Genomic DNA, 72,089 nt, shown 5'->3' with positions numbered 1-72,089 from the left:
ATAGCCACCTGCATACCTGACTTCGGGAGCTTGGCAATTGGCATCATGCATGATTAGCCAGTAGCATCCCAACGTGTCACACAGGTAACATTACTTAAGAGACAGACTAGACACTTACTTTCTTGGTTGTTGCTAAAAAAATCTGTCAGTGTCACTCACTGTCTGTCGTTCACTCGCTCACTGTCTCGCAGCTCGCTCACCTTCAATTATCTCGCCAGGCAGACAGACAGTCATCACTCACCACCATGCTGCTGCTCTCTCGGAATCAAGTTACCGCGGACGCGGCGTCAGATGACTTCCTGCCTGACCTGCCTTTCGTTTCAAAATAAAAGCGATCCCGTGTTTTTCATGCTTTTCCATGCAGATTGTTTTATTAAAAAAAAAAAAAAAATCCTTTTCTCTGAAATATTAGGGGAGGTCCGGACCTCCCCGTCCTCATAGCTAGCTACGGCCCTGACCCCACGGGATGCCATGACACCCAGATCTTTTACATCATGGCATGGGCTACAGCCTAGCCTTCCATTTTCAGCATGCAGCCATTCATTTTTCTCCTTGAACTGTTTATACTGTTCTTCTTTCCATACATTAGGGTAAGAAGTAGGAGGGCTAGCAGCATCGCCTGTTCTTTCTTCTGAGGAGGGACCTGCTGCTTCTTGTTGAGTCTCCTCTTCCTCTCTCTGGCCCTCAACTGTTTGAATTAAATTAGATGAACATGTACAACTAAATTCATCAACAGTCAAACAGTCTGTCTTTGAATTGTCAGAACAGTGGGCAGATAAATTAATGAACAGATTATTAGTAAAATAAAATATCTCAAAATGTATCCTACAATCTGTAGGATACATACAAAATGTTGTACTGTATGCACACAGACTGTGTTCTGAGTAAGCCATTGTCTATAGTTTGCTAGTAAGCTAACTTCATGTCCATTCTCTGGTCTAAATTAGCATCATCACCTGTATTTGCATCTGAGGGTGGGTTTTCATTTTGCAGAGGCTCTGCCTCTTCCCTCTGGCCCTCAATTTGCTCTTTTCTTCTAAATTTCGCCACATTATCTGCTTCTTTCTCTCTCTCCTTCCTCTTAAACATTTGAGTTAGTGTTCGTTGCATTTCTGCTCCTTTGTTCTGAAAACAATGGCGAAACATGTTGGGCTCGTTTATTATCCATCCTTGCCCGCTGCCCTGTGCAAATTGCATTAATAAAGTAGGTGCATTTGGTCGCAAAATGTCCGGGAACAATAAATCAAACGCACCTTTATACAACAGTTAGTTCCGGCCGAGTAATTTGATTGGACAAGAGTTGCCTACCGCCGTACATTTCATGTTAACACAACAGCGCTGGCACTTCACTCAGTTCACTGTGTGTGTATCATTCCATCACTTCACTGCGCCTCCTCCTGCTAGCTGCTGTTAGCTACTCGCCCCACAATTGCCACAAAGTAAACCCATGCCTTGCGGCACATCGCTGCCTGCCTGCCTCTCAGTGGTTGGAAATATTACCGTTTCTGCTTGCTTGCTTGCTTGGGAACTACACTCGCGCAATCCTGGTGGAACTGTTTTTGTTTGCGGAGCGGAGGCAAGCCGCAAGCGAGACTAGACTTGACACAGCCCAGTGCAGGCAGCAGCAGCGGCATTCAGGAGCTGCATGCTGGAAGCGCAAATCAGCCTACACACACAGCACGGATTAAAAACCACTGACAGCCAGGTCTAAAACAATTTAGAAGCAATTTATGAGAGAGACTGTTGTTTATTAGTAATGACATAACGTCAGCCATGCATTTCCTTGTTGGAAATTATGGATCGACTGCACTCTGCAACAATCGGATTTTGATTGACAGGCAGCTGGATGTCTTCCCCCAACGGCGTTCAGGCACCGAAAGTCTTACCGGAACTGCGCACCGGACGGTTCCGGCCCACTTTCACCAGTGGTTTTGGTTGAGAGCTTTGATGAAGCTTTTGCGATTCTGGTCATATTTATGCTGCGTGTTTCAAAGTGTGTTCCACCCGTAATCTATTATGCAAATTTGCAATCCCGCACCGCCAGCAATCAGCGCGAAAACGAAAGCGTTTTCGCCAATCCATTTTCATGAGAATGGCTTCGTCACACTGCTTTTTGTTTGCCTTCCTCTAGTCAGGAAAGCACTGTCGCCACTTAGTGGGTCGGTGGAATGGGTTGTACACGTTGTACACGTCCAATACTTATATAAGAGATGTAAAAGGGTTAGATGCACATCCCACCGTCAAAAAAACAAAATCGTCATTGGCAGTGAACGTGTTAAGTTTACTTAATAAAATAAACTTGAAGTATACTTCTTTTTGCTAAGGTGGAGCAGGCATTGATAGAGTAGCTGAAGCGAGTAAAAGGAGATGCATGTGAACAGTATTAATAGAGGACACAAGTGGTGGGCGGGGCCTCGGGAGGTTCAGTCAGAATTCAGAGCTGAGCTCGATCAAAAGGAAAGGGCTGAGCGTGAGCTCTCTTGTCTTTGAGAACAATGCTGCAGTGAGAACTGGATGATGAGTGACAGTAAGAGGAAGTGCATGTAGGGGAAAAGAGGCTATACAGTTTCGCCCTTTCAGATAGAATAACTGAGCAAAAGAATCAAAAGTCTTCTGTGACGTTCTTTTATTCAACATACATGGCTCAATTCCAGACCAGTGACAAAGGGAAAGCTCAACACACACACTTTTCAGACACAATCTCTGGCTCGGCATATAGTCAAACCCATTTGGCTCAAAGACAAACACACTTAGCTCAAAGATACCCCACTGTTCAGGTTTCTTGACTTGAAGCCAGAATCCTCACCCAATAACAGCAAAACACACGTATGCATTGCACTGTATAGCTACATGCATGCGTCATGTATAGGCTATATGCGTCAGTGTCAATGTTCCGCCCTGTCTTGCCTGCCTCCAACATGGTCATATGTGTCCGGGATGTGTGTATACTTTTGGCAACCCAGTTTAGATATAACCACGCCCCAAACTCATTTGATTGGTCACCGTAACTACGCCTTGCGGCCCTGCCAAGCAAGCCACTCCTCCGAACTCATCCGCCGAAAGCGAGGCGGAGGCGCGCACACACACACACACACACACGCCACTTCCACGCCACTTCCACGCCACGTGTCACACGTTTTCGTGTGAGACGTGAGGACTGATGACTGACGAGTGATGACTGACGAGTGAGGACTGATGACTGAGTACTGACGAGGGACGCCGTATTGTGCGATGACTGACGTGAGGAGTGAAACAGTAATGCAGGAAGAATGACAGCGTTTTCGTGTGAGGACTGAAGGTGTTTCAGAGCATATTGATATGGTTTACTAGGAGACACAAGAACTGACAACGCTTAGACTGAGGAATGATAGCCAATAGTCTGAGGGAGGAGGAGGCCCTAAAATGGTTGCCGTACCCCGGCCACCACTGTAAACAAACGATGTGGGGAACGATGTTCCCCGGGCGCTGCACTGCGGCTGCCCACTGCGGCTGGCCACTGCTCCTAGTTCTAGGAAGGTTCCTAGTAGAGGATGGGTCAAATGCAGAGGATGAATTTCCCCATGGGGATAAATAAAGGATAACTTAACTTAAACTACCGTAAACAGCAGAGGCAACTCCGCTGCAGCCCGAACGCCTCTCTTTACAGCCAGGAAGGTTTCCCCTTCCCCTGGAGATGTAAGAGAACGCTTTGCCCAAAGTCGAGTGTGTTTCCTCATTTCCCCCCGTTTCTCCTTCCCCTGGAGATGTGTGGCTCGGAGAACTAGGGGCGGGGGCAGCGGCGCATCCCGGCTTTGTTATGCAACGGGGAAAACACACTCGACTTCGGGGAAAGAGTTCTCTTTGACCGGTGCATGCCTGGTTGTCAGGGGTGGCAGAGGGCAGCGCAATGTATAGGGGGTGACCAATCAAATGAGCTCGGGGGGTGGTTTCATCTAAACTGGGTTGCCAAACGTATACACACATGCAGGATCTGACATAGTGTTGCTGAGTCCAGCTGCACTCCCAAATACACTGCCTGTTGACTAATGGCAATGGCTTTACCGGTACTCAACCCACTTTGTATCATTCATAATCTTGGTAATGTAAGCACATGGGCAGCCAGTTATCTTCTCTCTCTGTTTACCTCATGGAGAAAAATGCTCCTGATCCTGTCTGCAGAAACTCCGCCCCCGCCAGCTGCAAGTCGTTAAGGCTCGGTTAAGGCTCCCATTGCTAATTCTCCGCAGATGTGCGCATGCCTAAGAAATTTAAATAAACAATAACAGCCGCGCCCTCGGAGCAGATTCCACATCTCCAGCAGAACTTCCGCATCTCTGTTGTGACGCGTTGTGACGTAAAACGCGTCAGAACGCCGCGGAGCGCTTTGCCAGAGGAGGAAATGGGAGATCTCTGTGAGGAAAACACAGAGAGACGGTAAACACTGCCCGTGCGCTTATATTACCAAGATTATTAATCATACAAAGTGGGTTGATTACCGGTAAAGCCATCCTTTAAGTGCTGCACCAGTTCCACAGAGTGGAAAATAGCCCATTGTTTCTAGCGGGCTATGAGAATCAGGTCATCTAAGTAAAATAAGCCCCGTGCAAGGGATGTATCTGAATATGTTATTCGGGCACAGATAATACGATGAAAACAGATATTTCTTCAACCCGAAGTTGCTCATCATTATTGGGGTGGGTTGGCAATTCCCAGTGGGCCGCTCGCTTTGTAGAGAGAGAGAGAGAGAGAGAGAGAGAGAGAGAGAGAGAGGTGAGTGAGCGATGCCCCCACCCCTCGTGAACGAAGCCTCAGGTGAGTAGATCAGCACAATCAGACAGTACTTTAGGGAAAAGCCTATTAATAAAAAAGACAAGAGCCTTATGACCCTGGGTCATTTGATTGTGATATTGTGATAGTGTTACCATCTATCTTTTCCTCCCCTGTGTGTGTGTGTGTGTGTGTGTGTGTGTGTGTGTGTGTGTGTGTGTGTGTGTGTGTGTGTGTTTGTGTGTGTGTGTGTGTGTGCGTTGCTCACTGTTATTACATAAATGATGCCTTCTTATGTGTGTGTGTTTGCCCCATTATTATATCACTGATGACATCATCAGTGTGGCATTGCAATTTTATTCATTGATTATTGATTATTATTTTTACAGATACATTTTTTGTTTGTTTGTTTTTTGCCATTTTGCCTTTATTTGATAGTATGTGGTAGACAGTAACAGAAAAGCAGGGAGGGAGAGAGGGGAGGACATTCAGCAAAAGGACCGCAGGTTGGACTATGGGAGGAGTTAATGGGGGGGCCAGGCCCCCCCAGTAGTAAAAAGACCCCCCCCCCCCCCCCTCACCATTGTACATCTCCATCTCACTGTCTGGCTGAATATGATCAGACAATTTATATCCACTTTGACAACAATCACAGGTATCTCTTTGCTAAAGCTGTGACAGGGGGGCCTCTGACAGGGCCTTGCTGCAGCCGCCCCCTCCCTCTGGAATGCCCTCCCCCCAGTCACATCTGACAGGCCAAAACTCATTGTCTTTCATACTCATTGTCATCTTTCCAAAAAAGCCTTAGAAGCCCACCTGTTCAATGTTGCTTTTGACCTATGATCTTGTTCTCTCTCTCTCATCTATTTTAATATTTTCTCTCTTTATTAAAGTTGTTTTATCCTGTATATGTAAAGTGTCTTTGAGCACGGTCAAAAGCAACAGTGAACAGTGAAGCACTATATAATATACATTACATTAATAAACATACAATAATGAGTATTAATGTTCTGTAATTCTACTCATATTCTAATATTTCTTATATTTCCATTCTTATACTGATTAAACAATAATTAGAGAGAGACCATGATGATGCCAGCCTTAAAATGAGATATTCCTCTAAATCTGCCTTCAAACGGGCAAAATTTCAAATGTAAAATGTAAAACAACCAAAAAACGGCCGACTCCTGCAGAAGTGCCCCCCCCCCCCAAAGCTAAAAGTCAAACTCCGCCTATGGGTTGGACCCGAACCAGGTCGGCCGTGCGAAGGACAACGCCCCAAAGGTACATGCTCCAGCAGGTGAGCCACCGGGACGCCCCCAGATAACAGTTTTTTCATATACACATTAAACCTGAGGAGACTTGGGCTGATTTTCTGAAATATTGCGATATTCAGGAAATATCACGATTTTTGTCAATTTGCTTTTAAAGGGTAGTGGCTTAAAGCCGGTGCGGAGGTCATGCTAGAACCATGGCATGCTAGCTTGTCAGGAAGGTGGCTCAATAAAAATAAAAAAAAATAGTGGGGGTTCAACCCCCGGGGAACACGGGGAGAAAATCCAAACTCTTCACAGAAAGGCTGTTTTGACACTCAGGCGAAATGTTTGTGTGTGTGTGTGGCCTTAAGCCTTATGTTATTTAGCCTTCCTGATGCTATTGCATTGTTAAATCAGCAAATTGTATCTCATGGGGGGGGGGGGGGAGTCTGTATCCGCAGTGGAAGTGGTCCCTCGGGTTTGGTGCATAGTGGTACTTGGCCTGAAAAGTTTTGGAACCCCTGAATTAACTTGTAGATTCATACTGTTGTACACCATGAATAAATTGTACCCCAAATAGCAGAAAGCAGGAAGGAGAAGCCATTTTCTTTTGTTTGTTGCAAACTACTGACCTTGCCGCTCTCTCTGTAAAAGACACTGGTCTCAATTCCTCTCTCTATTGATATATCTATACAACATTATACTGTATTATAATTTGTACCTGGTGTCTGTTAATTTGCTAACACTTAATTTGGATAGTCCGCCTACAGAGGATTTGAAACATTTCAGCAGCTTATTAGTTGACATTCAATTTAACAATGTTTAACAGATTAGTCTAGATTAGACTAGTTTGCTGAAGGTGACGGAGTTTGAGGGATAATGAAATGTTGATGAATGCTGCTGTCTTTTTTTGTTTGTTGTAAGACTTAAAAGAGCCATCACTAACCTCAAAGGAGCTGCATGTGGCTTGAATATCACTGATCTAGAGTCTGTGACAATTCATGAACATAGCTACGTATTAAAAAATAGTAAAGGCCCTTCAGCAGGAGGCAGAACTCGCCATCTTCGGCTGCTCAGAGTCCTCTCTGAACTTTCCTACAGCTGTGCAACAATCTCTGACACTGGGGACAACTCTTGCCAAAAAACAAATTCTGAAGGAATGGAAATCTCCCTCTCCACCCTCTTTCCAATTGTGGTTGACGGACATGACCTCTGTTATACGCATGGAGAGACTTGGTTCCTGAGAACCAATGCACTTAGAAAATGTATAATTATCTGGGACCCGTTTTTAGTCTACCTCAACGAGGCTAGGGGTGACGTGACGGGTAACTCACCCGGCTGGCTTCCCATAGACCCCTTGAGTGAGATCCCAAGTATATTGTTTACAAGAACATACCGTAAGTGGCTGGCGGCACCACTTTGTAATGTTGATTATATTGTAGCGTATCGGGTAATTACGTGTATTGGGGTGTTTCCGTGCTTGGCTAGGAACTGATATGTGTGGGTGTGTTCCTAGGGGGAAGGGGATATATGTGACCAGCGGCCGGGGCGGAGGCCAGTCAGGCTATGCGAGGGAGCTGACCGGGTGGTTGCAGAGCTGGCAGCGAAGCTAGTTGCTAGGAGCTGTATTGTGAAGACAAGAATAAAAAGCCTGTACCAACTTCAAGTCTCCAGTTCCTTGGACGAATACCCACTTTGTTAATATGTTTTGTTTTGTTTTTTGTTTTGTCTTTCCTTTCTGTCCCCTGTGTCTGAGCCTGTTTGTCTGTTTTGTCTTGTTTGTGTTCTATAAAAATTTAAAATATGAAAAAAAAAAAAAAAAAAAAGTAAAAGGAGGGGCAGCTGCGTTCCATGCAGGTGAAGTCAAACTGTAAGAAGGTGCTCTTTCGTCAAAAATGGCGTAACACAAAAGTAATACAAAAAAGGGCTGAACCAAGGTAGCCTACTCTTCTCAGATTAAAAAAAGCTTTAATTGAAGGCTTAGTCCATTTCTGAACAAACGATAAAGCCAGCCAACATGTTTTGGCCACACACACACGGCCTTCATCAGGGCAGTAATGAATGGAGCAGTTGACACATACCAGATACAGGTAGACAATGAAAAGGTAGGTCACACCTGTTGAGGAAAAAAGCTGTAGGCCCGCCCAAAATAACAAGCACCACCAGAGGTCAGTATAGACCCTACTAGAAGAAGCAAGTCATGTAATGTAAACATACTGACAGATAAAATACAATAGAAAAATATCATTAGGACAAACGTTTAGAAAAAGATAAGAGATACAAGCCTAAAGGTGATCGCCACATAGGCTAATCACAGTGACCAGTATTAGCAATACAGCCACCTGAAAACAATGAAGCTGTCTATACAGATCCTGTTAAAAGACAAAACATAAAAGCAACCACAGGAAAGAAACCAAGTCAATAGCATCATTCAGGCATGGAGACGTCATAGGTAGGAGTTTGTAAATCCATCTGCTTTCTAATTGGTTGAGAGCTCTCTCTCTCACCTCTTCTAAAGGGTAAAGGGATGTGACCTAAACCGATAGCTGTGAAAGAGACATAATCACCATTGTGAGTATCCCTGAAGTGTTTCACAATAGCATAATCACAGTTACCAGTTTTGACAGCATATTTATGTTGAGCTAAATGGTCCTGTAGACTTTGTTTAGTGCATCTCACATAAAAGTCACGAACAAGAAAGGAAATAAATCACATGTGTAGTCTTGCAGTTAATAAAGTGCCTAATGTGTAACCCTTTGATTTCACTACAATGTCACATTGTTTAATGCCCACATTTAAAGGTACCATTAGGCCCTTTTTGGGTAGACAAGTAGCCCGTTCTTTAGCAGGTAGGTGACTATGCACTAGTCACGATGAAGCTGCACCGAAGCGATCGTTCAGGATTCTGTTCTATTTCCAAGCGTGAAGCGTGAAGCTGCCAGGCATGAAGTCAATACAAGTTGTGGGTGGGGCAAGGCAGTGCCGAGCGAGGCGCTGAGGAAAAGAGAGTGCTTCTTGTATGAGCGGTTTAACGTGACACTCAGCTTCTGTTCAGCGCAGCTTCAGCTCTGCTTCTGAATAGCGCCTGTTGTGAACAAAGGCTTAGAATGAGCAGTATCCAAAACCTTAGTAGAATAACCACGTTCCCTGAAGCGACCAAACATCTCTCTACTTTAAAGATCAAAATCACTTTCACTGTCGCAAATTCTGCACAGCCTTTGGAATTGGCCAAAGGGAATGTTTTTAATCAATGTGCCTGGATGGCATGGAGAATGGTATTTTTATGTGTGTTCTTTCTAAAGATAGATGCAGATAACCTACATGTAAACCATCCTTACTGATTTCAAGATCTAGAAAATTAATTTAATCTTTATTATATTCAAATGGAAGCTTAACATCAGTGTTGATTGACATTGTTAAGGTAACCATGAAAAGACAACAAATAATCTTCTGTGCCATTCCACCACATAATGACAATATCCATATAACGTGCCCACCAAATAATCTTGTCTTTGAACACATTACAAGGATGGAAAACAAAGGATGTGATGTGAATCTTCAGATAAACCCTAAAATGTTTAACCAGAAGGTCGGTGGTTCGATCCCCGGCTCCTCCAGTCCGCATGTCAAAGTGTCCTTGGGCAAGACACTGAACCCCAAATTGCTCCCAATGGCTAGTGACTAGTGAGTAGGGTCTGTCTGAGAGCAGGTCACGTGGGGGCTGGGTTTACCCAGGCTAGTTATGTATGGGGGTTATGGCAAATGTGTGAAACTCTCGAAAAGGTGGCGTATCCCTTTAAAATAGGATCAATGTATCTGCAAAGGGCTGATCAATATAATTTTGTGCTATATTCCCAGGAGATCATTGTTTAGATTTATCTCTCAGTTCTTGCTGTATATTTAAATCTACTGATGGAATCACAAATGACCAGGGTGGCGTAATTGAAGATGGAACTGTTAGACTATTACTGTATATTATTTAAATCATACTGTTCTGCTTTTACATTTCCTATCCATCCAAAACTCATAAAAATGGTCTTGTTGTTCTCCCAACAGTCCTGTAGGATGGTCTAAGGCTATGTTCACATTACAGGCAAATCCGATTGGCTGCTAAAGTCATTAATCAGCATTATCTTGATTGGTTTCCCAAATCTGATTTGGTAGTGTGTCCGCACTGCCACAAATCAGATTTTTGCTCAAGTGTTCAAGTCGGATCTGTGTGTCCAGACCTCCATATGTGGTTTGGGACAAGTGACACAAATCAGACTTGGAGCGTCCAGACTCATAAAACCAATCTGGATAGAATCATTAATAGGTAATTAACTCATTGAGTGCCAATGACGTCGATCGGCGTCAAAGTAAATAGTAACGTTGAGTGCCAAAGACGTCGATCGGCGTCAAATGCGTTTTTTGACGGTGGGACGTGGATCAAAGCCTCAGGCATCTCCTGTACAAATATTGTAGCTATTGAAGGTGTATAACCTATTTTACGGACTCATTAGGTGGCGACAGTGCTCTCCAGATTAGAGAAAGGTCAGGAAAACAGCAGGAAAAAGCCCTGTGATGAAAGAGAAACCGCTCATGCTGCAGCCAGAGCCATATAGATTGCTCTGGCTGGAGCTGACGTTGGCTGCGAACAGCAGTCAATCCGCGCCCACAACTGAGCCCCTCTGTCTCTGCTGCATAGTTTCTCCACACGATTAGCCGCCAGAAAAGCAGCACCCGACGCTGCAGGGCCAAACCATTCTCAGCAGTCCGGTTTGGCTTTTCGGTGTCGCGCTGGGAGCCGGCGCACAAAAACGGAGCACTCCGAAAATAGACGCTGGGTGCGTGAGGCTGTGTGTTAGTGTGGGGAGGAGTTTGCAGCTGAGGGGGGGGAGAGGGGGGTGGGGCACGCAGGGCCCCACACAACTACACCACGTCACTACATCAGAAAATATTAGCTTCAGTCAGTGAATGTGCTTGAAATGCTTCATTTCACAAAAGGCTGAATATCTCAGCTTCTAATTTGAAACGCCTGTTTTTGCTGAAAACAACCTATCTTCTCCGGCTCATAACTAAAGAACGGAAAATGATATCAATAAACTTTTTTTTGCTGATGATACAATAGAGTCTCCTCGTTCTTTCTCCGTGTTCGGTGTTTACATAGTAATATCACACAATATTCTGTGGGCCTCGAGAAATCACTGAAAACGCTCTGAAACTCTGGCACTGGGAGCGTCCGTTCTCCAAAAGTGGCTGCCACTCAATGAGTTAAAGTTCACGAATCAGATTTGGCCTCCTAGTCTGAACATGGCTTTAGTAGGATGTTAACTTCTGTGACCTTGCAAGTTCACCCAGTATGCCAACATCAGTTTAACTCTTCGTATCCACAATGGCCCACATCAACCTGGATTGCAGCTACTGGATTTTTTAAATGCTCCCCTGCACACTCCAAGTCATTGTGCTTGCTGCACATGCAGCTTTTTAAGGTGGCTTGCTGCTGCTGACATATATGCTATACATCCAGCAGCTGGTCACTAGAGGGCGCTAGGGCACCGCCTTCTCCCTCCCTCTACTGAGGGAGAAGGAAGTCCACCCTTAAATAAAGCCTTAAACATGTTAAACATAGTCTAAATTAATTGGATAATGTGAAATAATTATAAAATAATAATTGCTTACTCACACAATGCACCTGTAGTTTGTCTGTGGCCTGTCAGCATTGCAGCAGCATCCAAGCTCTGTGAATTATACTGTCTCCTCCTCCTTTGGGCGCCGGGTTAACAAGTCTATCTATGTAGCGCATGTGGCTGATTAAACATTTACTAAGTACGTGAGCTGAGGCTGATCTCTTAATTCATTTGATTCAGATTGCCCACAGCGTGCAGATCTCAGCGAACCTGACCAATCAAGTCTGTCCTCAGAGCAGAGGAATGATATTAATTCGCTATGATTAAAAGTGGGAGGAGCAGCATGCTGGAGTTTCAAGAAATGCGGAAATCAAATGGAATCAGACATTTGGGATTTATTCGGTTGTTTTTCTTACAGAAATACTCATTCACTGGGAGAGAAAAGAGGACAAAAGCCTGGAATTACATGCAGCATGATCTTTATGGTGCCATGGAGCAGACATGAGGACCTTGTTGACCTAGTTTTACGGGAGATGGAGTCAGAAACACTACAACGAGTATTCACCTTATGTTCCAACACAGGGCTCAGCCGGCTACTTCCTATTGTGTAGTTTAGACTTCCTGTGACAGTACAGTACTAGTGAGCAGGTAAAACAGACGGTGTTTTGAACAGGAAGTCATAACACAACGGCGTCAAGTGGGCAGGGCTACAGAGACATCAGACAGAGCCGGCTGGGGGACACCTGACTGCACTCACTCAGTATTAGTGTTGGTGAAACTGGCTGTTATTTCCTTTGTTTAATTAATCTATGTTCTGATGTTCTACTGTTTTTATCCGGCAATCAACACCTTGCCCAGGTACTACAGTTGAAAATTAGCTACCCAGCTAAAACTGGCACAGTGGCACATTTACAGCAATGTTGATTGATGTGCATTGTCCCTGTACAACTAACCTAATAAACTAAACTAAACTAAACTGAATAGCGCTACTTAAAAGAAGACGGGTTCCTATTTAGCTCATTGAGTGCCAGCCACTTTTGGAGAACGGACACTCCCAGTGCCAGAGTTTTCAGAGCGTTTTCAGTGATTTCTCGAGGCCCACAGAATATTGTGTGATATTACTATGTAAACACCGAACACGCAAAAAGAACAAGGAGACTCTATTGTATCATCAGCAAAAAAAAGTTTATTGATACCATTTTCCGTTCTTTAGTTATGAGCCGGAGAAGATAGGTCAAAAACAGCAAAAATATGCTTTTCTATCAGGAAGCTGAGATATTCAGCCTTTTGTGAAATGCATTATTTCAAGCACATTCACTGACTCTAGCTAATATTTTTTTGATGATGTGACCTGGTTTAGTTCTGTGGTGCATGCGTGCCCCACCCCCCTGTCCCCCCCTCTCCCCGCCTCTCCCCGAGTCAGCTGTAAACTCCTCCCCACACGCACAAAGTCTATTCGGAGCCTCTGTTTTTGTGCCGCGCGCCTCCTGGCAGCTCACAGCAGCAATGAGGAAATGCCCAATGCGACTGCAGGTAAGGGTTGGCCCTTCGGCGTTGGGTGCTGCCTTTCTGGTGTGTTGAGAAACTATCTATGCAGACAGACAGACAGGCAGAGGAGCTGCAGTTGTGTGCGCGGATTGATTGCTGTTGGCAAGCAGCCCAGAGCCATCATGTAGATGGCTCTGGGCTGCTTGCCAACAGCAATCAATCCGCGCAGCATGAGCGCGGTTTGTCTTTTGATCACGGCTTTGTCAGGCTGTATTTCTGTAATCTGGAGAGCACTGTCGCCACCTAAGGGTTCTGTAAAATAGGTTATAGACCTCCAATAGCTACTATAGTTGTACAGGAGCTGCGGAAGGCTTTGATCGACGTCCCACCGTCAAAAAACGCATTGGACGTCGAAGGACGTCCGTGGCACTCTACGTCACTATTTAATTGGACGTCGAAGGACGTCCATGGCACTCAATGAGTTAGCAAACAATCTGACAACGATCAGAGTCAGACTCTGATGACATGATAGTCTATTTGAATGGGAGGCAGCAAAGCATTAACCTTACACAGGAGTCATCAAACACGCCAATCAATCACTGGAACAAATTGTTTTTACATACAGATTGTCTAAATACATAGGCTATCATAAATAATACATAAATATATAATTAGGCCTATATATAAATTAGAGTAGGATATTCAGCTATAGACCTTATTCGATTGACGTCACTCACGTACTGGCACGCCCACCGCCGCCATATTGTCGACATAGCACTGCAGCTCTCAAGTCACAGTCTATGTGGAGCAGCGTTTATAGGAAGCTAGCCACTGTTAGCGTTACCTGTATCGTTTCAATTGTGTTCGGATGGTGAGCTGCGTTACACGTGGCTGTAGTAATGACAGCAATAAAGTCCCCATGGTTTGTTTCTATCTCTACCGTCCACAGACGTGAAGGGAGCGAGACTGGCGATACGTCAGCAGCAGAGGAGATGTGTGGATAGTTGGGACAGACAGGTGAAACTTTCTGACAGGTCCTTACAGCAAAGTCTGTTCACCTCGTTTTTTCTTTTGTTTATTTATCACAGGCATTAACGGCAGCATACAAACAACAACTGTGGGGTTTTTATTGCTGCCATTACCATTGCTATTTTGTAATGGAACAGAAACGACAATAAGGCTGTTACTAGTTGTCAGCTGCAGCGTTGTGTGCGCGCAGGACGGTATGTCAACAATATGGTGCCGTCCAGGGTTAGCGAATAAGGTCTATAGGTTTGGATTCAGATGCAGGCCATTATAGCCCGCATATTTTACACACAGGACAAAGTTTGAAGAAGATGAAGATGCGTGCTACAAAGATGACATTTTAAGCCACAAGGTGGCCAAGTCATAATGTTTGATTTTTGGTATAGCGCCCCCACACTTGAAAAAAAAAAAAAAAAAGGTGCCAGCCACCACTGAATGCTATTAGTAATAATCAGTAATGATACCAGTCATACCAGTTGCTTTGCCATGAGCCCCCAGAAAAGGTCATGCCCTGTGCAAATCCTTTCATCTGCTCCACCCACACCCTGTCCCCGGCCTGCAGTCTGTCACTGTACGTACACAGGCTGCTCACTGAGCCATTCTGACCCAAACACGAGCGCTTCAGCTCGCTGTTCACCAGGACGTGCCAGATGCTGCTCCGACTGAGCACAGCGCTGAGGGAGAAGCGATAATCTCCGGCAAAGGGTGCGATGAACTTGCCGGTCTCTCTATTGTAGCCAAAGTCTGAGTCTTTCTCGAAGCCGTAACCGCCGTTGTCGATGATCACGTCGAACCTGACGGGGTTGACGGAGCCGCGGAGCATCCCTGTACGGCCTACCACGAAGTGTATCACCTGGTTCTCCAGTGGCGGCTCGGTGGGGGCGGAGTCATAGTCAGTGTCGCCTGGAGAGAAGAGAACAGGCAGAACATCTTTTTTATTGATTGACAGTGATATGGATGAGTGAAATGAAATGAGTTGAGTGGGTCCACAATAAAATAAAAATTTGTGTTTTTTTGTTGTTGTTTTTTTTACAAATTGTAGTGTTCATGTTTGATGTTATGTGGTTACAATTATGGATATATTAAAGGAGCTTTTTTGCCATTACACGCTGAAGAAGGGCGGCTGCCCCGAAACGTCCGTGTGGCAATAAATTATTTTAACTTGGAGTGCTGTCCTTATCTTTCTTTATCATTTGAACTCTTTAGGATCCAGCACCCAGTTAATATTATTTCCGAGTTGAGCGTGTTCTTTTTGATTTTCTATATTAAAGGAGCTAAATGCGATATTCAGCCCTATGCCCACAAACCACTATTATATGTCTAGCGAGAGAGATGAGTTATTTTGTTATGAGCAGTGAACCAAGCCACTCTCTGTGTTGTGAAAACAGGCTTGTTGTCTCCAAGCCTGTCAAAGTGGCAGAGCGGCCAGGGTCCACTCCTTCGTGTGTGTGATGTAACAAGTAGTGTAACGAATTACTTGCTCCAGGAAATAATTAAGTAAGGCATTACTTTTTTAAGTAATGTGTAATATATTACTTGAGTAACGGCCCCCAACACTGAGTTCCCATCCACTAACATGGCGGAGGCGGGACTTGTGACCTATACTGGGAGCGACCACCAGGACGGCGATCTACGATGCTTTGGCTTAACTTCTAGAGAGCCAATACAGTATCCTGACCATTCTAATATACAGTCAATGGTCACCGCATCTGTATAAGGTTTTGACAAGTGATGAAATGATGCAGCAGTTATCTCATTATCAGTCTCCACAACATCTCCTGAATAAAATACAGAGATGTTCACCTGAGCCTGAACCTTCACACACCACGCCAGCATCTTCACTGTGGTCACAATCATGTGATCCCAACCCTGCATGTCTGCACTCCCTCAGTGTCGACTCAGATCCGGTACAGATGACGTTGTCCAGCCAGATGGGTCCTTCTCCCTGACCGAAGTGGGCTCTACCAGTGGCCAAGAGAGCCCTGCCACAGCCCAGCTCCCTGCACACCACCTGGGCATCATCCAGGTCCCACTGGCCGTCACACACCGACCCCCACTGGTTATCATGGTAAAACTCCACTCTGCCAGTGCAGGAGTCATTGAAGGAGCCGTTAACCAGCCTGAATAGAGGAGCAACTGCAAAAATATATATATTAGTAGTAGTAGTAGTAGTAGTAGTAGTAGAAGTAAACGTAGTAGTCGTATTTATATTAGTATACTACTTTGCAGCTACAAACACTGCTATAGGCTATAGCAAACATTGTAACAAGTTACTGGTGAGAGACAGCTTAACTGACTTTAGGAATCTCCCATTCATTCATCTTCAGCTCACTCTCATGAGAACATACTCTCTCCAGTGGTATTTCCATCAACTGTAAACTATAGCTTGTTAGCTTCTGTAGCATTGCTCAAGCATTGAGAATCAAGCTTAGTCTTTGTTGGGGCTACCAAGGTGACTACTCACGGTCAGAAACGCCAGAAGCACATGGGGCCCTACCGTCGCAAAAGCGCTAATTTTGGGGAGTTTGCGCTCGTTTAACGCTGCACGCAATTGCAAATTGGGGGCGTGCACAAGCGCATGCCTGTTCTAATTGTACTGGACATGCATGGGGTAGGCGTGCCACATGCCAAACCAGGCGTTTCGGCGCAAAAATGTGGGGACAGATGGCATTCTCCTATCGTCAGCATGCGCGCAATTACTTTGCCGTTCTTTGCCCTTTACCCTTTACCCCTGCTGCCAATCAAGCATGTGTGTGCTCTTATTGGCTAGTTGTACTGTGTCCATTCTGCTCGGGCAGTTTAGTGGAGCGAGGCACCTGCCTTTGTCCCGGTCCTGACTGCAGCATACACCGTCACATCGCAGCAGGGTGGGGCTTAGTCAAAGTGTATTAATATTGAGCATGTCAGGTGTCCAAATTGCAAAAAATCTGACACTACACTTCCTCAGGTCGTCAGCAATACACCGTCACAAGTGTCAACTCGATCGGACAAAAGGTTCTTGAAATATGTGAAGGACACACAGACAGGCAAACATAGGCTATGGAGATTCCTGCCTACTCTACATTTTTCACTCATATGAGGGACCTTTTCTTATACATTTAGGCAAGTTATCAAGTTATCCATCAGTTATGTCATTATCAGTCACTACAACATCTCCTGACTAAAATTCTGAAATATTCACCTGAGTCTGAGTTTGTGTTTTACCTTCACACACCACACCAGCATCTTCACTGTGGCTACAGTTATGTGATCCCAACCCGTCATGTCTGCACTCCCTCAGCGTCGACTCAGATCCTGTACAGGTGACGTTATCCAGCCAGATGGGTCCTTCTCCACGACCGAAGTGGGCTCCGACGGGGGCCGACAGAGCCCTGCCACAGCCCACCTCCCTGCACACCACCTGGGCATCGACCAGCTCCCACTGGTCGTCACACACCGACCCCCACTGGTTATCATGGTAAACCTCCACTCTGCCGGAGCAGGAGTCAGTGGAGTAGCCGTTAACCAGCCTGACCAGAGGATCAACTGCAATAAATTGATATATTATTTTGGATATAGAATAACAAAATGGAAGGGATAGACATGTAAAAGTGTAAACACTTATTTCCAACATGGTCCCTGGTCTTATAAAAACAGGACATACAGTAACACATAGCATCATATAAACAATACAGAACAGTCAAGGATAAAAAGAACAACATAAGTTCAAAAACCATTTCAACGAAAGGCTCAAACATTACTCGAGCTTATTCAGCAAGAATCTTTTCAGAAGGTTTTTAAAACCATTCAGATAATTTGCAGAGTTAATCTCATTAGGGATCTTGTTCCACTCCTCCTCCCGTATAGAGGAATGTACTTCTCCCAACTTTGCGAGTGGTGACCACCATTGCACTCCTTATGCACAAGGAGGAACGACGACAGATTAAGGTCTGTTGGCAAGCTGGTTTTCATCCTTCTCATCTCTGTGTTTGTCAGCGATTTGACAAGTGGACATTGGTATGTTCCAGGCTCAGCTCCCTTGCCTGGTAAACCATACTGATGAGGTGAACTCGCATTGTGTTCTGTTCCGCAACAGACCTTACCTTCACACACCACGCCAGCATCTGCACTGTGGCTACAGTTATGTGATCCCAACCCTGCATGTCTGCACTCCCTCAGGGTCGACTCAGCTCCTGTACAGTTAACTTCGCCAAGCCAGATGGGTCCTTCTCCCCGACCGAAGTGGGCTCTTCCAGGGGCCGACAGAGCCCTGCCACAGCCCAGCTCCCTGCACACCACCTGGGCATCGGCCAGCTCCCACTGGTCGTCACACACCGACCCCCACTGGTTATCATGGTAAACCTCCACTCTGCCGGAGCAGGAGTCACTGTAGGAGCCACCAACCAGCCTGACCGATGGAGAAACTGCAATAAAATAAGATATTAGTTAGTGTAGTAGTAGTAATTGTAGTACTGCAGTACTGTAGTATTAAAGGTACTATTTGTAAGATTTTTGCCCACTAGATGTCACGCTGGAGCTGTAACGTCAAAACGTAAACACAGTCTATGAAACACATAGCCGCGGCTTCCCATGCCACCGTAAACACTTGCATTGCTCTGCCATCTACACTATGCAACCCCAGACACTCGTCTGCCATCGAGACATGCATAGCGCGCACCGTAAACACAGACCAGGAAATACACATTGCCAAACCGCGATACAAACAGAGACTAACCTTATTTGCACAGCCATGGCTGCTTTATTTCCTCAATCACAGTCACGGCGTCATCCATTAGGCTGTCAAGCCTCGCTGGGTCACTCTCTGTCCATATATAAACGCGGAAAAGAGCTAAATCCACAGAAGCAAAGCAGGACCCTTTGGAGTGAAGAAGCAGCAGGCTGGAACAAACAAAGCCTGTTTCCACAACACAGAGAGGGGGCGTGGCTTCTTTCACTGCTTTCAACACAATAACTTGCATGTCTCGCTAGATATATAATAGTCTTTTGTGGGCATCTAGTAGTGCTGAATATCACATTTAGTGCCTTAATATTACTGCCTGCCTGTGTGTGTAAGATCTACTCACCCTACAGGATGTGATCAGGGTCCTGCGACTACAGATGAAGTTAAGCTCTTACAACATTTATTTTCAAACCCAGGTCTCTCATTCGACTCCCATGACTCGATTATTGTAATGTCTTATTTCCTGGCATATCTACTAGCCTGGCTCCAGACCTTCGAAGTCCCGCCCACTCCACAGTTAGTTTGCTGTTCTTGGTCTGGCATGCATCGTTAGGCCTATATGCAAAGGCATTTTCTCCAGTCTTTTACTAAATTTGGTAGCTGTAAAACAATTATATCAACGAGCAACGGATTGTTAAAAGGAATATTACCATTGATGAAAACGTGACTTGGACATAACAAGCAAGCTACAGTATCAATCAATCTATCAACATCCCCCTATAGCTATCAACTGCTCTAGGCCGGCAGCTGCGCCGGGACATTTCCTTGGGCGGCTGGCCGAGCAGGGCTTCACTTACCACGGCCACCGTAAGGTTACTCCCCGCCCGGGAGCTTCACACTAATCAATATCGTCTCTTTCAAGCCACAACTGAAGAAAATGTCATCATGATTAAAGGTCCCATATTATGCTATTTTTTAGCTGTTTAAAACATGTTGCTGTTTTTTTCAACTAGGTTACAAAAACAAAGCCAACAAAAACCCTCAGAAAGAAACCTCCAGTTTCTGTGTGTTGGTGACAAAACAGCTAACGTCAGCTAACTGGCAAATGCTTGTGACTTTGGTGGGCCAGAGGAGTTGTATGAAACACGTCTCCTAGCAAAGGCTACAGGGACCAAACAAAAATCAGGACTGGAGTCGAAGTCAGCGAGACTAACGTTGCAAGTGCTGAAAATGTGTGCCTTCGTTATTATTCCAGCTAAACGGCATCGGTTGTTCATGTGTATTAAAAGGCAGCTGTGCAAGCCTAATGTTAGCGTTAGCGAGCGCTAACATTTTCAGGTTAGCATTAGAGAACACTAACATTAGCGCTTTAGCCTAGCGCACAACACGGCTCGTAGTACGACCGATGCTGGAATGAGACACATTTTCAGAATTTACGACTTCAGACCTACATCCTCATTCACTTCAATGTCATCTCCTTTTTCATTGCGGTCCCGAATCCGTTATTCCATGAGACTGGTGTGGTATGGCCAGGGGAGCCCACACAGATTCAGGTCCAGCAGGCAGCGATCTCGCAGGCAAGACGGGCAGTGATTGGTTAGAGAATATCAAAGCCCCTCCCCTCATAGAAATCCCCTGAACTGACTGAAATCCCAGACTAGAAGATGGAAATGAGTTTGCGAGTTGACTGTCTGAATATCAGGCTAATGTCTAACTACAGTATTAAAAAAAACTTTTACAAAATGCTGCTGCCAGAATATTAACTACAACTATAAAACTGGACCACATTACTCCCATTTCGACCTCTGTGCTGTTAACACATTGTTTCATGGTCCTGCACCCTCATATTTATCTTGGCTAATTTACTGTTCCTAGAATAAATAAATAAAACAGCAGGCAGAGCATTCTCTTACCGAGCGCTTATGTCTGGAATCAGCTATCTCTTAACTCTTATGCTAATTCTGTATAAATTCTGTTCTCGCAATCCAACCCAGTCGCCAGAATAAAATGTCATAGCATTTTACGTTTCTGCAACCAAGGGTGTATGTTCAATATCAACGTTTCTGAACCAAAAATATATGTTGCATATCAACATTTCAACAAGTCCTCCAACCACAAGAGCTTTTCCAATGTAAATTTGGTGTAAGTTAATTTATTTGGAATAATAAGAAATTCTTTGCCCTTTGAGGAGTATTAACTCTAACATACATAATTTGGTGGGAGGAAACTGGAGCACCTGGAGGAAACCCACACGAACATGGGGAGAACATGCAAACTCCACACAGAAAGGACCTGGGACGGACCGCGTTTCGAACGCAGGACATTCTTGCTGTGAGGCAACAGTATTAACCACTGAGCCACCGTGATGTCCTTATGGCTGTATGGCTTCTCAATCAGTGTCTGCTGTCTGTATGAGTGTGTCTGTGGCTGAACATGTCTGAGTAGATCAGTGTTGTGCTCTAGCAGGGCGGGTGCTGCTCTAGCTCTTACAGTCATCGAATGATGCTGTTTCCACCTGGCTGTCAATCGCACCTTCTGCCCTTGTTGGTATGGATATGAGTACATGTTGCCATCTCTTTTTCCCACAGCACAGCCGAGGGCAGTCAAATAACGCTTAGTGAGATGTGGCTTTGTGAGATGGCCACTAGAGGGCAGCTCTGACTAAGAGATTGCCTCTCACCTATGGGCTAAACAACACTGATAATGGATCTCAGTAGCCCTGAGTCTCTTGACAGAGGAAACAAATCTAGGCTGTAGGGCAGGCTATAGGGATCCTTGGACCGGAACACGCCGGTACGTCGTTCCGGGAGTAAATTTGATGATGCAACGCACGTTCCGGTTCTGACAATAAATACAGAGCAGTACCGGTGGTTGTACCTGTTTTATGAGCTGAAACTACTGGCTCGTGTGTTTTATTTCTGGGTGGGCAGTGTTTGGACTTTCGGGCCAATCACACTGCCTACAATCAGTGGGCAATGACTAAACTGACTAAAATGCAGAGAAGTTCACCTGAGTGTGTGTTTTACCTTCACACACCACACCAGCATCTTCACTGTGGTCACAGTTATGTGATCCCAACCCTGCATGTCTGCACTCCCTCAGCGTCGACTCAGATCCTGCACAGGTGACGTGGTCCAGCCAGATGGGTCCTTCTGCCCGACCGAAGTGGGCTCCAGCGGGGGCCCACAGAGCCCTGCCACAGCCCAGCTCCCTGCACACCACCTGGGCATCAGCCAGCTCCCACTGGTTGTCACACACTGACCCCCACTGGTTATCATGGTAAACCTCCACTCTGCCAGAGCAGGGGTTATTGGAAGAGCCGTTAAACAGTCTGACCAGAGGAGGAACTGCAATAAAACAAGACATTGTTATTATTAGTAGGATTACCAGTAATTGTAGTAGTGATATTAGTAGTAGGAGTAAAAGTAGTAGCATAAACAGCAACACTAGTGGGAGTACTGTAGCAGTAGTAATAGCATACTATATTTCCAAACTGAAGTACAGTTATTTGTGTAAAAAAAGACTGTGGTAAAAGTAGATTCAACTTGTTTACTCAACTAAAAGTTTAAAAAAAAGTACAGGCTGTGAAATGTAATAAGTATAAAAGTAAAAACATATTTCTACCGGCTGTGCAAAGCTAACTGAAACTCATGTAATTTTAATATAATTCAAAAATGATTCAACTTGAAAGATCCCCTCCAAACATGTTTTAAGATGGAGAAAGGCTTTGATTAGTAATTTGTGTGATATGGTTTTTCTGCAGAAAAGGTGCACATAAAGGGAGAGCACGAGATGAGAGAGACAGACAAACGTTACATGGTTTTCGTTTGTCGTGCATTAAAACGAAAGTAACTAGGCCTGTTTTGAAAATCTAAGGAGTAGAAAGTACAAATATGTTGTGTTAAAATGTAGGGAGTAAAAGTAAAAAGTTGTCGGAAAAATAAATACACAGAAAGTACAGATATACCTGAAAATCCTACTGAAGTACAGTAACACAGTATATGTACTTCCCATCTCTGCCTTTTGGATCGTAATATATGTAGAAGAAGGACCATCTGGAGGCGACCCCCAGTGGTCTTGAACATAACAACAGTCTGAGGTTTAAGTACGTCAAAGTCGTACTAGGGAGAAGTGGCGGCCCCATAGCGTTCCCGACTTGTAACTTTCTCGTCACAAGAGACCTGGTTCGAACCGAACCATAACGTTAACCCCATCCAAATTGCTTTTGTTCCCTAAACCTAAAGTAGTATTAGTAGGTTTCCTACTCCTCGAGGAAAACGAGGGGTCACAGCGTTCCCGCGGAGCCGCTCCAGCTATGACGGCAGCTATGACGAGTATCGCAGGGATGATATATGTTTGTAGGCTTTAATTATCCAGAAATAGCCACCATTTGGTTCTTCAGTGGAAAAGTCTATGGGGTTTTAGAATGGGGATTTGACTTAAATGCATAAAATAAGGTCTGTGGTTAACAAAAGTTTATGTGAACGCAAAGTTGGGTTCAGCATGATACTCTTCACAAACGTGAATAACTTATGCCTTTTGAAGCATTTCATAAAAATTGCGTAAAAATGTACGTTCCAAAAGTCATAAAGGTTTATCATGCAGAACCCAGATTCGCGTTTCCATAAACTTTTGTTAACCACAGACATTATTTTTTATTTTTTACTTTTCCACTGAAGAACCCGGAAGTATAATACTTGGACTCATCCTGATCTTCACATCACAGAGGGGGATTCCTGTACAACGAGGTGCCTCCTTCCCCTTTGCTTCCCTGCCTCATCCGTTGAGGAGGCAGCTTGAGTGGGGATGGAAGTGATGTAGACCTCGTTGTCTCCTTAGCTGGCAGTGGGGGAATCATGACTGGAGGAGAAGAGCAGGGCTTGAGTGAGCTGCCACCGCATTCCGCCTCACCGTCGTCACACCGGCGTGAAATTGAATAAACTAGATTTCCAGGTCACTAAAACATCCGCTGACATCTCTCTGTTCACCTGAGACAGAGCTTGAGTTTTACTGTACCTTCAAACACCACACCAGTGCCTTCACTGTGTTCACTGTACCTTCACACACCACACCAGCCCCTTCACTGTGGCCACAGTCATGCGATGCCAGCCCCGCATGTCTGCACTCCCTCAGTGTCGACTCAGAACCGGTGCAGTCGACGTTGTCCAGCCAGATGGGTCCTTCTCCTCGACCGAAGTTGGATCTACCGGGGGCCGACACAGCCCTGCCACAGCCCAGCTCCCTGCACACCACCTGGGCATCAGCCAGCTCCCACTGGTCGTCACACACCGACCCCCACTGGTCATCGTGGTAAACCTCCACTCTGCCGGAGCAGGGGTTACTGGAGTAGCCGTTAACCAGCCTGAGCAGAGGAGCATCTACAATAAAATAAGATAGCATTATTATCTCAGCACTACACCTCCACCATGACAGAATGAACCGACCAACCTGGACCCAGTGGACAGCACCCATGCAGCTCCCGCGCAGCCTGCCTTTTCCTGGTGAGCCCCACTTGTCTATTTGAACAGTGCCACCCACTCATGTCCTCGCAGTAGAACAAAGCTCTGGGTTTCAGGCCCCTTTTCCCTGTCTGGCTGTCCGTGTGACCTCTCTCCCTCCCCAGCATGGCGCGCCTCTCTGCTTCCCCTTCATGGACCTTGTGGGGCATCGCGAGCCGTCAGGCAGAGTCCCGCAACAGGTCGGGTACCCGCGGGGTTAGCCGCAAAAAGCTTGTGTAACGGGTAAAAAAAATACTTCTATAAATGCATGGGTACGGGCATGGGTAAAAATGAACTAAACGCGGGCGGGCAGTGCTGCAAACAATAATTGACTGTATTAGAGCCATCTATGTTTTTGTTGCGCTCAGGCTGAATTCACAGTCAATACGGTAATCTCTGGTGCATGACGTGGGTAGTGTGTGTGTGTGTGTGTGTGTGTGTGTGTCTTTTAAACCAGAAAAAATAGAAAAAATTAACATCCTTCATGAGTGCCTGTCTGCCATTAAAAACTGGATGGTGGAGGTCCTCATCGTGGCTGCTGACTCCATTGTTTCAAAGGTGGTCAAACACATGGGATCTCTAACCCCCAACATTCGCTCCAGCCTAAGAAACCTCGGTGTCATTTTTGATCAGACCATGCTCCTGGACAGTCATGTAAAATCCCTCACCCGCACCTGCTTTTTCCACCTCAGAAACATTGCCAAACTCAGATCCATTGTTTCCCACTCAGAACTGGAATTGGCTGTACATGCCTTTATTTCATGCCGACTGGACGACTGTAACTCGCTTTTCACCTGCCTCAATAAATCATCTCTGGACTGTCTACACCTGATACAGAACACTGCTGCCAGGCTGTTAACCCGCTCACGTAAATCCTGTCACATCACTCCCATCCTGTTCTCACTGCACTGGCTCCCTGTGGCCTTCAGGTTTCATTTGAAGGTTCTGGTGACCACTTTTAGGGCTTTGCATGGGGAAGCTCCCTCGTACATTTCCGACCTCCTCCAGCCCTATGCTACCAGCCGGTCACTGCAGGTCCTCCGACCAGGGGCTCCTGGTCGTACCCCGGACCAGGCTCAAAACAAAAGGTGACCGCGCTTTTAAAACGGTAGCTCCAAAGCTTTGGAATGCTCTCCCCCTGGACCTAAGAGCCTCTGCCTCCGTGGATATTTTTAAGAGACAGCTAAAGACCTTTCTGTTCCGGCAAGCCTTCGGATAACCAGTTATTATTGTTTATGTTCCCTTTGTCTTTTATCATGTATGCATCTTGTTCATCGTTGCTCCTTATGCTTTTTACCTCACTGTTTCATTGTAATTTTGACTCTGTCTCTCTGTAAAGCCCTTATCATCTGTTAACCTTGTGCTGTGAAAGGTGCTATAGAAATAAAGAATTACTTACTTACTTACTAGAGACTGCTAATTACAGTATTTGCCTCCTGTGTGAAATGGTGGAAGTTTGGTTCAAAGTCAGCGACTGTGTTTCTAGGCTGTGTGATTCATTGATCACGGGTAACGGGTCGGGCCACGGGTCTTATATTAACGGGTCTGGGTGGGGCCGGTTTTGATTTTGAGATAATCACGGGTAACGCTGGGGACATACCGGACGCGGAACTTGCGCGCATGCGCCGCGCAGCGCACCTCCGCGCAGAAGTCGCTTAAAAGTGTCCACACAGAGAGCGCAGCTCACTTTGCGCGCTCTGCTCGTCCGCTATATATTTTGCCCCAGATCTCCTGTCTTCGTTATTATGGGTAAGTAAATGACGACATACATATGTAAAGTAATATGTTTGGGATAACAGTTAATGGCTACCTTCGTTATAAAATGCAATTGCATCATATTTGTCTGTTCTCCTCCCGTTTTCCCAGTGCGTGCTGTTGTAGAGAGAAGGCGAGTCCTAGCTCTCTACTTGTTGCTCCGCAGGCAACGAGCCCCTAGATGGAGCCGCTCCCCCTCTCCAACTGCTCTCTCTCTCTCTTTTCACACTTCAAAAGGGGGCAATCAACAACGTAAATAAACATTATTTTACTTTGAAATTGGTTTTATTTGACGAATGTCCGGTTTCGGAGTTCCTGTCTGCCCTTATCTGATCTGTTCAGCTTGACAGAGTCGCTCACGGGCGCAGACGGCCGCGCAGGAAAATAGAAATCCAGGCTGGCCTGAACGGCCCTGAGCGGCCGCTGAGCTGAGCTGAGCGGCGCGCTGCGCGCAATTCGGTGTGGACTGACAGATCTGTTAACATGGTGTCCTAATGAAAACTGGCTGCGCACAAGGTCGCAAATGGTCGCGCCGCGCAGCTTACGTGCAGGAGACGCGTGCGGTGTGTTTTCACGGTAACGGGTCGGGCCACGGTTCTTATATTGGACCCGTGCAGGACTCTGCCGTCAGGTAGGGAGGGGTACTGTCATGGTTGTGACTTTTGCTTGCATTCTGGGTTTGGTATTTCTTTGTGTCTAGTCCTTGTAGTTCTATGTGTGCCGTGCCCGGCTGTTTCTGACTTGTAATCACCTCCCCACCATGTATCTTGTGTCCCCAGTCAGTCTTGTCTGTTCATTGTTTCTGTCATGTGTGTTCCTGTTGCATGTCAAGAGCTCATCTTTGGTTCATGTACATTAAATACCCAGTCTTGGCGTTCGTTCACCACCACTGTCCTGCTATTGGGGCCTGACCACCCCTCCACCGTGACAGGTATAAGACTGTGTACATCTGATTGTTAGAGGGGATAGGACAGTGGCATTATAGCACACTATAATGGCTCATTTCCACCACATTTTACAGCCCTGCACAGCCCGTCACCACTCGGCTCTACTTGTTTCAACCCGATGGACGTTTTGCTTCCACCGCTGGTCATCTGCCCCCGCCCACACCTGGTCGTCATAGCGACCGCATATCTACCCTCCGCCCATATTCCGAAGTAGGCTATAACATAACGTTACAATTAAATCCATACACAGAACCTTTAAACTGTTTATGAAATACTGGTGCCTCTAAATGACCTACAGTGTACATGGGCAAATGTGACAATCGGCCAGGAGAATGGATATCACTTTGTTGTTAGTCAAAACTCACATGCGCTGCGCGAGGGACGGGCGCGAGGGACGGGGGTTGCGCTAGAGTGAAGCCTCTACCCCGGCGGCCTCACCAGGCAAGACCGCGGCTTCACCAGAGCCCCGCCTGCGGCCTAGCGGAGCCGACGCAGCACTCAACTACAAGCGCTTCCTGAGCAGCGGACTTTTGGACAATTGAAACCACCGCCACGATTTTATTTCACCAGAGGTGAAGGCAGCAACACAAAAGACTGATGGAAAAGCATAACAGAAGAGAAGGTAAGCCCCACTAAACTGGTATGCAGCACTGCATTGACAGTCAGTAGGATAGACAGAGTAAACACGATTCTGCCTGGCCAATCAGTCGTCTACAATGTTTTCACGTCACCGTATGAACCCGGGTTCACAGAATAGAACCTCGACGAGGCAGGTACGAAAAGTAGCACGACTCGACCCCAATACAACCCGGGCTGTCCCCGTTTTTGATCGGTGGAATGAGACAAAAAAGCGAGACGAGCTGGGCGGGACCGCGTTGATACCAGCAGTGGAAATGGCCATAAGTGGTGGAGTTCTTGTTCTTCTCACCCATCCTTGACTTTGTTCAACTTCTCACATACTGCTTCTGTAATGGTGTGTTAGGGCTCAGAGTGGCATTTAGGCATCTTAAACATACAAATGTATTAACAAGCATTACATTAAATTTGCTGATACCTGCAGATAACCCAATTCACAAGGCAAGTAATATATTGGGGAAAGTAATCATTGTTGTCGTACAAACTTGTGGACTCCCTATGCTGGATCTGTTCCCATGCTGGAACAAGGCATGTACCAAGGGTGTCCTCTGAGGTTGAATGTATGGGTACTGCGGTGTACCCGGTGTTGGTGGTGTGGAGGGTCTGTGCGGCGCTCCGCAGGGGTTCTGTGAAAGGTCCACACCGCTCCTCTCAAAAATAGGCCTCCGCAAAGGCCGCAGTCAGTTCCGAGGCTGATTGGCTAATGGTTGCTATGTTAGTTGGTTACTAGGGAAGTATATTGCAAACTGACAGCTGATTCTGCGCTTCCTGCAGACACCGGTCTGTGACTGCATTTACCATTCTGTGCCTCTGCAGAGAGAACGGTCTTGCCGTGGACCCCGCAAACACCGGGCGCGCATTCACCATAAATCTGCCTTAAAGGGATACACCACTTTTTTTTTAAGTTTAGCTCTAGCCAAGATGTTTAGACATCTTGGCTATGTGGGGGGAGATGTGGCAAATGAGCTAAACTTTAAAAAAAAAATGGTGTATCCCTTTAAGCACATTCATGTTTGCTCTATCAAGTCTTTAACTGAGCTCATTAGAACAAATCCAAACATAAAAGAACACAAAAACTCACTCCATGCCGATGATGTTTTACTCTAATTAGCTGAAATATTTCATTGTTTTATAACCATAATATTAAAATGAGCAATTGCATATGCCACTGATCTGTATATTGTTGAGCTAACTTCCTGTTTGACTTTTGACCAACCCCCTTCCATGATGTCATAACCACAAATCCATGTCTTTTATCAAGGGTGTTGTATACAAGATTTACAAGTTTCTCATTTAGATGGACCTTTTGTAACATGTTTACAAATTAAAACATATATAAATCAGTTATTTCCTTATCAGTCACTGCAACATCTCCTCATTAAAATATGTGCACATTCACTTGAGCCTGAGTTTGTGATTTACCTTCACACACCACCCCAACATCTTCACTGTGGTCACAGTCATGTGATCCCAACCCCGCATGTCTGCACTCCCTCAGGGTCGACTCAGATGATGTACAGGTGACGTTCTCCAGCCAGATGGGTCCTTCTCCCCGACCGAAGTGGGCTCCACCGGGGGCCGACAGAGCCCTGCCACAGCCCAGCTCCCTGCACACCACCTGGGCATCGGCCAGCTCCCACTGCTCGTCACACACCGTCCCCCACTGGTTATCATGGTAAACCTCCACTCTGCCGGAGCAGGGGTTACTGGAGGAGCCGTTGTTTACCAGCCTGACCAGAGGAGGAACTGCAATAAAATGTTATTATCAGTTGATGTTGCATGCAGCTACTAGCACATCTACTGCCGTATATTAATGGTGGTAGTAGTAATAGGAGTAGTAAGAAGCAGTAGTAGGAGTAGCACATTAAGGGTTTATGGGTTAAGGGTTGACAATTAAGGCCTGGCTTGTCTTCCAGGAATCTTATTTCGCACACACATCGCACTGCCTGTCGTGGTGTGTCAGCGGTGACAGCACTGAGGCGTGTGTGACAGCACTGAGGCGTGATGCCTGGGGGTCGCCCCAGTCCCATACCCTTCTGAGGAGGGCGGAAGGACACACAGTTCAGTAGACTGATTTGGTGTGGGCCTTGGACCAGACCTTAATAGGCAGGCAATATGCAACAACAGTCCTCATGCGCCGAGGCATGGAGCACCGGGGCATGCGTAGAAGAGCCAGGTACACACACTGTGCACCGTAGAAGCAATCGGCCCCAAGGCGGCAGAGGCATAATCTCCAGATCAGCCTGGAATCCAAATGAAAGTGGAAAAGGGCAAAGCCTGAGGGCGGCTTTTCTTCACGGAGTTAAGGAAACAAGTTCACGCTTTGACATCCTCCTATGCCTTGTTGTTGGATTACATTCACAACCCAATGAGAGAGTCCAGCCTTGGAGACTGGTTGGCCAAGGCAGCTAGGTCTGTAACAGACAAAGTCTGTCACCCTGCGGGCATGTGTCCGATACAGATGCACTGTCACGGCCCTGACTGTCACCAAGTGACTGACCACTCGAGCCCTGCTTCACCATCCTGAGGAGGGTGGAAGGGCACAGTTCAATAGACTGCCTAGTGTGAGCCTCGGGCCAGACCTTAAGGTGGGGAGCAGGCAATACGCAGTAACAGTCTTCATGCACTGACGAGCATGGAGCACTGAGCGTGTGTTCAGAAGAGCTAGGGGCACAGTTCTCTTGCTCCTCCTCTCCCTCTCTAAGCACTTTCCTATGAACCGGGCTGCATACGTGTGATCTCATAAGCTGCAAGCATGCCAGACTCGCCAATAGTGACTCTAATAGCCTTGAAACTGGAAGCCACTGGCTCCAATTGTAGGCTAAAACCCTTAAAACACAAAGTCAGGCTATCCAGCACTTTAGTATGGACTCTAGACAGGACTAAAGTGGTACATTGGTATCATTTCCACTGTATATATTCAATGGGTTTTGAATGTGGTAGATTTTTGAACCAGTGACTTGTTAAATTGAGATGATCCAAAATGCATATTGGCCAACTGCTACACCACTGGTTTGATTCTGATGCATCTTGTTGCTGATTGTCGTGCAGGTTTGTTGCTGATTGTCGTGCAGGTTTCCTGCATCATTCATGCAGAGCAGCACTCATTATCCAGCAATTGACATGGGCAGGCTTTATCTTTTTTTTGTACTAATTTTATAGACATTCTGTTACGACGTAACAAGTTATGAAATTATCCAGCAGTTATCTCATTATTGGTCAGTAAAACATCGACTGACAAAAATGCTGAGATGTTCACTTGAGCCTGAGTTTGTGTTATACCTTCACACACCACACCAGCGTCTTCACTATGGCGACAGTTATGGTATCCCAACCCTTCATGTCTGCACTCCCTCAGCGTCGACTCAGATCCTGTACAGGTGACGTTCTCCAGCCAGATGGGTCCTTCTCCCCGACCAAAGTGGGCTCCACCAGGGGCTGAGAGCGCTCTGCCACAGCCCAGCTCCCTGCACACCACCTGGGCATCGGCCAGCTCCCACTTGTTGTCACACACAGACCCCCACTGGTTATCATGGTAAAACTCCACTCTGCCGGAGCAGGAGTCACTGGAGGAGCCGCCAACCAGCCTGACCAGAGAAGCAACTGCAATAAAATCATTCATATTTTATTAGTAGTAGCAGCAGCAGCAGCAGAAGTAACAGTTGTTTAAAATTAGTATAATTAGTGCAGCGCCCGTTCCCCTCCCTCCCCTTCCCCCATTCACACATCATACTCGCCCACTCTTCAACCCCAAGATAAAAATGTTTTTGTGTTGCCATTAGGTGGTGCTATGACTATGCATGTGTCCAAATCGCACGGAATTCGACACTGCACTCTGTCGGGTTCCCAGCAGCGCACCCTCAAGTTTAAAGTCGGTCGGACGAACAGTTTAATAGACAAAATGCTTGTTGTGTTGTCAGTAAGCAGCAGTATGACTATGCACATATCCGTATTGCACAGAATTCGGCACTGCATTCCGTCGGCTTCCCAGCGGGGCACTCCCTGAGTTTGAAGTGGATCGGATGAACGGTTCTCGAGGTAAACCATGTTTTGCGCTGCCCAGTAGGTGGTGTTATGACTATGTACGTGTCCAGATTGAGCAAAATTCGGCAATGCACTCCAGTCAGGTTCCCACTCCAGCAGCATACTCCCTGCGTTTGAAGTCGATCGGTCGAACAGTTCTTTCAACTGTAAAAACATCTTGCCCAAGTCCTAAATGCAAAAATGAATAGGCTATGGGTATATGGGTATTCATTCACCTCAGGCTGAGTTTATGTTTTACCTTCACACACCACACCAGCGTCGTCACTGTGGCTACAGTTATGTGATCCCAACCCCGCATGTCTGCACTCCCTCAGCGTCGACTCAGATCCGGTACAGGTGACGTTGTCCAGCCAGATGGGTCCTTCTCCCCGACCGAAGTGGGCTCTACCGGGGGCCGACAGAGCCCTGCCACAGCCCAGCTCCCTGCACACCACCTGGGCATCGTCCAGCTCCCACTGGTCGTCACACACCGACCCCCACTGGTTATCATGGTAAACCTCCACTCTGCCGGAGCAGGGGTCATTAGAGGAGCCGCCAACCAGCCTGAGCAGAGGAGCAACTGCAATAAAATCAATAGTTTGTTTTCAGGTGACGTTACGTCCATTGACCATTGGCTTGTTTGCAAACAACGTGATCATGCTGCGGGGGCAACCAGCAGCAGGAGACATAGGAAAGCAATAGCGAAATTGGACAAGTTGCTGGAAAAATCACTTCTCTTCATTGTATATGGATCATATCCTATATGTTTATAGCCTGGTAACCAGCCTCAATGAATCCTTTATTAGGGTCTGACGGCCTTGAATGGATCTGATTGGCTGAAGGAGTTGTCTGTCAAGGCAAGTACACCCGCCCAACTTCCACCCAAATGCAAACACTGCATGAAAGCTTGAGGGCAGACGGACTGGTAGAATGAAATTAAGTGTGAGTTAACGTAACCGGCTGGTTACCAGGCTAGGGCTGGCCCCCCTGAGCGCCCCCACTATATCCACCCATGGCGATATCTGCAGCGTGGAGCGCCATCCAACCTCTTGCATACTTGCTTTCATCCATTCTCCTTAGTAGCTCTCGGAGAGCTGCCCCCCAGCGATGTAATCGACATCATCGGAATCACGTGGTTGCAAACAAGCTGTGAAGTAGTTGTATTAGCAGTAGTAGTAGCAACGTCTTGTTAAGGTACTTACTGTATTAATGTAATATTTATAAGAGAAGATAAACCTTTATTAAGCTAATCACTGTGTGTCCAATAATGTAACGTCTAATCATGACTAATGTAGCCTGTGTGTTTAATCGCGGGTCATATTAACAAGCCCAGGCGGGCACCACATTTTGCAGATGTGTTTATAGATATACTCTGAACAAAACTGGATATTGGGCCATCACAAATTTGCCTTGATGGACAGTCCACTGCAGTGGTGGGGGGGGGGCACTTCACAGGAGATGAACCTGATTGTTGAAATACTGTGAGTGGCTTACAAAATCAAAATGCTTACAAAACTATGTTTCACTTTAACTTGTATAATATTTGTGGTACTGAAAACATGGAAACAGCAGCTTTGGGCTGACCCAAGTGTTCATAACGGCTGGTGGCCATTTTGGAAAATGGTCATCAAAATGCCAATCTGCAATGCCCCAATATCCAGATGTCATCTACATATTAAGCTATTTCTGTCCCAAATTTGGCACTTTTATCACAAAATGAACAATAGCCGCACTAATAGGCCTATAAAGTACACACATACTATATTGAAGTGACCAATTACTTTGTAAAAGTCCATATAATTTTGAATGAGTATTTTTATTTGGTTCTCAGGCTTACTAGGATCTATATTATGTCTGGTATTGCATGTGGGTCCAATGGGATAGGACATGTTGACAAATTGACGGTGGCCATTTTGAAAAATGTCTGCCACGGCCACCAGGGGGCACATTTGCGATGCCCCAATATCCAGTTTTGTTCAGAAATATACCTATGAACACATCTGCAAAATTTGGTGCTTGTATCACAAAATGAACGATAGATTAGCTATATGTCGCCCCACTAATAGGCTACATATTTTTATTAGGTGCTGAATATGTGGCTGCATACGTAGATGTCATTTAGAATGAATATATGTTATCTAAAACATCAGACTCAGAGGCACATTTATGCTGCATCGCAAGTCCATGCTGACTCAAAAACGTGCTTACACGAGGTGAGACCTGATGTGATTTAAAAAAAATCAGTTATCGAGCAGCGATCTCTTTATGAGTCACTACAAGACCTCCCGACTTAAACTTTCCCCTGAGGCTGAGTTTGTGTTTACCTTCACACACCACGCCAGCATCTTCAGTGTGGTTACAGTCATGTGATCCCAACCCCGCATGTCTGCACTCCCTCAGGGTCGACTCTGCTCCGGTACAGGTGACGTTGTCCAGCCACATGGGTCCTTCTCCCTGACCGAAGTGGGCTCCACCAGGGGCCGCCAGAGCCCTGCCACAGCCCAGCTCCCTGCACACCACCTGGGCATCGGCCAGCCCCCACTGGCCGTCACACACCGCCCCCCATTGGTTATCATGGTAAACCTCCACTCTGCCGGAGCAGGAGTCATTGGACGAGGCATTAACCAGCCTGACCAGAGGAGCAACTGCAAAAAAGAAGAAAAGAAAGAAAAAGAAAATCAATAGAGTAGTTGTATTAGTAATAGCAGCAGTAGCAGAAGCTCGAGCAGTAGCATCAGTGTTGGGGGTAACTCATTACAAAAGTAACATATTACATGTAATATATTACTTTTAGCAGTAACTCAGTAATATAACTTATTACTTACAGGATTTCAGTAATATTATACCAGTTACTTTGTCAAGTAACTCAAGTTACAAATTGAGTTACATTTTATTAAATCAAAGCACAAAAAAGATACAATCATTTCCTAATCAAATTGGGTGTTTTTATGCAAATAACCACTGTAGATGACAATAACAAAGGAAAAGGATACCATTTAGAATTTTGGATTGTTTACACTGACTTCAAGACGGTTGAAATTATTGGGATCGTTCCGGGGTAATTCTGTAATTCTGCTGCTGCTGTTATTTTGGTGAAAGTAATGCAAAAGTAGTGTAATAAGTAACGAGTTACTCTACACAGACAAGTAATATTGTAAAGTAAGGTATTACTTTCAAATGAAAGTAACTAGTAATATGTAGTATATTACATTTTGAAAGTAACTTGCCCAACACTGAGTAGCATACTGTATTTATATAAGAGTGAGCAAGATGCAGTGAGAGTGTGCGACAGAGAGCGATATATAGAGAAAGAGAGCGAATCAATGCGCTACACGCAGTTCCACAATTAAAGAGCGGGGAAAAATTTGATTGTGGAGGGTCGCCACAAACTTTATGTGTGGGGAAACCCTGGACGAAGCCCACACAACATAGTCAACTTTAATCAAATAAAACAATTTCCCAACAGCAAAATTGAAGCTAGTGAAAAATACTGGTGGCTGGTGAGCAAAAAAGTTATGGAATTTGTTTAATTAATGGGTTTGCCCTGGACTGGTTTAGATCTTATCTCTCATATTAATCAATGGTTGCCAAACTTATTCTGTTAGGTATGTAACAACCCCCCCCCCCAACCAACCACACACACGCACGCACGCACGCACGCACGCACGCACGCACGCACGCACGCACGCACACACACACACACACACACACACACACACACACACACACACACACACACACACACACACACACACGCACACGCACACACTGTGATTAGATTGTTTAACCTATCCCTGGCTGTGCCAAACTCAACTCAGAAATTAGCAGGAGTTTCGGGGAACAATGCCTGCAAAAATTGGCCTTGAAATTGGGATGACGGGGGCTTTAAATGCCCCCAAAATAATGAGTTAACTTTCCATATTCTAACGGATTTGGTGCAATTTGGACACGAATATCGAATGTTGGTCTGCCGTGCAAAATAGAAGAACTAACAGGTTTCCCACATTAATGAAATTGCCCTGGAAATTATCTAAAATGCCCCTGAAACATATTAAAAAGGTTAATTTCCTACCCTGCTGTGGAGTACCGCAAGTTTAAATTCTGGGTCCAATACACTTCTCTGTCTGTATCCTACATGCAAGATCATTAGCAGGCACAAGTCTTTTCACTTTTATGCAGATGACACCTTCCTGTAAACCCCATAGATGCCAGCCAGCAGCTGGCCGCACAGTATTCACTTTAGGGTGATCTGACAACAATATGTTACTGTTGCACCCCCAATACCCTCCCCTGAGTTTGTGCTTTACCTTCACACACCACGCCAGCATCTTCACTGTGACCACAGTTATGTGATCCCAATCCCGCATGTCTGCACTCCCTCAGCGTCGACTCAGATCCTGTACAGGTGACGTTGTCCAGCCAGATGGGTCCATCTCCCCGACCGAAGTGGGCTCTACGAGGGGCTGAGAGAGCCCTGCCACAGCCCAGCTCCCTGCACACCACCTGGGCATCGTCCATCCCCCACCGGTTGTCACAAACCGTCCCCCACTGGTGATCATGGTAAACCTCCACTCTGCCGGAGCAGGAGTCACTGGAGTAGCCATTATCCAGCCTAAGCAGATGAGGAACTGCAATAAAATAAGATACTATTATATGTAGGAGTAGCAGTTGTAAGTACTTCTGGTACTGATACTGATAACACTGATATTACTGATAATTATATTGCAGGTAATAGCCTAGCTACTATGGTAATACTACAAGGCCCCAGACTACTGTACATTTTTCAACGGGTTGCACAATGTTTTGTGGGGGTTGGTGTTCTTGTTTTTTGTAGCCTACTGATAAAGTGTTGTTGTTGTTTTCCGTTCAAACATAAATTGCATAATGAAGTCAATGTGCAAACAGTAAACAGTGCAGTATTTTCCTGAGAAACCTCCCTTTAGGAAATCCCCCTGAGCCCTTATATTAAAGTCAGAATTCTATAGAAAAAAAAGTCAGGATTACAACAACAATTACATGCATTTAAGTGATTTTCTGATGTCAAACCAGTTAGGAATGCTGTATGGACAGGTTCACCGATTAGGTTTAAGTGTCATAGTGATCAGGACTTCCATCCAGTGACATGATGAATGTTGCACCTCATAACCATCTGTCTCTCTTTGAACTACTATCATTACTGACTAATACTTTGTTACTGTTGCCCTCCCCGCCCCTCCACCCGCTGCGTTTGTGTTTTACCTTCACACACCACACCAGCGTCTTCACTGTGGTTACAGTTATGTGATCCCAACCCCGCATGCCTGCAGCCCCTTAGTGTCGACTCAGCTCCTGTACAGTCAACCTCGTCCAGCCAGATGGGTCCTTCTCCCCGACCGAAGTGGGCTCTACGGGGGGCCGACACAGCCCTGCCACAGCCCAGCTCCCTGCACACCACCTGGGCATTGGCCAGGCCCCACTGGTTGTCACACACTGTCCCCCACTGGTTATCAAAATAAAACTCCACTCTGCCAGAGCAAGGGTTACTGGTGTAGCCATTAACCAGCCTGACCAGAAGAGCAACTGCAATAAAATTAGATTATTATTTTTGTATTAGTAGTACTTATACTAGCAATTGTAGTAGTGGTATTAATATTATGATGTCACTTACAGCTACACAGCTAGTATGGTAATAGTAGAATTAATAGTAGTTGCATCAGCATCAGCAGTTGTAGTGGTATTAATATTATTATATCACTTGCAGCTACTAGCAGCATGAGTACTAGCTAGTGATACTGTAGCTACCAGCAGTGCTAGTAGCTGCAATGATAGTGCTACCGTCATACCTTCACACACCACGCCAGCATCTTCACTGTGGCCACAGTTATGTGAACCGAATCCTTCATGTCTGCACTCCCTCAGCGTCGACTCCGCTCCTGTACAGTTGACGTTGTCCAGCCAAATGGGTCCTTTTCCCTGACCGAAGTGGGCCTTAGCGGGGGCCGACAGAGCCCTGCCACAGCCCAGCTCCCTGCACACCACCTGGGCATCGGTCAACTCCCACTGGTCGTCACACACCGACCCCCACTGGTTATTATGGTAAACCTCCACTCTGCCGGAGCAGGAGTCACTGGAGGAGCCGTTAACCAGCCTGACCAGAGGAGCAACTGCAATGAATATATTAGACTATATTATAGTAGTAGTAGTCATGATAGTAATCAAAATCTAATCAGTTCATCCTAGAGTCCAAGTGGATTTTTGAGCCAAATTTGAAGAAATCCCCTCAAGGTGTTCCTGAGATATCGCGTTAATGAGCATGGGACGGACGTATGTATTTACGTACGTACGTACATACGTACAGTGTTGGTAACTCATTACAAAAGTAACATATTACATGTAATATATTACTTTTAGCAGTAACTCAGTAATATAACTTATTACTTATAGGATTTCAGTAATATTATACCAGTTACTTTGTCAAGTAACTCAAGTTACAAATTGAGTTACATTTTTATTCAATCAAAGCACATATTTAAAAAAGATACAATTATTTCCCAATCAAACTGTGTGTTTTTATGCAAATAACCACTATAGATGACAATGACAAAGGAAAAGAATAACATTTAGGATTTTGGATTGTTTACACTGACTTCAAGGCGGTTGGAATTATTTTTCAGGATGCTTCTGGGGCGGCGATGTCATTCTGCTACTGCTGTTGTTTTGGTAAAAGTAATGCAAAAGTAGTGAAATAAGTAATGAGTTACTCTACACAGAAAGTAATATTGTAAAGTAACTTATTACTTTCAAGTGAAAGTAACTAGTAATATGTAGTATATTACATTTTGAAAGTAACTTGCCCAACACTGCGTATGTACAGTACGTACCACGGACGAACGACCGAAGAATATAATGCCTCCGGCCAGGGCTACCACTGTCATGTCAAAGTTCTGTCTCTGATCTGACGGGCCATAACGCCTCACCTCTGGTCTGATTTTGATTCAACTTGGAGGGATGATGCATCTTGTTGAGTGTCTGCATCACTCATTGGGAACTGCATGTTTACTTGTTACTTTATCGAGCAACTTATTACATTAACACGTTTTAATACATTTTGACACCTTAGGATTGTACATTTTTCTTTTTGTTACACGTTATGAAATTGTGCAGCAGTTATCTCATTATCAGCGATTACATCTCCAGATCAAAATGCTGAGACATTCACCTGAGCCTGAGTATGTGTTTTACCTTCACACACCACACCAGCGTCTTCACTGTGATCGCAGTGCTGTGATCCCAAACCTGCATGTCTGCACTCCCTCAGCATCCACTCAGATCCTGTACAGGTGACGTTCTCCAGCCAGATGGGTCCTTCTCCCCGACCAAAGTGGGCTCCACCAGGGGCCGACAGAGCCCTGCCACAGCCCAGCTCCCTGCACACCACCTGGGCATCGGCCAGCCCCCACTGGTTGTCACACACCGACCCCCACTGGTTAGCATGGTAAAACTCCACCCTGCCAGAGCAGGGGTCACTGGAGAAGTGTTTAACCAGTCTGACCAGAGGAGCAACTGCAATACAATAAGATGTTACTAATATTAGTAGTATCATTTGTAGTAGTGGTATTAATATTACAATATCACTTACAGCTGTTATTACTACTAGCAGGGCCACCGCGTATCTTGCCCGAGCCCGGTTTTATGTGACTCCTAACAGTTCTCATAAATATAAATAAATATATAATTTTGACAAAACATTCCAGAGGTTTATGGACAATAAGAGGGCACTCCGGTGCCCCAACAGATCCCTGGGCGCAGGACAACTGAACAGGTTGTTGAATTAATTTGCTGATCTCAAACCAGTTAGAAATGCTGTGAGGGGCCAGGTTGTATGGACAAGTTCACAGATTAGGTTTTGACACTCAAGTGTTATAGTGATCAGGACTTCCATCCAGTCACATGGTGACTGTTGGGCCTCATAATATCCATCTGTCTGACTGTGTATTAACTTTACAGTGAACTGACTAACCATGCATTACCGTTGCTCCACAAATATACCCCACCACCACCACCCCACGTCAGCCCCACCCCTCTCGTCCATGTCTCAACAGGTTTGTTACGTGAAAATGCAGCCATCCAACTATCTATACCAGTGGTGCCCAATTTGGGGCCCGCGGGCCAACCCTTTTTTTTTTGGCCCGCCACGGATTTGGGGGTGAATTTTTTTTTTTTTTGCAGGCCAGGCCACCGGGCACTTGCCCGACGTGCCCGATTATGCAGTCCGCGCCTGAATGGAGATGTCGGGACTCTTCTATCTACAATTAACGTTAATTTTGTGCAGCTGGTATTCTCTCTCCCCGACTCTATCACACGGGTGTGAGGCATTGCTATCTGAGGATTGATTGCTCCTGATTGGTTGGCTGAATCACCTGGTTGGGGGGTGAGCTCTGATATTTGATCTCTCCCCAGTCACTGGCTTTACACCAGCTCAGCAAGATGGACAGATCATCATCACAGCAGTGGCACACTGACAAAAGAAAGTTTAGGACGGAGTGGCAAGACAAGTATTTTTTTACCGAAGTAAATTCAACAGCGGTTTGTCTCATTTGCAGACAGAGAGTGGCTGTTTTGAAAGAGTACAATATACGTCGCCACTACGAAACTGATTTTCAAAGTACCTTGAGGATTTTTCTAGTTGTGAATTAAGTCAAATTTCTCTCTTGATCACAAAGGTGGAAAATACAACTGTTTTTAACTGGATGTTTACTGATTAAATGTTTAACACGTTCACTGCCAATGACGTGTTAATACGTCAAAAAAAATCCAACGGTTGACTGCCAATGACGTGTTAACTCATTGAGTGCCAGCCACTTTTGGAGAACGGACGCTCCCAGTGCCAGAGTTTCAGAGCGTTTTCAGTGATTTCTCGAGGCCCACAGAATATTGTGATATTACTATGTAAACACCGAACACGCAAAAAGAACAAGGAGACTCTATTGTATCATCAGCAAAAAAAAGTTTATTGATACCATTTTCCGTTCTTTAGTTATCAGCCGGAGAAGATAGGTCAAAAACAGCAAAAACATGCATTTCTATCTAGAAGCTGAGATATTCACCCTTTTGTGAAAGGCAGCATTTCAAGCACATTCACTGACTCTAGCTAATATTTTCTGATGTAGTGACCTGGTGTAGTTCTGTGGAGCCTGCGTGCCCCACCCCCCTCTCCCCCACTGAGCTGCAAACTCCTCCCCACATGCACCCAGTCTATTTTCGGAGCCTCCGTTTTTGCGGGCAGTGCGGCTCACAGCGGCTCACAGCGCAACAAGGAAATGCCAAACGGGACTGCAGGTAAAGGTTTGGCCCTTCGGGGTCGGGTGCTGCCTTTCTGGTGGGTAATCGTGTGGAGAAACTATATGCAGACAGACAGACAGAGGCAGAGGAGCAGTTGTGTGCGCGGATTGATTGCTGTTGCCAGGCACCGTCAGGCAGCAGCCAGAGCAATCTACATGGCTCTGGGCTGCAGCATGAGCGGTTTCGCTTTGATCACGGCTTTTTCAGGCTGTATTCCTGACATTTCTGTAATCTGGAGAGCACTGTCGCCACCTAAGGGTTCTGTAAAATAGGTTAGACACATTCAATAGCTCCCATATTGTAAGAGGCGATGTAAGAGGCTTAGATCGACATCCCCCCGTCAAAAAACGCAATTGACGACTTTAGTCGTCAATGGCACTCTACGTCACTAAATGAATTGACGACTAAAGTCGTCATTGGCACTCGAAGAGTTAATACGTCAAAAAAAAAAAAAAAAAAAATTGACGGTGGGACGTTGATCTAACCCTTTTACATCTCTTATATAAATATTGAAGCCACCGAACGTGTACAACCCATTCCACCGACCCACTAAGTGGCGACAGTGCTCTCCAGACTAGAAAAAGTTGAGCCAAAACTGCAGGGGAACGCGCGATGAAACCATTCTCATACTGTAAAATGGATTGGCGAAAACGCTTTCGCTTTCGCGCTGATTGCTGGCGGTGGGGGATTGCAAATTTGCATAATAGATTATGGGTGCAACACACTTTGAAACACGCAGCATAAATAAGACCAGAATCGCAAAAGAAACCCAGTTTCTTGGGGTTTCTCAACCGAAACCCCAAGAAACGAGCGAGCCCATCCTCGCCCAGCGGCCGCCAGCAGACAGGAGCAGCAGCAGCAGCAGCAGCAGAAACGAGCTTGTGACACGCCCGCTGCAGCCAAGAAGAACACACACGGAGGGAGGAGTTTGAAGTAGAGGGGGGTTTCCTGCTATTATGGAGGAAATTACTGTTCAAAACTATTGTTTAGATGTCTGACGTCTTACTGATGCCAAAAATGAATGGTTAAAGTGACTGTTCTATCGAATTTCACAAAAAGCTATTTATCTCAGCTTAAATTTTCAGGCGCTGAAACCATGCTGTATTCAAGTGCTAATGCCTACATAACTACTAACTCTACAAACTAACTCTTTTAGACAGAGAAAGCACACATTCTATTAGTTCTTTTGAGATATTTTGTGTTCACAAAATCTTAGCAGAAAAGAATCCTCGGGTCTTGAAAGATGAGCCAGAATCCTAAAAAAAAAACTCTGGCAGAAGCTACCTACAGTAAAAAAAAAATGGCTGGCAGTGAATGTGTTAAGCTCCACACAAATGCAGATGTTTTTTTAAATATATATAACCAATTGCAAATTATTACAATTACCAAACAGATAAAAAGTAGATTATTATATTGAAATGTTATTTTAGATTTTGAATGTTAATTTTCTATAAAACACAATACATTTTAATGTAATTCCACAACGTTTATTTTTGGCCCTCGGCCCTCTACCCAGATTGAGTTTTGGCCCTTCATGGGAAATAATTTGGGCACCCCTGATCTATACAAATTACATTGATCTACCGAATAAGCACAATGCAATTAAAGGTCAAACTTTTTATCTCAAATGTGAGCATACTGTAGTATGATTTTGATGAAGGAGGGATGCATATTTTGGCACAGCACTTTTGTGTTTTACAGCGCTATATGATAAAAGGACAAAATTGGAAATGCAATAGGCTAACTGTTACACCCCTGGCCCGATTTTGATTACACTTGGTGGGACGATGTATTTTCCCAAGGGGTGCCTGTATCATTCATGGGGAAAGGTATCTTTACTTGTCTCATTTTTAGGACTGTTTTGTTACATTTTGACAAGTTACAGTATGAAATTACCCAGCAGTTCAATCAATCAATCAATCAATATCCTTTATTTAACCAGGTAAAAAAAAACTCATTGAGATTAAAACCTCTTTTCCAAGAGCGACCTGGCCAAAACGGCAGCATAAAGACAGTTAATATCTTATCAGTCACTTCAACATCCCCTGCCTAAAATGCAGAGATGTCACCTGAGCCATGTGTTTTACCTTGACACACCACGCCAGCATCTTCACTGTGGTCACAGGTATGTGATGCCAACCCTGCATGTCTGCACTCCCTCAGTGTCGACTCAGATCCTGTACAGTCGACGTTGTCCAGCCAGATGGGTCCTTCTGCCCGACCGAAGTAGGATCTACCGGGGGCCGACAGAGCCCTGCCACAGCCCAGCTCCCTGCACACCACCTGGGCATCGGCCAGCTCCCACTGGTCGTCGCACACTGACCCCCACTGGTTATCATGGTAAAACTCCACTCTGCCGGAACAGGAGTCACTGTAGGAGCCGTTTACCAGCCTAACTAGAGGAGCAACTGCAATAAAATAAAAAATAATATATTAGTATAGTAGACACAGAACATAGCATACAGAATAGGAAGGGGAAGAGGGGTGGGGAGATGCCCTAAATACAGTACCTGAACAAGGTAGATAGCAAGATACTCAAGCAAGATACTCAACTTGCTTTGCCCGGGGGCCACTTTCGTGAAATGATAGGAGGCCAGGGGCCAGTTAATAAACAAACAATATATTTTTTTCTGCAGCGGATTGTAGGTTTTTGGGATGTCAGCCGGAGTTTAGTCTGACAATGTTGTGCACACCGGATAATTAGTTAGGTTAAGTACATACATAAGTGCCTGGGTAGCGAGCAGACGGCGGTGTTTGACAATTTAGCTCAGGGGTGTCAGACTCATATTAGGTAGAGGGCCGGATTTGTTCAACTGAGACCTCATGGGGGCCAGATTTTTTTTTCTACTAAAATCAATTCGACTCATTTACCCATTTACTTCACAAAAGAAATACTGCTCTTTCCATTTCTCTTGAAACTGCCTGCATTCCATGTCAACCTTTTTTATTTTTCCACAGCATCTTGTTCAGGGGCGGACTGGGATCATAATTCAGGCCGGGCATTAGATACCAAGCAGGCCAGGCCGATACGGGCCGACGCGCGTGCCGGCGTCCGAAAAATTTGGGCCGTTTAAAGCTCAATTTGGGTCGTTTGAAGCCAGATTTGGGCCATTTGAAGCCCAATTTGGGTCGTTTGAAGCCCAATTTGGGCCAAGTCCAATTTTACAATGAGATTTTTTGCAGGCCAGGCCAGGCCACCGGGCATTTGCCCGACGTGCCCGATTATGCAGTCCGCGCCTGATCTTGTTGATTCTTTTGTTTTTTGGTAGGTAGCTGAATGCGCGATTCAATTCCAGCGTGGCATCATGGCGGCTTTGTTTACACCTGATGACCTACTGACATACTTCCTTGTAGTGCAGTTTAATTAACTTATGAATGAACTCTTAGCTTGCTTATTAGCCACACGTAGTTCATGATAATGGGGTGCAAATTTAATAATAATAATAATTTTTTTTATTTATTTTTTTTTATTTTTTATATTCCAAACATCCGGCCCGCGGGCCGAATCCGTATCTCTGACATCCCTGCTGGAGCTCAGTCACATTTAATTTCACGTTAGTTTTTATTGTGAATTAGATTTGAATTCACAAGGCATTGTGGGTAATCATGATCCGCTCTGGTTCTGTGGCTAATGCTAGCTGCTAGCTGTGGATTAACATGGCAGTAAAATGCCACTGAACCAGTTTGATATAACTTTCAACCATTTCGAGTCACGCTGTTTCCATACAGGCCACCAGCGTTGGCTAATTGTTGATATTTATAACGATAGGCTATTGTTGCTCTAATGTACCGTTTTTCTTGATGCGGGAAAACTGGTATGGCGCCATTTCCTAGTTTGTGTTTTACCTTCGCACACCACGCCAGCGTCTTCATTGTGGCGACAGTCATGTGATCCCAACCCCTGATGTCTGCACTCCCTCAGCGTCGACTCAGATCCGGTACAGTTGACATTGTCCAGCCAGATGGGTCCTTCTCCCTGACCGAAGTGGGCTCTTCCAGGGGCCGACAGAGCCCTGCCACAGCCCAGCTCCCTGCACACCACCTGGGCATCATCCAGCTCCCACTGGTCGTCACACACCGACCCCCACTGGTTATCATGGTAAACCTCCACTCTGCCAGAGCAGGGGTCACTGGAGGAGCCCCCAACCAACTTGACCATAGGAGCAACTGCAATAAAATACGACATTATTAGGGCCCGAGCACCAAGTGGTTATTATTATTATTATTATTATTATTATTATTATTATTATATTTACACTAGGGATGTCACAATATATCGTCCCACAATATATTGCGATATCAAAACGTGACAATATGTATCGTTGAGATGAAATCTCATATCGTGAGAAAAAGAAGCTGAACATGGTGGCACTGATCTGCAGCTGATTGCATGCTCGCTCTCCTTTTCATTGCTTTGTTTGAACAGACGAGGGACGTTACAGACACGGAGGATGAAAATGGTGAAATTACTCAAATTAGCATGGAGGATGCCCCCTCAACTTACAAATCGATCGCAAAAAAATATTGTTAAAATATCGTATCATATCGTTATCGTGAACCCAATATCGTGTATGGTATCCTATCTTTGAACTGAGTGTATCTAGACACCCCTAATTTACACACATGAAGGCCGGAAAACACCAGACTGCAGCGCGTGGCCTCAAAAAATATTCAAAATATCAACAGTTTTACAGCGCAGTTTGCGTGTAGCATGTCTTGGATCAGTGTCTTTTGCCAGCCATACTTGGCACAGTACTTTTCCTTAAAAAGCCTTCTGTTGTTGAAGCTGCACTTACCCGCCATATTGTCAGCCAAAGTAAGTTCACTAACGGCTTTAGCAAAAAGCAACTATAGTGGGCGAGCATGTGAACAGTATGAGCCAGACTGAAGCTGAACTGACTTCTCACACCACCCATGCAGCGTTGGTTAACGTGTAATGGTTAGGTGGCAATTTACGTGACTATTTTCATGCTTGGATTAATAACTAGTTATATGTAATGTGACTTTAGCTATACCCTATCATTCCATGACAATGTTCATTTCCAATGTTCATATGAAAACGTTGCGTTTCCAACGTTCATTTGAAAATGTTGCGTGTCTCCAACGTTCATTTGAAAATGTTGGGTGTTTCCAACATTCGTTTGAAAATGTTCCGCGTTTCCAACGTTCATTTGAACATTTCGCGTGTTTCCAACATTCATTTGAAAATGTTACACGAATGAAACAAGTTAAATAACAAAAATGTTAAATGTGCCTTACCGTTGAAATGTAGACTTTGGAAATCCTGGGAATCGAACGCCGGTCTCCAGTGTCAAAAGCAAAGGAGTTATGCCCTGCTCCACCACTAGAGGTCACTTCATTTTAAAACATCACTAGAGGTCATAAAAGCAGCTTGTACAAACAACTTGGGGGTGTTGTTTTTATGGGGGGGAGGACAAGCTCTCATATCCATCTTTCTCTGTATTAACTTTACAGTGAACTGACAAATGATTTAATAATAGCCTGCATTTCTTTTATTGAGAGCTACGCCAACTTTTCCACTTCCCCCAAACACTTTTTTGCGATATTTTGAGTCCCCCCCCCCCCCCCAAACCTTTTCTGGCGTTTAAAAAAAAAATGTATCCGCAAATTGAAACTTTGCATAAAAACAGGTGGATGGAGCCCACCTAATAATGACACATCCAGCTATCTACGGGTAATGAGTGACACATTGTGGTACTACTGTATGTTCAGGTATTTCAAAAGATTATTCTGTTTGGCCTGATGGCAATGCTATACTAAAAGGTCAACATTTTAAAATGTTGCCCGTGTGATTTTGACGAGACTTGGAGGGATGATGCTTGTTGCTGATTGTCTCAAGGGGTGCCTGCGTCATTCATGGATAGTCTCGCTGGCCAGCCTCCTCTCCCTTCCGTCCGAGGAGTCTGGCGCCGCAGGTCTCCATAGTGGGATTGCGATGGGCGGCGCTTAGCGGCAGTGCCCTTGGAAAATAGTTTCAAACAATCCAACTTGCCGTTTTCAGCGTGTAGCAACGAGCTAGCGTGTAGGTTTCTGCCGTTAGCTTGCTAGCTAGTTAGCGTTGTTGTTTTCCCTGAGGCGGCAGGGGACTATTTACAGCAACACACAGGGAAGAGGGAGCGGAAGCCACTCTGATTGACATGGTCGGAGCCAATGACAGAGCTTCTTAAGCGGGGAGCGGACATCTGGCTGCCACTGAAACCGACGCCTCCAATGGGAGAGCAGAGTAGAGAAGGGGAGGGTTTATCCCAGTTATGGAGACCTGCGGCGCCAGACTCCTCGGACGGAAGGGAGAGGAGTGTGGCCAGCGAGACTATTCATGCATAATGTTTGCTTTATCCAGCAATGTATTACATTAACATGTTTTATTGTGTTCTTGACTCATTTAGAGGGATATGATTGCGTTACATTTTGGAAGTTATCAAATTATCCATGCAGCAGGTATTCAACTCCTGGCTATAATGCCGGAGACTTTCACCTGAGCCTGAGTTTTACCTTCACACACCACGGCAGCGTCTTCGCTGTGGCGACAGTCATGTGATGCCCACCCCGCATGTCCGCAGTCCCTCAGCTTCAGCTCCACTCCTGTACAATCGACATTGTCCAGCAGGATGGGTCCTCGTCCCCCACCGAAATGGGCTCTACCTGGGGCCGACAGAGCCCTGCCACAGCCCAGCTCCCTGCACACCACCTGGGCGTCAGTCAGCTCCCACTGGTCATCACACACCGACCCCCACTGGTCATTGTGGTAAACCTCCACTCTGCCCGAGCAGGGGTTACCGGAGGGGCCGTTAACCAGTCTGACTAGAGGAGCAACTGCAATATAACAAGACATTATTATTATTATTAGTACAGTGGTGTTAACTCATTCCCCGCCAGGGTTTCTGACCTTTTTCAGTGATATTCCGGGACCCACAGAATATTTTCTTCTATGACTATGTAAACACCGAATGTCCCAAAAGACAGAACAAAGCCTCTACTTTCATTGAAAAAAAAATCGTTCTTCCTTCTTCCGTTCTTTAGTTATCAACACTTGAATGTAGGTCAGTGGTTCCCAACCTTAGGGTCGTGACGTAGGTACGAGAATGTAGGTCATTTTCACTGAAAACACCCGTCTCTCACCAGGAAGCTGAGAAGCACGCCTTTTTGTCATCTTCGTACTCAGTGTGTGAAGGTCTGGGGGCATATTTGACAGCTGACATTTACACCATGCGAGGGTTGACAAAGTGGATTACTAATCTAAGTGACAGGAGCAGTGATTGGGTGTCCGTTTACCAGCTTCTAGTGAAAGAAATCCTGTCACGAGCCTGTGTGACAATTATTTTTAAACACGATTTCAGACGGACAAGCCCGTCTTTTATTGTCACACGATCACACATCAACACATGCATGGCCACAAACACACTCATGCTGACGGTGGCCGGTGAAATTTGTCCTCTGCATTTAACCCATCCTGGCTTGTCCTTTCCTCCGGGGGGCAGGCCAGGAGCAGTGGTCGCTTTCTCGTACAGCGCCCGGGGACCAACTTCGGATGTTGTCGTCACTGGTCGGATGATGATGACGATCGGATCTTCTGCATGTTTTTAATGGGGGGGTTATGTACGGAGGAACCCCCTGGGGGGAGCACGGGGAGAACATGCAAACTCCACACAGACAGAAAGGCCCTTACGACGAGATACCCCACCTGGGCAGTGGGCACTGAAGATATGGGGGGGAACACAACCACAGCGCCCAGTGTCCCAGGCGAGAATCGAACTCAGGACCTTCTGACTGTGAGGCGACAGCTCTACCACTGAGCCACCGTGCCCCATCAATGCGGCGAGCCCGGGGGAAATAGCTCCTTTCACAGCTTTGAGGCACCAGGCCGGACGTGTTTTATGAGCCTCCTCGAGGAAGGGAGATTATTGCGGAGGACGCTTGCTGGATTTGTGGGGCAATAACTCTGGCGACTATACGAGTATCTTAACACTTCAGGTGGCCAAGAGCGCCATCTTCATCCGCTCTTTAGTTATCAACACTTGAATGTAGGTAGTGTTCATCAAGAATGTCCGTCTGTCCTACAAAGAGCTGAGAAGAACCCATAACCTTAAGGTGGAAATGCTACAGCGTCAGCCTCGACTTGGAGCTTTGCTGACGGCAGCTAGACCTATTTTATTACCTTGAAAATGAGTAAATTGTGTGATTTCACTTGGATTCCAATGCCTAGAAGTTAGGAGAGAATGTAGTGCATATATACTTGGTATGAAAGAATGAATGAATGAGTTCAAGATTCAAGATTCAAGATTTTTATTGTCACTCCATGGTACAAGTATCACGTGTGAAATTCTTGTGCTGTGGACTCCGTTTACGACATAGTACAAATAGGCAACAAGCAATGAGCAATAGGCAATAAGAAATAGGCATCAATAAGCAATAGTAAGCAGCAACAGGCAATAAGGCAGAATAGCGATAAGACAAGTCAGTGGCTTATTCATTGCACATAGGTGCACATGTCATGTGCATACGTTAGACGTGTTCAGACATTTTAAATTCGACGTATTTGACATACAGTGCAAATAGCATGTACCTTATTAAACATACAATTAAACATTAGGCATTGTGCATACGTTAAGACGTGTTCAGACATTTTAAATTCGACGTATTTGACATACAGGTGCAAATAGCATGTACCTTGTTAAACATACAATTAAACATTAGGCATACATAATGGTAGCAGCTGCAGTACGGTACGGTATGACTACTACACTATTTGTGTATGTTAAGGAGTCTCGTGGCCTGCGGGAAGAAACTGTTCCTCAAGCGATTTGTGCGTGCTTTTGGAACCCTGTATCTCCTCCCTGAGGGTAGCAGGGAGAACAGACTGTTGTGGGGATGGTTTGTGTCTTTGATGATCTTCAGGGACCTCCTGAGGCACTGCTGGTTATACAGTTCATGCAGTTCTGGCAAGTCGTCTCCTGTTACGTGCTGGGCCGCGCGCCTCACCCTCCGTAGCGCCCTGCGGTCCATGGTGGTACAGTTCCCGTACCAGGCGGTGAAGCAGCCAGTCAGCAGGCTTTCAATGGTGCCTGTGTAGAAGTCCCTGAGGATTTCTTTCCTTAGCCCAAATTTCTTCAGGCGCCTGAGTCCGTGTATTCGCTGTTGGGCCTTTTTGACCACAGTGGCGGTGTGGCCGGCCCAGGTCAGGTCCTGGTGGATGTTGACTCCCAGGTACTTGAAGCTGTCCACCCTTTCCACCACTGTGCCATTGATGGTGATTGGGGGGTGTGCGCCCCCCCTTCTCCTGTAGTCCACAATGATCTCCTTGGTCTTGGAGACGTTCAGAGAGAGGTGGTTGTCCTGGCACCATTGTTCCAGGACCCTCACCTCCTCTCTGTAGGCCGTCTCGTCGCCCCCCCGAGATCAGCCCCACGACTGCTGTGTCATCTGCAAACTTCACGATGGTGTTTGAAGTTTGAGTCGCCATGCAGTCGTGGGTGTAGAGGTCGTACCAGAAGGGGCTGGAGACGCACCCCTGGGGCGCTCCTATGCTGATGGTCAGTGGGGAGGAGGTGAGGTTGCCCACCCTCACCACCTGGCGGCGGTCTGTCAGGAAGTCCAGGATCCAGTCGCACATCGCTGTGTTTAGTCCCAGGTCCCTGAGTTTGCTTACCAGCCTGGAGGGTACTATGGTGTTGAATGCTGAGCTGTAGTCCACGAACAGCATTCTTACATAGGTGTCCTTCCCCTCCAGGTGGGACAGGGCGGTGTGGAGCACGTGTGCTACTGCGTCCGCTGTGCTCCTGTTGGGGCGGTATGCAAACTGTAGCGGGTCGTGGTCCGGGGGGAGTGTGGGGCGGATCTTTGATATGACCAGCTTTTCAAGGCACTTGCTGGCTATTGGCGTGAGGGCTATTGGGCGCCAGTCGTTGAGGCTGGTCACTTTTTGCTGTTTGGGAATGGGGATGATTGTTGCTGCCTTGAAGCAGGAGGGAACTCGTCGGAGGGAGAGAGACTGGTTGAAGATGTCTGTGTATACGGCTGCCAGCTGGTGGGCGCAGGCCTAGTTGTTATTATTGTGTCATGCATCCATTGTATGCCTAGCCCACATGGGCTTACAAGACACCAATATTTCAATCAAAACCAGGACCATAGCACCCCTGTAGTTACCCTGTAATTACATGTACTGTAAGTAGGGGATTGACATTGCTTTAGAATACAGCCCGCGCCCCTGTAGTTACCCTGTAGTTACCTAGTTATGGATAACTACAGTAGCCTATAATTAAATTATTATTAGGCAAATGATGCCTTTTGGTACTGTGTAAAGGTGTTACTGTATGATTGGCTTAATAGCGACACTATAATAAAAAGTAAAAACAAGAAAAGGCCATAACTGCTACACCACTGATCCAATTTTGATGAAACGGAAGCATCTTGTTGCTGATTGTCCCCACGGGGTGCAGGTGCTGATATCACTCATGGGTGACACCATATTTACTTGTAACCTTATGAAGCAATGTATTACATTAACAGGTTTAATTACATTTTGACTCATTTAGAGGGACATTTTTACAGCGTGGCCACCAGGCCCAGCCGTCTACAAGGTTTGTCCGTATGCATGTCTGTCTGTCCCGGTGAAAGTAGACCAATTACAGCTCACACCGCTACTGTTGATGTCATAAATAACTGACGATGTCACAGACAGTGATGATGTCGTAAATCACTGATTATGTCATACAATTCTACAATGTCATAATGTTATGATGTCATATCGTTGATGTATTGTCATGTCATAATGTTATGATGTCATAACATACATGAGTTCAGATGTGGCGTCATAAATGACTGAAGATGTCATAAATGACTGATGATGTCATAGACAGACAGACAGACAGACAGACAGACAGACATTTAGTGTAAATCTGAAGAATTCTTCATGTTTTATCAGTCAGTAAACTGCTCCAAAACTGCTCAAAGCTCTATAGTGGCTAAAATGATTGACGTACAGACAAACTCTGTACTAGACGGCTTGGCCTGGTGGCCACGCTGTGAGCAACTTGCTACAGTATATCCATAACTAAGCATTGCACATGGAAGGCATGCAGTTATTAGACTCTGTCTTGTTTCTACTGTATAAGGCAGTGAGTGGTTCTCAATTTTTTTCACATGAAGGACCCCCAAACTGACAAAGATTAGACGTTGGACTCTGATTTTGTCCCACGGTCCCCCATATGATAATAAGATTGATGCTTTTAGATGTTTTATTACAGAAAGTGTATAAAACCCATGAACAAAATAGTCATTGTGTTACTCATGAATGGAATTATAGCAAAACTAGATTATCCCCCTTTTGGCTGGGGACCCGCTGTAACCCCCTCAAGGACCCCTGGGGGTCCCCGGACCCCCATTTGAGAACCACTGTAAGGTGCCGTGCAGACAGGACGTGTACATTCTCTATGGTACATTCTCTATGGACGCGCTAGGCACGCTCCTCTTTCAAGGACCACACCTGGCGTTTAAGCGCTCTTGGCGGCTAGTGTTTTTTGGCGGAGCTCTCTGGATGTCTCAAGCTGAAAAAAGTTCAACATTTGGAGGAAAAGCGCACTGCTCGTCAATGTGACTCCTCCTACCTCTTCTCCTGCCAGGGGGATCTTCAACCTCCGCTGCTGCCAGAATAGCCAATAATCTGGCTTTCATGTTTACAGTGCGAACAATCAACAACTAAACCAGACTAAACCAGCTAGCTACCATCCGTGTGATCATTGTGTCCTGAACTGTACTGCGCGAGACTGCAGGGAAAAACAAAACAAAGCACACACAAAAACGCTCAGTGTGCTGCGTTTTGTACGCATTGGAAGCGCTCTCGACATGATTTCCAAAGCGTTCTTATGTGAAATACACACATCCTGTCTGCACCGCACCTGTCACTCTGTTGGTCCAGAAAAATGGTAAATTCACATATCTGGTTGCGAAATCACGCTTGTTTTTTTTACATAACAGTTAACTCATCAGTCACTACAACGCATCCTGACTTAAACCTTAAGCTATTTGTGCTTTACCTTCACACACCACGCCAGCATCTTCACTGTGGTCACAGTTATGTGAACCAAACCCCGCATGTCTGCACTCCCTCAGCGTCGACTCAGATCCGGTACAGATGACGTTGTTCAGCCAGATGGGTCCTTCTCCCTGACCGTAGTGGGCTCCACCAGGGGCCGCCAGAGCCCTGCCACAGCCCAGCTCCCTGCACACCACCTGGGCATCCACAAGTTCCCACCGGTCATCACACACTGACCCCCACTGGTTATCATGGTAAACCTCCACTCTGCCAGAGCAGGGGTAACTGGAGGAGCCTCCAACCAGCCTGACCACAGGAGGAACTGCAATAAAATCGGTTATAGTAATATTAGTAGTAGTGAGGTCTCCCGACCATAGTTCAAGCAGAAGGCCACTCACGCGTAATCCGATCTCAACGTGGTCAAAAATCCTAGTATGACGTCTGCTATGACGTCAAACATGACGTCAGTTAATCCTCATATATATAGCAAGGGTTCTACGTCACCTCTCTCTCTCTGGCCGATCATAGCAGCAGCAGCCCACGGCAGTCCATCTCCCTTGAAGCCGGCCTCCGAAGCGTTGTTTTGCCCCACCCACCTCCCCAGTCCACCACCAACGAGTCTTGACTCCCGATCCCCCACGGGGGGGGGATCTCCTAGCCTATGCAGGTGCCCTCCTCTTGCCTCAAGAGCAGCGCCACTGGCCAATGGAGTCAAGCGCCAAAGTATTTGCCATGCATGCCGATTGCTAAATAAAGTTTGTCTAATCCTACCAACTGGCCTCTCCTGATTGAAGTAATTGTAGTCATCAAAATTGCTTAAGAGCCATCATAGATCATCTGGAGAACTAGTTTGGTCTAGGGCATTCACGACTAGTGAATTTTACTAGTCGACTAGTCGTCCCTAAAGGTAGTCGACTAGTCGACTAACCGTTTTTAATTTTTTTTTAATATATATATATTTTTTTTTAATCTTTAAGAAAGAACATGAGGTATTTACACGACATACATGGACTATCATATCCCATATCCCCCACAAAGAACATCAAAACACAACAAAACAAAACAAGAAAACTGCATAAGATACACAATAATCCAAGAACAAACAAGACTATTGGACAAACAACCAAACAAAAACAATGCATTCAGCTCCTATCCTGATAAGCCTAATGACACTGGGGTAAAAAGTTCTTAAAGTCAAACTCTGTATGTGGTTGCCATATTTTGGGGATGTCTAAGAATCTGCCTTTGCTCTTGTAGTAAATGTTATCCAACGTATGGTAGCTTGAGAGTTCATTCCACCAGTGAACTACAGCTGGGGGATTGGATGCTTTCCAATTTAAAGCTATGCATTTCCTAGCTGCCAACAGGGCAAGATCTATGTATTTACTTTGAATGCATTGTTTTTGTTTGGTTGTTTGTCCAATAGTCTTGTTTGTTCTTGGATTATTGTGTATCTTATGCAGTTTTCTTGTTTTGTTTTGTTGTGTTTTGATGTTCTTTGTGGGGGATATGGGATATGATAGTCCATGTATGTTCTTTCTTAAAGATATTAAAAAAAAAAAAAAAAATTTTTTTTTTGCTAAAACGACTAGTCGACTACTAAGCACAGTGTCGACTAGTGGTTTTACTAGTCGACTAGTCGACTAGTCTGTGAATGCCCTAGTTTGGTCGCTGTGAATGTGTCCTAAACTGGTTCAAAACTTCAAGGGAGGAATTGGAGGCTTGGTTCCAGCCTTAAAACTCATATAAGGATTTTTCGAAATGTCTATGGAGAAAATGAATGGGGAACTCTCTTCCCGGGGCTGGAAGTGTCACGGAAAGTCACGTGACCGGATGGCATGCAGCCAATGATAGAACGCTCATCCATAAGAGACTTGAGACTTGACTTGGGCTCTAGCTCAAAGACTTGAGACTTGACTTGAACTTGCAAAACAATGACTTGTGAGCATCTCTGCAGTGTTCTTCTCATGTTCAATCATTACAACATCTCCTGACTAAAATGTCGAGACGTTCACCTGAGCCTGAGTTTTACCTGTACACACCACGCCAGCGTCTTCACTGTGGCGACAGTCATGTGATCCAAACCCCTGATGTCTGCACTCCCTCAGTGTGGACTCAGATCCTGTACAGTCAACATTGTCCAGCCAGATGGGTCCTCCTCCCCGACCGAAGTGGGCTCTAACGTTGGCCGACACAGCCCTGCCACAGCCCAGCTCCCTGCACACCACCTGGGCATCGACCAGCTCCCACTGGTCATCACATACCGACCCCCACTGGCCATCATGGTAAACCTCCACTCTGCCGGAGCAGGGGTTACTGGAGTATCCGTGAACCAGTCTGACCAGAGGAGGAACTGCAATAAAATAAGCTATTGTTATTAGTCGTTTTGGTAGCAGTAATTATATTATTATAATTATTATGACATTTGGGGTAATCATAATAATACATAGAGATGCCTGAACAGACACACACCAATGTAATCTGTTAGAATCGAACTATCTAATCTATCTATTTTTGTCAGATCCCGCATGCATCTAACAGTTAGATGCATGCGGGTCCGATCTAACAAAAATAGATCAGGTGCGTATTTTTTTCTTCTACCACGTACGATTGCCCCTCTATTAATGGGCGAGAGTCTGTTCCGTCAGTTTTACCGGACCGGCACAGAGCCGTACCACATCTGGTGTAGCCTACATTGGATTTAATACTCACTTGACCGTTGGATCTGTGCGCCTGTCCCACTTGAAACCTGAAAAGAGAGTTTGTTTTTACTTTTTTGGTCTACCCACTTTCCTCCAACCTGCCTCATGTGCTTATTCAGTTAGCAATTTCCTGCAATGCCTTTTGATGACACCCAGAAAAGGGGTATTGAGAGAGCCACACTTTTCAACTCTTTCTGCTGTCTCTCTCTCTCTCTCTCTCTCTCTCTCTCATCTACATAAACTATTGTAAGTTGCTTTAGACAAAAGCATAGACATGACATCATGTAATGTAATGTAACAATTTCATCCTGTTTGATTGTTGAACACTCTAGAAACAAGCTCTTCCTCTTGGATTCTGAGGGACTGACACCAAACCTGACATAAAAGAAGGCTGAATACAATAGTTCTGCAAGATACAGTGGAGGTTGTTCTGAGCAGAAGGTTCAGGCTGAATTTGTGGCTCCCTGTCCAAAAGGCAGGGTAAAGACAGGTGCAAGCAAAACACTAATGAGGGTTTCCAACTTCCATGAGTCTAAGTTGGAAACCCACACTAGTGTTTTGCTTGCACCTGTGTTTGCCCTGCCTTTTTGACACAAAATGGCCCTCGGGAGAAGGGTCTATTCCCAGCCCTCTTGATACCTCATTACATAACCAATTGATGCAGAGGTGGCCGCCGTATTCGGATGTGAGTCCAGCTAAACTAGGCTTCCTTCATCTTTTGTGTTCAGAAAAGCTCACTCACATCATTGCTGTTTGTGTTTGGAGTGGGAGTTGATAAGACCGCCCTGCTCAACAGAGGCAGCACCATCACCAAGACAACCACAGGAGCCATCAGCACACTGTAAAAAGACACACTGTGAATACCAAGGACAACCAGGTGTCTACATCATGGAGGAACACTGTTTATACTAATGTTGAAATCAAAACAAGAGATAAAAAAAAGAACAGGCAGGCTAACTGGTTAGGGGTGTTAAAGGTGAGACAGATGCCCCCTGCCGGCGAAACTCCGTCAGTGATGTGTGACCTGTCATACTAAATATGTTTGGTATAGTTGTTATATAGACCTGGTGGGTGTTGTTATATTGAACTAACATGTTGATGATTATTTGCTTGGATCAGTGGCGGTTAGCAAACTGATTCAGAACTGTAACCTGACGTGCTAACAAGCCGGCAAGCTTTCCATTAAGTTAAGTTAAGTTAAGTTATCCTTTATTTATCCCCTTGGGGAAATTCATCCTCTGCATTTGACCCATCCTCTAGGAACCTTTCTAGAACTAGGAGCAGTGGGCAGCCACTGTGCAGCGCCCGGGGACCAACTCCAGTTATTTTGCCAGTACCTTGGTCAGGGGCACTGACAGGAGTTTAAACCCTAACATACATGTCAAGGTGGGGAACGATTTGATGGGGTAACGTTAGGAATCATATATCACGCCAATGATTGTTGGGATTTCAGCCATGATTTCAGTTGTAATTCAAACGTAAAATTAGGGTTTTGTCTGATACAGAGTCGAATTCCAGATATTTGTAGAATGGAAAAAAGCTGATGGTCAAATTCAGAGCACCTAAGTTGCACTTTGCCTCTGGTGGACGCTCTTGTTTGATGTCTGAACACAGTGAAACACATTTTTCAGAGGAGGAGGAGCTAGATTATGGATAATTTGATTATCCATAATTGAAGGTAACATGCTAAGTTAGTTAAAGAACGTATATTACTGTACGTTAGCAGCAAACAAAGCATAATGTTACCTCAAAACCAGTGCCCATTATTAGCCTAAGATTGTGGTGGAAACTACGACAAAGCAGTCATCTTTCTGACTGGCCAGATGACTGCCAGACCTCACCATTGTGCTCTCTCTCTCTCTCTCTCTCTCACTCTCTCCCCTTCCCCCCCGTCTCTCTCTCCCCCCCCCCCCCTCTCTCTCTCCCCCTCTTTCTCTCTCACTCCCCCCCCCCCCCCCCTCCATCTCTCTCTATCTCCCCCTCATCTGGTGGTGAAAGTGCTACGGGCGTTTATGAAAACGTGCAAAGCGTGGAAGAAGCAGCAAATTCCAGCAGAGTGGCAGCAAGCCATCAGAGTATTCATTCACAAAGAGCAGAACTCCCAGAACATCAGCCAGTTCAGAAACGTTGTCTGGCTGAATGTGTGTGTGGGGATGGGGGGGGATTGTCTTCTCCATTCTGGCGAGGATAATGACCAACTTGCTCATAGCAAACAAATGGATACATCGACACAAGCTGTCAGAAACTCGTCCATGATTTGGAAACAAATCGAGCGCGCAAAGAGAGAGAACGACCTACGGTTCAGTGACGCACAAGTTATAGACTTCGCCATGGAATTCTTTCATGTCAAAGATTGTGTCAAGAACATCCTCTACAAGTACTGCAGCATTATATCCTGCACATGTGCTTTGCTCTGGAAGGCTACACGACAGGATAGCAACAGCTGGAATGTGGAAATGCTATGGGATGCGCTATCTCCACTGTCCTTTTCATGACATCCTTTGAGATAATCCTCAGAGGGGCCAGGCAAATCCAGATGTTACTCATTTGGTTTGGCCACCTTACTGCTGTGTTTCTGAGGTACTGCCACGGTGGCAAAAGTGGGCGGGGCTTTTATTATGTAAATGTTGTCTTTGTTCTTTGCAAAATATCCCCTCACTGCTGCCATGCTGCTGCCATGGCATTAAGGCACTACTGCAGCAAAGTGATCAACCTAAATGAGTAATAACATGGATGATGTCACGAGCATCCTTCAGACATGTACAGCAAGGCTCCTCAAGTGCTTTGATGAGCTGATCACATGAGCAAAAATGAAGGTTAAGGCTGCAAACTCAAGAAGACTCTCAATAAAAAAAATTAAGGAGCGCAAGACAAAACACTATATTCATCGCTGGAGGAGAGCCCATTCCATGGCTGGCTTAGAAAAACACCCAAAAGGCAGCATAGTACACCGCAGACCTGTCCGACAGACAATTGTGGAAGCTAGCCAAGCAACAACTCCCAGATGACCTGGCAAAGACTGATCAAAGCCATCTGCCTGGGACGTACACATTGTGGTGCTATCAACATACACTATACCAATGGATAATGTGGCCAATAAAGATCTGTGAAATTCCCACATCAGAGGTCAGCAGAATGGAAGCAGAATGTAGAATGCAGAATGTAGCCTAGCTAACGGCTACATCCAAGAGTGGTTGGGCCCCGCTGCTTTTCAGACACAGACGCTCTTGGCTGGAACATGCTGGAGAGACACCTGAGTCAGACCTGGCCAAGAGTGGCAGATGTCGACGGACCTCAGAAGGCTGTTGGTCTTCCCGAGAGAGACCATAATAACAACCTGCACTCTCCGGCCAGACATCGTAATGTGGTCTGCAGTGGAGAAAAGGGTCCTCCTCATCATAGAGCTTACCATCCCATGGGAAGAGGGCATGACAGTATGAAATAAAACTCCCTACAGAGCTGGCAGAGCCAAGACACTGGCTGGAACGCCAGGGTCTACCGCACTGAGGTCGGATGCCGGGGCTTTGTCAGCAAAGCAGTAGTTCAGGCGCTCCATGGCTTGACGGGCTCAAACCTACTGAGAGTCGTAAGGGAACTAGGAGAGGAGGCAGAGGAAGCCAGCTAGGCTGTGGCTTCAGAGGAAGAAGGACAATGTTTGGGTGTCAACACCTGTGTAAAAGGGCACCGGCGGAGTTGCGACAGATCTGTCTTTTCTGTAAAACAAAACAAACAAGCAAAACACATAAACCCTGAAAAGACCTGCCAGACCGAAGGTCTCTGGATCAATTGAGTATTTTTGAATATATCCTATGTGAACCTACCTTGGTACTTTTCCTCGTGATGAATATTGAAGCTGTTTATGTGAAAATGGGCACATCTTGGGGTGGTTGTGTTTTATACGCGCGCGCGCGCACAAGTCTTATATAACATGAAATTCGTGTGAATTTGGAAGATGGGTACCGTTTCTAGACCTAGTGTAGGTATACTGCCAAACAGCGTTATGTTTGATTATTTTTTTATCTTATCCACAGTAGCCTATTCCAGGATCAAGTTGATTATTGTTGTGATTCTGCAAAACCGTAATCTAAGCGAGAACTGGGTCATAAACAAACAAAACAATTTCCTTGTTTGGTTGAAGATCATGTTTCGTCTATTCAGGTCTGTGTTTGTGCCTCCAATGGCCTCCTTCCACCTTTGTACAGTATCTCTAAAAGATAAAGCCCAATGCAGTCGCTATTAAGTTGTCAGCCATATTTCATACCCAAGTTTATTATTGTTGTGATTCTGCCAAAGTGTAATCTAAGCGAGAACTAGGCCATAAACAAACAAAACAATGTTTGCTTGAAGATCATGTTTCATCTATTCAGATCTGTGTTTGTGCCTCCACTGCCCTCCTTCCACCAGTATCTCTAAAACATAAACATAAATCCTAATGCAGTCGCTATTAAGTTGTCAGCCATTATTTCATTATCACAAAGAACGCGAGAAGTACTGAATCTGACTACGATGAACTCAGAGTTTTAGGTTGGTCAACACTTTTGTGCCATGCTTTCACAATTTATTCACCTTAGGGAGAAGAGACCGTCTGGCTTGAGAGACTAACAGGAAGTGTAAATACAACTGTAAGTTGTATTTACAGTTCTTGTGACTCATAAACCTAGTCTGACTCATAATGTGAGTCAAACCAGGTTTGACCAGGTGAGTCAGACTAGTTTGAGCAGGTAAAACAGCCAGCGATTTGAACAGGAAGTTGTGATACAATGGGTCAAGTGGGCGGGGCTTCATACGGATGAATAGAACTTCTATTAATAATAAACACACTTTACTCCTTCTATTTGGTTGAATTACTTCCTAGTGATTAAATTGTGTGTGTGTGTGTGTGTGTGTGTGTGTGTGTGTGTGTGCACGCGCTCGCTCGCACCGCACGGCGTGTGTGTGAGAGAGAGAGAGAGAGAGAGAAAGGGTGTGTTTAGTTGATCAGAATTTAAACAATCCTAGAATCAGTGCAGTGAAGGTTACGTTTCCCAATCCCATGGCATTAGGTATCACTGTCACACACACACAAATGTTGCGCGCCCCCGGTGGCCTCCTGAGGTTTGCTAATGCAGAAGTAAATACAATGCCGATCTGACTCGGTTTCCATGACCATGACATAATGGATCAAATTTGGTGGTGTTGTTTTTTCGCTCACAGATGTGGCATATCAGAAGACTTGGATTATATGCTTGATGAGCAGTGTCCACATACTAAGCTGTGGGGTCTACAGCCTGTAAATTACACTCCTCAACTCAAAAGAGTTTGCATGATATAATGATGGCAATAATGCCCACATCACCATATTTAACGATGGGGCTTACAGCACCAGCATAGCCAGAAATGTATTTCTCAATAGGTCTAACATACACAACAGCTATACAATAATGCTTAACAGGTCACAATAAAGAATCACGCAAAGCTTTATAAAACAAAATTCCATCAATTTGGAAAGATTAGCACGGCGGCCTATTAGTAAACAAATGTCTGCTTACCTTATAGTTGTCCAAAACATAACCCACACACCTGTGGAAAGTGCAGACATTTTGCTGTGCATCACAATCACCGCTCCTGAAGAAGAAACAATCAGATGGAGATAGAGGCCGAAGATCAGGTTTCCCTGGACCTCTGGGGACCGGGGGAGTTTGTGGGAAACAGTGCAACTAAGTACAATGAGCAAGAGAGGTGAGCTTGGAAGAGAACTAGCTGATGTACAAGTATCAAACTGCTTAAGCTGCTGCATATAAAAGGTAGGGATAATAACAATCATGAAGTGTGTGATAATACAAATAAGTTCATCAAAGTGATGAAGACAAGAAGTTGATTTTAAAGGGTGACTATTAAAGCCCAAAACTTTTTTCAACTTTAGTAGAATCCATTAGTAGCATCTATTATTTAAATAACTCAAGTAAGAGAAAGTATAGAAAAAATACTTTAAAGGTACAACAACAAAAAACTACTCACTACTCACTTGAGTACTTGTACTCTGTCTTGTACTTTGTCTGCGTGCCACGGTTTCACAAGCATTTCACAGGAAAACACCATAGAAACACTAGAGATGGCCATATCTCCGTTATATCACCACAGAAGCACACGATCAACTGACCAGGGTCTTCACTGTTATTGCTGTTATTGAATCCATAATGTGATTTTTAAATGCAACACATTGTAGGATGATGATCTGGTTTTGAATTATCACCATTGCCTTTTGAAAATTGTCTTATTAAATTGCCACCAAAGTAAACAGGCCAGGGATACATGTTTAAAGGTCCCATGTTGTGTAAAACAAGATTTCCTTGCTTTGATTATAAAAGACGTGGGCGTGCTACAGTTTATAAACATCATGGAAGTCTCAAAACACATGATGAAGTCACATGATGAAGTCACATGATAAAGTCACGCTATGAAGGAAAAAGTGCCTCCAAACGAGCCGTTTTGACTTCTGTGATTTTGTGACATCACAAAGTAACAGTCATTTAATTTGCTCGCTCACAGCGCCGCCCCACCAACTGAATGTGGAAGAGCAAACCTTGTTGTCTGTAGCAAAGCTGTGTAGCCTGGGGGAAAAATACAGAAAATTATCAACTGCACCAAACACGGATCTATCCCAATTGATCATCTTATCATCTTATCTTATCTTATCAAAAACAGCGCATGAGGGGGGAGACAGAGCACATAGGTTGCTAATTATATTTGCAACACTATTAAAAGTGACAATTTGATTTATGACTACCGTATGTTAGTTTGTCCAATTACTTTTGGTCCCTTAAAATGTAATGTTGGTCCCCTACAATGTAATGTAATTCCTACACCGTTGACCTGATTTGGATGTAAATACCTTCAAATTACAGGTGGAAGTCCGCAGTTAAAGCACATCTTGTTTCATTTCAAGTCGATTGTGGTGGTGTAGCCTACAGAGCCAAAATGATGAAGATTGTGTCCAATGTCCAAATATTAAAAATCATGTTCTTGTTTTTCTCTGTCCTGTCCTGTCTCCTGTGTGCGTGTGTGTGTGTGTGTGTGTGTGTGTGTGTGTGTGTGTGTGTGTGTGTGTGTGTGCGTGTGTGTGTGCGTGCATGCGTGCGTGCGTCTGTGTGTGTGTGTGTGCGTGCATGCCTGTGTGTGTGTGTGTGTGTGTGTGTGTGTGTGTGTGTGTGTGCAAGTGCGAACGTGCATCTCCTCCCCTCCTCTCTCAGACCCTTACCCAGCTCCAGTTACCTACTTCCCTTGATTCTTCCCAATTGGTACAGTCAAAGGTCTAACAATTATGCATTTGAAAAGAAGGAGCCTTCTCCCAAACGTTTACCTAATTAGACTCTGGGTTGCTCAGTATAAACCTGTAAACCTTATGTTGAAGATGCTTGGAACTTTTCACTCTGAACTCACAAGTCATTGACAAGCATGCCCCCTGGAGGGAAATCAGGGTTAGAGGTGAACATTTGCCCTGGATCAGCTCTGACTGATCTTTTTAAACAGTGTGACAAAGCCTGGAAAATTTACAGGGAATCCAAGGATCCTGCTGACTTGGACAAATATCATATTGATCTTTAACGAACTTATCTGAAACGAAAACACGTAACGTCAAATCAGCCTTCTACAAAAAAACATCTCTCTGAAGATATGCACAATCCAAAACTGTTCTGGAAAAGACTAAATAACATCTTCAATAAGTAAAGTAAAAATACCGGTACCCAAATTAGAGTCAATGACAACATAATGTATGACCCTTCTGTTATCTCTAATGTATTTAATCAGCACTTTTCCTCTATAGGTAGCTCCATCCATAGCATGTGATTATCTTAGTTCTACCTGTAGTAGCTCCTTTTCCTTTCGAAAAATACTACCCGTCGAAGTTCAATTATGCAATTATTAACGATCTAAAGAATAACCGTGGAACAGGACCAGATGGCATTGAGACAAAACGTATTACGGTAAGTTAGCTGGTCGTATTCTGATGTTTATACTCTGTGACCTATTCACCCTCTCTTTATCAACGTGTGCCCTGCCTTCCACCTGGAAATCTGCCATAGTTACTCCACTTCATAAGGTGGGGTGGGGATCAGCGACCCCCTTGACATTAACAATTACTGTCAAATTTCCATTATCAACCCTGTAGCTAAAGTATTTGAGAAATACATTTTCAATCAGGTGTGTATAGTGCTATCTGGACAACCCTCCACTCCGCTCCCCTGCGCTCCCACAGCACCACACCCCTGTTTTTAATCAATTATCACACTATGCTGATTTGAACATTTTACCTCCATGCCAGTCTGGTTTCAAACCTAACCACTCAACAACTACAGCTCTATTAAAATGTACTAATGATGTGCATGTTGCTTCTGAATGCACTTCTCTGCAGTGTTGATTTGATGGGCTTAGGCTATTAGAAATTGATCAAACACATAAGGTTCAGGGGACGGGCCGTGGCCAGGCTCGGGGCCTAAATTCTGACAAGCTGTAGGGATCACATCGGGATCGGACCCAAACATGTAGGGCCTGGGCCAGGCTAGGGGCCTAGATTTGAGGCCTGTGCAGCCCTTAGTCAGTCTCAATCAGGGTGGGAAATACATGGAGGCCATGGCCTCTGTTGCCTCTCCCTCTGGCCGTGATGGCCTGAGATCCCTAAGGCCACCTTGGCAGTGCCCTGCTATAAAAGTTGCTTTAAATGTGTCAGTGATCTCAGTTTAATGTAGCCTGCAATGCAAAGGATGTGTACTGTAATTGAATCATTTTAACACACATTCCAGAAAAATTGCTCTTCACGATGTCAATAGAGCAATTGCATTTGTGCCTTGGCATGGCCTTGTGCCCTAAAAAAAATGTTGATGCCGAAGGTCAGATGGCCTTGCCCCTAAAATGACGAAATTCCCACCCTGGTCTCAATGGCAGCCAAACTAAGTACAGCTTTATGCTGATGACACTGTAATTTATACATCTAGTGTTCACTGTTGTTAAATGAAAACAGGTCATGCTGCTGCAGTAGGTTGTTTGGTGCAAGAGCAGGCCTTGGTGACTCCTGAGATTTGTCTATTTCTTTTAGTGATGGCTCATCCCTTGAACATGTGAATTATGTTAAAGAGGACATGAAACATTTGATCATACCATTTACCATTTACCATTCAACCTTAGTACAATATATAAAAAAAAAAGCCTGATTCAGTTGTTATTCAGTCATTATTTAGTTATCACAGATAGAATAGTAGCCTGGGTAAACCCAGCCTCAACGTGGCGTCACAGGCTATGCCTCTAACGTACTTTTCAAGAACACGTTCGCCTGGTTTTACCCTGGCGAATAGGGCACGGCAGCATATTGCCGTACTGTAAGTGACTGTGAAATCAGTCTGAGCGCAACACAAAAACATACCGTAATGAAAAAGTACCCGGTGTCTATTTGGGACCAGCGTTTATTTACTAAAACATGTAGCCAGACCCGGCATCTATAAGGGACCGGCGTCGATTTTGGACTCGGCTCTGCGTTTATTTGAAGTTTTACGGTAGCCTATTTTCAAGTGAATTAATTAAATGAATAAGTGTGTGTGTGTGTGTGTGTGTTGGGGGGGTCAGAGACTTGCACCTACCCCCCCCCCCCCCGACACACACACACACACACACACATACACACACACACACACACACACACACACACACACACACACACACACACTACTCTAAGGTGAAACGTGCTAACTGTGCAATAACTGTTTAATAACTGTCCCAAAGCTGTGTCTCAATTAGCCTATACTGTCTCAAAGTGTTGCTTATAGATTGATAAACAACGGGGCAATATCTGATTTCTACTTGTTTACAATCGAGTGTGGTTTACACCTATACTTAGACTGTATATAGGTAAATAATTATTTTTTATTTTAATTTGTCTCTCCTATACATATGTATAACGGCCACACATCACACTTATTATAATGTAAATAGCAGCTAACTTGCTTTATGTAGCTACCTTTGATCGCTGTCCTTGTTTGTTGGATACTTCAATCTTCTTGTGCCCCTCCAGGCCAGCAGGAGGCGCGCTCTGCTCTTTCTGCTTCACTCCACAAACGCGAACCACGTTGACCCGGAAGACAGTTAGCGGTTCTTTGGCTCTGCTGCTGTTGTTGTTGTTTCCTCCTTCGCCGCGCTCGCTGTTTGTCGGACTTGGAAGGGAGGCAGAGTAAACATGTCTGCCGGCGGCTTGGGCGGTCAGCAGCTGAGGCTGTGTGTACAGGAGCGGATCAGCTGTGCTGCTGAAGACTTTCTGCTGCTGCTGGAAAAGGGGAAAGAAAGGGCTGAAATCCCACCGGTGGAGCTGAGAGCGCTGCTCCACGAGTGCCTAACTGCGGCTGCGCAGGAGATTTTCGGGCTGTTTGAGAAAACCGTGGCCGAGTATGAAGACAAAGTTCAGCGGTCAGAGCAGGAGATCCGCCGCCAGAGGAAGCTGCTCCATGTCCTGTTGAACCCCCAAGTGAAGCTGCACGGAGCAGGTTAGTCCGTCCGGACCGGGGCTAGGAGCAGCATCAAGCTACACAAATAGAATAGAGAGCCAAAGTCACGCCCACTTCCGTGTTAGACATACGCACCAAGATATTTCAACCGCCATTTATTTTCCCATAGACGTTTAGTAAAATGCGTATAAGAAATGCTTTTACTTGGTCAAATCAAACAACTCAGCCATATTTAGAAACAGGAGAGACCACGGGACATTTCACTCGGACCAAAACGTAATAACAACAACAACAACAATGTAATAATTTATTCTCTTTTTGTTTTTAGTTTTGGTCAAAGTGAAATGTTCTATAGTCTCTCCTCATTCTAAATATAGATTAATTGTTTGGTTTGACCAAGTACAACTATTTATAGGCATTTTACGAAATGTCTACGAGAAAATAAATGCTGCATGAAATCTCTTGGTGCGCATGCTGAAGCAGGAAGTGACGTCGGCTTTGGCTCTCTATAGGTTGTTTTCAGGTGACGTCACGTCAAGATGGCATTGGCTTGTTTGCAAACCACGTGATCATGCTCGGGGGCAACCAGCAGCAGGTTACATAGGAAAGCTTTCGCAAAAGTTGCTGAAAAATGCTTCTCTTCATTGTATACGGATCATATCCTATATCTTTTGCAATATTCTGGCGATACCTGCAGCGTGGCGCGGCACCCTCTTGCATACTCGCTTTCCTCCATTCTAATTAGTAGCTCGGGGAGAGCTGGCCCCCCAGCGACGTCAGCGGAATCACGTGGCTGCAAACAAGCTATGGAAAGGGAATTCTTGAGGACACCCTGACGTCACGCAACCGGAAACTGGGGGCACACAGCAAGTCAGAACAATGAGCACGGACGTGAATTCTGTAAACAAACAAGTATATCAATGACACGGACGACCGACGTCATCTGAGCTTTTTAACCCGAATATTACAAAAGCCAATCCATAAATAATGCTGCTGTGTTGAATATTCACTCATTCAGCACACAAGTATCAATTGCTTTCATTGCTGTTGTTAATTGACTAGTTTTATCGACTAGTCTAACTGGTGCAGTGTGCTGCCATACACTTCACTCAATCCACTGTGTATTTTGTAAATAGAGTTACTGTATTTAGAAACTATTATTCCACTATGGTCGGCTGCCACAGTGGAATATATATTTTGTAAATACAGTTAGAAACTATTGTTCCACTGTGGCCGGCTGCCACATCGGAATATATAGTATCTAAATACAGTAACTGTATTTTTTAGCCAAAATGATCTGAAGACTAACGGGACTCCAGGTGATAGATGTTCTGCCTTGAGCACATTGCTAAAGCCACAGCTGATGATAACCGCTGGCTGCATCCTCGCCAGGTTTGGTTTAACGCAACGCCAGCTCATAGTTTTCCCCAACTCTCTGAACCCTTGAGGACAAATTGCAATAGCGTTATCTTCTGAAACGGTGAAAAATGCAATTCATCGTACATTCAGAAAAGGAAAAACAACGAGTAACAGCGAGTAATGCAAACTGAATAAACCACACAGTTTTCCCTACCGACTGGGAGTGGCTAATCTGGCATGGACCATGGGCTTCTTCTAGACAGCTCCTGCAGTTGTCCTTACAGCCCTTCAAGCATTGGCTCCGCCAAGGAGTGCGATGGTGGATTGAAAGTTCAGTTTGGTTGGGTGGGTGGGTGGAGAGAGAGGATGCTCAGGACGGTTGTCCATGAAGCTAGGTGGGTCGCCGATGCTCAACTCCGAACAGCTTGTAGCATGGTAACGTGCGCGAGGCATAGACTGTACATACAGCTATGCACAAAGTTGCGTTCCTCAAAGGCTTTGTATGTGGTCTTATTGCTCGGACATAATTACTCACACGCGCTGCCCACCGCACGTGTATTTATTTACTTCCTACTCTGTGACGACGGTGCCAGAGAGTGGCGTCATCTGCCAGGACCCTGGAGGTTGTAGTCCATATCACTCCAGCAGCACTCAGCAACACAGCATATAACTGCAATATTCACACGTGCAAAACTAGCTCCACCGAACAAAGGAAGAAAAGGGGAGAAAAGAAAAATACAAGGGGCGGCACTAGTGGCCGTAACACTATGAATATGTAAATATAAAATAACTCATCTCAGTTGTACCTGCTGTACACACAATGTCTTCTACTTCACTGTATATTCCATTGTCAGTGTGTGTGCACTGGTGACTTCAAGTTTACACATCACACTTGTGTAATAATAGACGTGTGGTTAATATGGGTCGGCATTGGGGAAATCCTCCCGTCCCCATTCAGCAGAGTTAGCATTTAGCTGCTAGCCCAGACCAGGCAGACAGGATCAGGGATTTAACCCCAACAGTAAACGCACATCTGAACAGACGTCTGTGTACCTGCTTTTGAATCCCCAATCCTGTAGTGTAGTAGAGCCGCAGCACCGTCCTTTGTTGTCTTTTGTATTTTCTGCCATAGGCATTTTGTGTATATACAGTATACATACTCTCTCTCTCTCTATATATATATATATATATATATATATATATATATGGTATATATGGTATGTATATATATATCCGCCGGTATTTATATATATATATATATATATATATATATATATATATATATATATATATATATATATATATATATATATATATCTCTAATATGAAAATTTATTCAAAATGCCCATGCCTACTACTCTGTGTATTTCAGTCTTGCCTCAAGACGTCAAGCAGCTATTGGTCAGTAAAGAAGAGGTTGCCCCTCAGGAGTGGAGCTCCAGTCTGGACCAAGAGGACCCAGAGCCCCCACACATTAAAGAGGAAAAGGATGAACTCTGGATCAGTCAGGGCAGAGAGCAGCTTCGAGGGCCGGAGGAGGCTGATATCACCCAGTTTCCATTCACTCCTTTCCCTGTGAAGAGTGAAGATGATGAACAGAAACCTCAGTCATCACACCTTCATCAAAGCCAAACTGAGGAGACCAGAGAGGCCGAGCCTCTAGCCAGCAGCTCAACTGAACAGATAAAAACAGAAGCTGATGGAGAGGACTGTGGAGTATCAGAACCAGCCAGGAACGTAGATCCAGCGAGTCATTTACAACCAGCTAGTGCTGACAGGACTTTACACTCTTCTGAACCTGAGACTGAAGACAGTGATGATTATAGGGAGGAGAGTAGGGAACCTCACTCACTGAAAAACAACAAAGTAAGAAGTCTTAAGGGACCTTGTACTGGGGAGAAACCATTTAGTTGTTCAGTCTGTGGTAAAACATTCACCCAGAGTGGAACGCTTAGTTCACACATGAGAATTCATACAGGAGATAAACAGTTTAGTTGCTCAGTTTGTGCTAAATGTTTTCGTCATAAAGGAGACTTGAACAAACACATGAGAATCCACACAGGGGAGAAACCATTTAGTTGCTCAGACTGTGGCAAAAGTGTTCGTCATAAAGGAGACTTGAACAAACACATGAGAATGCACACAGGGGAAAAACCATTTAGTTGCGCAGCCTGTGGTAAAAGTTTTAGTCAAAATTCAAACTTGAAGACACACTTGCGACTCCACACAGGGGAGAAACCATTCAGTACAAGTCAACTTGACACCTCAGGGCTTCTGAAGACTTGCATTGCACCAGGTGAGCAGTAGGTTATGGAGGTTATTTTTATTTTTATTTCAATTGTTTAGGAGAATGCTGCAACAGTATGTTGCAGTGAAATTCTACGACTGTTTTGTGAACTAACGGCCAAAACACACAGGACGTGTAAGCGCAGCGCCGTGGTGAGCAGCCACTTCGCTATTTGGGCGCCCATGTTAACTGATCTGACCGTCCGGGAGGAGGAAATTGCGCTTCGCTTCCGCCCCTGTGTGTCCACAGCGCAACTGCTTTGCCACAGTTGGGTTTGTTTGCAGCCTGTACTGTCCAGTTTAACTACTTTGGAAAGCTTTGTCTTGCTTTTGACACTTAGGTGCTCGAACCAGGACACAATGCAAAAAATATGTATACTTCCAAATATTCGCAAATGGTATACTCTTACCTTTTGTGAATGCATTCTACATGATCTGTGAAGGTAAAAGATTGGTCTAATACAGTCCCCAGATACTTAAAGGACCTCACTTGCACCACCTCCTGGCCTTTAACCGTAATTGCTTCAAATACTGTAGAGGGTTTCACAGGTTGTCCTTGTTACCATTCTAGAGCAGAGGTGCCCACATTCTTTCCTACAAAGGGCCAACAATTTATTTGGGTGGAGGGCCATAGACAGTTTACATAATAAATCTAAAATACATTTTCAAAATAATAAAAACACTGCTCTTTTGTCTGTTTAACGGTAAATTTAGAGAGCTAGATTTAGAGAGCTAGAGTTAATTGTAAAAAAAATAAAGGGAAGTACACCTTTCTGACAGAGTGCATGCACCTCAAGATGCATAGCCTTAACCCTACCTATAGAAGGCATTCTCATTCAGATACCAGAATCAGCTTTATTATAAGTATGTAGACATATAAGGAATTTCACTCCGGTGTACGTTGCTCTCAATATACTTACACAGGACAAAGACAAGATATGGATTTAAGCTAAAATGAACGAACAAGGACAGCGAGCAAAGGTACATAAAGCAATTTAACTGCTATTTACACTATAATACACCAAGTGTGATGTAGAGTGATCGTTATAAATATGTATATAGGAGAACATAATTGTATGCCTATGTACAGTAGTAGGTTGATGTAAACCACACTGCAAACAAGGCTATACGATATTGCACAGTTTATCGATCTGTATAAGCAATGCTTTGAGACCGTAATTGCACAGTTACTGAGTTATTGAAACACAGCTTTGGGACAGTTATTACACCCTTATTGCACAGTTAACACTTTCCACATTAGAGTTCAGGTCAAGTGTGAAGTACAGGTAAAGTGATTCAAGTGTACAGCAAAGTGTTTCAATGAAGTGATCAAGTGACTGCTTTAAGTGTTCATCAGACTGATGGCCTGTGGGAAGAAACTGTTCTTATGTCTGGTTGTTTTGGTGTACGGCAGCCTATAGCGCCTACCAGAGGGGAGGAGTTCAAACAGGGTGAGATGGGTCTGTGATGATCTTTCCTGCCTGTTTTTTTTACTCTGGAGGAGTTTGTACTTCCAGAGCAGGCGTAGAAAGTATCTTCTACTGTGCCTTTTTGATGATGGTGACTACATTGGTCTCCCACTTTAGGTCCTGGGAGATTATGGATCCCAGGAACTTGTAGGTTTCCACTGTAGTGCTGCCGAGTATGTTGAGTGGGGGTAGTAAATCTACAATTTTGAGCTTGTCGTCTGCAAACTTCAGGAGTTTGACAGATGGGTCCCCTGAGGTGCAGTTATTCGTGTAGAGGAGGAAGAACCAGGGTGGTTTTTAGAGCACACCACACACCTCGTCGGGGTGCCAGTGCTGGTTTATTCGGATGCAGAATTTGAGTTTCCCCAGCCTCACCTGCTGAGTCGTGTCTGTCAGGAAGTTGATGATCCTCTGACAGGTGAAGGCTGGGATACCGAGCTGAGTGAGTCTGAGCAGATGATTTCTGGGATGATGGTGTTAAACGCTGAACTGAAGTCCACAAACAGGATCCATACATATGTTCCTGTGAAGTTGAGATGTTGCAGTATGTGATGCAGTCCTAAATCTTGAGATGAGGGGTTAAGGGACTCCTTTGAAAATGGCCTTGCCAGTTTTCCCCTTGACAAAACTTAGCCTAACTTTGGAGCGTTGTTTAGCCCCCTTACTGACAAGCTAGGACCATATGATAGACTTGCTCAATTAATCTGATTTTAATGTCAACTACAATTTTGGATTCCCACAATTATGAAAAACAAGATAATCAAGATAAGACAATTACTATTTTTAT

The 72,089-nt window shown here is 45.1% G+C and overlaps 2 protein-coding genes across 2 annotated transcripts; both read right to left on the bottom strand.

Moving 5' to 3' along the window:
* Positions 1-28,999: 28,999 nt before the first annotated feature.
* LOC310774283 (scavenger receptor cysteine-rich domain-containing protein DMBT1-like) lies at positions 29,000-45,124 on the bottom strand (the record flags this gene model as incomplete). The annotated part of the gene is made up of 10 exons (XM_083634326.1): positions 29,000-29,351; positions 30,957-31,208; positions 31,957-32,224; positions 33,969-34,289; positions 35,952-36,272; positions 36,979-37,203; positions 37,467-37,787; positions 38,866-39,186; positions 43,053-43,373; positions 44,812-45,124. 10 exons carry the CDS (start codon positions 45,122-45,124, stop codon positions 29,000-29,002), a joined length of 3,015 nt encoding a protein of 1,004 aa, XP_083490452.1.
* A 2,304-nt stretch (positions 45,125-47,428) lies between these two features.
* LOC310774282 (scavenger receptor cysteine-rich domain-containing group B protein-like) lies at positions 47,429-59,275 on the bottom strand (the record flags this gene model as incomplete). The annotated part of the gene is made up of 4 exons (XM_083634325.1): positions 47,429-47,799; positions 53,019-53,339; positions 55,050-55,354; positions 59,175-59,275. 4 exons carry the CDS (start codon positions 59,273-59,275, stop codon positions 47,429-47,431), a joined length of 1,098 nt encoding a protein of 365 aa, XP_083490451.1.
* Positions 59,276-72,089: the final 12,814 nt, after the last annotated feature.

Source organism: Poromitra crassiceps (genome assembly GCF_964638095.1).
Source record: "Poromitra crassiceps genome assembly, chromosome: 3".
Classification (NCBI taxonomy): Eukaryota; Metazoa; Chordata; class Actinopteri; order Beryciformes; family Melamphaidae; genus Poromitra; species Poromitra crassiceps.
This window is presented reverse-complemented; position numbering and strand designations above follow the sequence as displayed.